The sequence below is a fragment of the Carassius auratus genome, chromosome 29 (assembly GCF_003368295.1).
Source record: "Carassius auratus strain Wakin chromosome 29, ASM336829v1, whole genome shotgun sequence".
NCBI classification, from domain to species: domain Eukaryota; kingdom Metazoa; phylum Chordata; class Actinopteri; order Cypriniformes; family Cyprinidae; genus Carassius; species Carassius auratus.
In genome coordinates, this window is record NC_039271.1 from 3314423 (window position 1) to 3386511 (window position 72089).

At 37.4% G+C, this 72089-nt stretch overlaps 2 pseudogenes; both read right to left on the minus strand.

Moving 5' to 3' along the window:
• Nucleotides 1–5579: 5579 nt before the first annotated feature.
• Nucleotides 5580–7742, minus strand: LOC113048655 (uncharacterized; annotated as a pseudogene).
• Nucleotides 7743–32828: 25086 nt separating this feature from the next.
• On the minus strand, nt 32829–40613 carry LOC113047873 (prosaposin receptor GPR37-like; annotated as a pseudogene).
• Nucleotides 40614–72089: the final 31476 nt, after the last annotated feature.

Sequence of the window (72089 nt, forward strand, 5' to 3'; positions counted from 1 at the left end):
TCACTGCAGGTGTATGGGTCAAGTCTGAGGTTACAGTCCCTTTATTGTGAACGCATGAGAGGGGATTTGGTTTCGGGATGTAAAATCACACTATTATTTGTCCTCACCTCTGAGCTGTGATGAGAGCGCGACGCTGGGGGCCGCAGGAGCCGTGCTGCGGGGGGCCAGTGCTGATTACAGAGACAAGGCAATGAAACTTAATCAGACCACTATTGCACTACACCCAGAAAGTACATTTAGACAATTAGTGGTGCTTGTTAAGATATGAAGTTTGAATACATCACACATTCTCCCCCAGATTCTCCTCCTTGAGAAAAGCTGGCACTATTTTGTTTGATGTTTTGAGCAGATTCTAGAACACAATTTTGAAGTAGCTGTTATTTTTACATTTTCAGGTTTTCTTATAATTGTTTGTTCAAATGTGAGTAATTTTTGCCATTTTGAATTAATATTATTTATTAGTGTAATATTTATATAAAGCTTTAATTTATTTTCTATTTCAGTTTTGGTGTTACTTATTTTAGTATTTTTACGTCAACTTATTTTATTTCAGCTACCGTAGTTGCAAAGACAGCATTTATAATGTTTGTTAAGCGTAAGTCAGTAAATCTAATAATATGCCTGGTGTTTTAACATTTATATTTGTCATGAACTGTAGCCATCCTTCCAGAACAGAACCGCACTAGCAACTACATAGCAATGTACTATCAACCTCTCAAAACACTATAGCAACTGTATAGCAATGCCCTGACATCCACTTGCTATTACATATGCATGCTTTTATGAAATCTGATTAACTTCTTCTTCCTATTTCTAAACCAGACTTCCTATGTGTGTTTTCTGTGCATCTCAACAGCACGATCAACTGCTGTCAACAACAGCAATATCAACATTGCACTGTATGTATTGCACTGTATTATGGGCAACCTGAAATTATTGGACTGTATTTTATCTAAAATAATTTGCTATTTTTAATTTTCTTAAATGCATTAATTAATTTTTAGTTTTTTAAAGTTTTTACATTCCTTGTATTATTTTTTTTTAATGATTATTTTACTTTCTTTTATGCAAAGCACTTTGAATTGCCATTGTGTATGAAATGTGCTATGTATATACATTTGCCTTGCCTTGCAAGGATGAAGTCAGCTAAAACTGGTAAAATTGGCTAAATAAGGTTGTAGCATCATAGCTCTTTACATTTTACAGCCAATAACGAAATCAGATCTTGCATTGCTGCTTTAACACTAGTTGACATGTAACAATAATTTTGATTGGTCTTAGTGTTTTAAGGGCGGAGTCTTACACAAAGCTGGTCAGAGATTTTTTTAAGGTAACTGACCTGACAACAACATACAAAATCCTAAGAGGCTTTTTAAAAATGTACATTGCAGACAGTACGGCAGTAAGACAAGCAAAGAAAGGAAACAGAGAAAGTGAAAGAAAGGAAGATGAGAGAATAATGGGTGCCATATATATGATATGTGATATATATATATATGAGACACGTTAGATTTCATGAATTGCTTTTGCAAAATGAATTTGATGTATTGCAAGTCATTTACCAAATTGTGGCCCATCAGTGTCACCACCACAAACCTGCAGCAATTTCCTGCTCTGTCTGAGAACTCTGACCACTGCCTCAGAAGAGAAACATGTGCAACATGACTATGGCCTAATATACAGTATATGAGTATAATTTCTGAAGAACTATTTCCATTTCAGGTGTTGATTGGCTGGTTACTGCATTGCTTAATCAGTAACATCAACACATCACACTTCTTATCAGCTTTGTGGAGTCACTGTCAGACCAAAAGGCTGCAGCTGTACTGCTCTGCATTTGACGCTTTCAATATCATTTGACTATTTAAATCTAAAGTGTAAATATTATGTTCGGGGGTTCGAGGCTGAGAACTGCTCATTTGCTGCTTTTTGCACCTCTGAGAAACACACTTACTGAAAGACTGCATTCTGTACACTGATTACAAACTAGAAATAGTTTCTAAACAGATTACTAATGATTCACAAGGGAGGAAACTGATCCATGTGCACTGCTCAGTGATGAATAGCATGTTAAAACCCTGTTAAACACTAAAGCAGATTAGAGTGGATGCTTTATCCTTTACTTACGGCAAGAAAAGGTCCTTAGACCAACAGCAGCCATGCAATCTCTGTTTTAGGAACAATGTCACGTGTTAAAATTATGTTTGCATAAAAATGTTACTTATACATTATTCATTGCATAAATGAACATTGTAGTTGGACTTTTGTCTAATGTTTTTTTTAACTACTGGTTTTAGAAAGTTCTGAAATAAGGTTTTCATAACTTTAAAAAATGTTTTAATGTTTAACGTCTATAAAAAAAAACTATATATTTTTTTATGTTTCAGATTGTTCAGAGAACATTCAAGGTTAATTTTCGTATAATATTAGCAAAATGCTAAATTGAATGTTCCATTGACATGCTTATAACCGAGAAAAAAAAAGCTGAACAGCTGTAAGGGTTGAATGTTCAGAAATTATGTTTTCATAACTGAAAAAAACCATCTAACTTCTATTAAAAAACTTTAATTAAAACAGCTCAAATAAAAAAAACAAATTATAATTATAGCCTACTTGTTTCAGAATATTCAGAGAACATTCCAAGTTAATGTTCTTATAATGTTTGCAAATTCATATACAATATGGTTTAGGAATTACATAAAAATGGTTAAACAATGTTTTTTTTTAAACATAAAAAACGACAGATATAACACTGATAATCACTTCTATAGTCAAGAATCATATGGGATGTGTACGTAAACCAGACGTCCTGCCCTGACCAGAGTATCGAGAGCACAGTCACCACGCCAGCACTGAAATACACCCCAAAAAACACCAGACATCACGTTTGATCGGTTTAATTTGATCAGTGTAATGAGTGCATAGTCTGAACTGAGACAAAGATGTGCCACAAGTTTAAAATGCTATAAATTTAAGAAGTGCATCAAATGATTTCTATCATTCAAGACTCAGGCTAACATCCATAAAATGATCTAGCTGTAGCATTAATGACATAGACAAACAGGAAAATGATCAAATTCATCACCAACTCATTTCTCCAACTATACAAAATGTTCTTCCTCAAAGTCAGAAGGAGGAACATTTGAGCAGCTGCCGAGAGTCTTTACATTAACAAGTGAGTACATGCATGAAGGAAAACTATTTCAGTGACTTTTATGAATTACAGAACGCTGTCTAGCCCTTTTTCCCTAAAAAGTTACTAAAATCTGAATTTTGAGGCTTGATGTTAAAGGAATAGTTTACCCAAAAATGGAAATTTGCTAAAAATGTGCCCTCAGGCTAATGAAGGTGTAGAGTTTGTTTCTTCATGGGAACAGACTTGGAGAAATGTAGCATTGCATCACTTGCTCAGCAATGGATCCTGTGCAGTGAATGGGTGCCGTCAGAATGAGAGTCCAAACAGCTGATAAAACATCAAAATAATCCACAAGTAATCCACACCACTCCAGTCCATCAGTTATCATCCAGAGAAGTGAAAAGCTGCATGTTTCTGGCTAAAATATGTGTCATCTATCCTTAATAATGCTTTCTCCAGTCAAAGTCATCTCATCTGAATCAGGAGAGAAACATGCAAAGATAAAAAATTTGACATTTTTTTCAGCTGTTTGTACTCTTATTCTGACGGCACCCATTCACTGCAGAGCAAGTGATGCAATGCTACATTTCTCCAAATCTGTTCGGATTAAGAAACAAACTCATCTACATCTTATATGTACTGAGTGTGAGTAAATGTTCAGCAAATTTGCATATTTAGATGAGCTATCACTTTAAAGATTTACTCTTCTAAGCTTTGGCAGTTTCTCTCAGACATATCTTTCGGGAAAAGGAATAATCTTTCACAAATAGCAAAAGGTATATGTATAAATTCAGTTATATAATCAACAATGAATCTTTTGAGGGATCACAGGGATACACAGTGCATGGTGCTCATAAGTTTGATAAAAAAGTATTTTGAGACAGCGTCTTTAATAAATGCTCAGCAGTAGCTGCCATAAATACTCTCGATCTCGATTACAAATCTGTTTTCTTTATTCCACAAACTCTGCATCTAAGGTGTAATAATAGGGATGTAATAATTAAAAAGTTTTGATTTCAGAAGTCCAGCTGCCTTGAAGTGTGAATGAAGGCACTCAGTTGCAGTCACAGTTAAAGCTAAAGGAACGGCTCCGTAAAGAGTCAGAGTTTATCTCACAATCAGTTATGCTACGAATTAGTGCAGAGTGGCTCTTATGCAAAGAGAAAAAATGTGACATTTTTTTCAGCTGTTTGTACTCTTATTCTGACGGCACCCATTCACTGCAGAGCAAGTGATGCAATGCTACATTTCTCCAAATCTGTTCTGATGAAGAAACAAACTCATCTACATCTTGTATGTACTGAGTGTGAGTAAATGTTCAGCAAATTTGCATATTTAGATGAGCTATCACTTTAAAGATTTACTCTTCTAAGCTTTGGCAGTTTCTCTCAGACATATCTTTCGGGAAAAGGAATATCTTTTATCACAATAGCATAAATTATATGTATAATATCAGTCATATAATCAACAATGAATCTTTTGAGGGATCACAGGGATACACAGTGCATGGTGCTCATAAGTTTGATAAAAAGTATTTTGAGACAGCGTGTTAAATAAATGCTCAGCAGTAGCTGCCATAAATACTCTCGATCTAGATTACAAATCTGTTTTTCTTATTCCACAAACTCTGCATCTAAGGTGTAATAATAGGGATGTAATAATTAAAAAGTTTTGATTTCAGAAGTCCAGCTGCCTTGAAGTGTGAATGAAGGCACTCAGTTGCAGTCACAGTTAAAGCTAAAGGAACGGCTCCGTAAAGAGTCAGAGTTATCTCACAATCAGTTATGCTACGAATTAGTGCAGAGTGGCTCATTATCAGGGCGAATCGCTTGCTTGAATACTGCTGTCTCGACATGTAAAGTCCTGATGCATGCAGTTACAAGGGAAGATCTCCCTCATGAATCCCAATCATGCAGAAGAACTATCAACCAGACCCCCATTCTTCAATAACCGTCAAAGCCCAGCAGTCTTATTTGTTAGTCATTTCTGAAATCCTGCTGTGTGTGCAATGGCTAATGCTAATGCAGCTACCGTTGTTTCTCTGAGGGTGTAAAGCTGGTACAAATATCTATTATTGATTATTATAAAATTACTATATATAACTTTATATAATACTATTTATTCTACTATTTTCCTACTATTGGCTAACAATGATATCTGTCTATATGTTAACTTGCACGTTTTTTATGGTTTCATGTTTTTCGTGCTTCACAGTCATTAGTATTTAAATTTAGCACAAAAGTTATTAAAGAGCTTTACTGAAGTCAAGTTCCCATTGTGACAACTTACCCCATATACTGTGACAACATGCCCCACTTAACATACAGGGGGATGGGGTGGGGGGTTTCTTATGTCAATACAGAAATTGACTTTCAAAAATAAACCTGGAGTGACAACTAGTCCTCACCTCACTAGTTCTTTCTTTTCTCAAACAATCAAAGATTCAAATGCCTTTCTGCTGGTCCCAGGAGGATATTTTAGGAAAAGCCCACATGCAACTGGTCATTCTCCACTTCCCTTTTGGCAGCAGGCGTCCATTGGCACCTGCGTTCGGCTTTTCCTTGTCATTCCTATCATTGCACACAACCCTCAGCAGAACATTCGACAAGACGTCTTGATACAGACTCAGACAGACCCATCCTGGAAGATACAGCAATGTCACCAGTCCCATGAAATTGAGAGGATAGTGGGAATAGTCCCAGGAGCAGGCGCCACACTGTCTCAGAGCGAAGCCCCAGCTGAACTCCCACGTGTAGATGAAGCAGATGTAGATGGGAAGCCGCTGCAAGGTTCCCCATCCTCTCCTGAAGTGCAGATGGAGGTAGAGCTTATCCACCACGAAGCTGCAGCTTCCATACATGAAGAAGGACCACAGGGACGTGTGGCCCATCAAGGTCTGATCTGATTTCTCAAACAAGTTGAACACAGAGGTGAAGAGCACCTCGTCCAGAAAGCCATGCATCCCGAAGAACACGAAGCGCAGGACGCCGGGTAACCCGTTTGGGGAGGATGACCTCAATAACACCCGCTTGTCCTGATACTGCAGACTCAGGAAGCCTTTATGAAAGACATTTGTGAAGTACAAAGCGAGGATGTAATGCACAACGAGCTGTGTGATGGAAACCACTCTGATGTTCTCCGTGCAGGTCACCACATTCCCTATTAGGATCTGCAGGCAGATGAACAAGGACGGGTAGAAGACGAGGTGGAAGACGACAGGTCGCTCTTGGAAGCATCTTTTTTGCAGGTAGAGCTTCTCCAAAACCAGATGCGTGATGGAGTGCACGACGCACAGGTACGGAGAGGAGAACCCCAGCAGTCTGAGGTCGTTGTGATCCAGGAACCTGCGCGCGGAGGACAGCAGGATGTCCAGCGTGACTCCGTGCATTTGGCAGCAGGCGTCCATTGGCAACCTGCGTTCGGCTTTTTCCTTGTCATTCCTATCATTGCACACAACCCTCAGCAGAACATTCGACAAGACGTCTTGATACAGACTCAGACAGACCCATCCTGGAAGATACAGCAATGTCACCAGTCCATGAAATTGAGAGGATAGTGGGAATAGTCCCAGGAGCAGGCGCCACACTGTCTCAGAGCGAAGCCCCAGCTGAACTCCCACGTGTAGATGAAGCAGATGTAGATGGGAAGCCGCTGCAAGGTTCCCCATCCTCTCCTGAAGTGCAGATGGAGGTAGAGCTTATCCACCACGAAGCTGCAGCTTCCATACATGAAGAAGGACCACAGGGACGTGTGGCCCATCAAGGTCTGATCTGATTTCTCAAACAAGTTGAACACAGAGGTGAAGAGCACCTCGTCCAGAAAGCCATGCATCCCGAAGAACACGAAGCGCAGGACGCCGGGTAACCCGTTTTGGGAGGATGACCTCAATAACACCCGCTTGTCCTGATACTGCAGACTCAGGAAGCCTTTATGAAAGACATTTGTGAAGTACAAAGCGAGGATGTAATGCACAACGAGCTGTGTGATGGAAACCACTCTGATGTTCTCCGTGCAGGTCACCACATTCCCTATTAGGATCTGCAGGCAGATGAACAAGGACGGGTAGAAGACGAGGTGGAAGACGACAGGTCGCTCTTGGAAGCATCTTTTTTGCAGGTAGAGCTTCTCCAAAACCAGATGCGTGATGGAGTGCACGACGCACAGGTACGGAGAGGAGAACCCCAGCAGTCTGAGGTCGTTGTGATCCAGGAACCTGCGCGCGGAGGACAGCAGGATGTCCAGCGTGACTCCGTGCATCCCGTAGAAATACATGCGCATCCACTGCGGTAAAGCATGCTGAGCTCGTCTCGGCGTCATCCTCATATCTGTCCTCAGACGCTGTCAGGTGTCGATGCGTCTTTGTGTGACGGTCATTGTCATGTTACGCTGTGCCCACACGAAGGCCAAAACCTCACCAACCGCATTTGTACTTGCACGGTCATTCGCAGCAGCGAAAAGGAAAGAAAAGTACAGATAGACACGTAATAAAACCCACCACAAGATGGCGCTAATAAACCCCTGGATCATTTTACAGTGAATCGCTTGTTTTACTCTTCATTTGTAAGTTGCTTTGAATAAAAGTGTCTGCTAATTAAAATGCCATCGTTCTGCGTGCACTGTCGAAAAACTCATTATATAAAACTATAAAATGTTTATATAAATATATTGGAAGAAAATAAATTACGTACAAAAATGCAGAAGTTCTGAGTGATTTTCATTTGTGTTTCACTGTGCAACATAATGGCAAAAAAATGCTTTTTTTATCTTTTTTTTTTTTTTTTTTTTTTTTATTTCTACATTTTGACAACATCTGCAGCAACACTGCAATTCTTCAAAGCGGCCACTAGAGAGAAGCAAAGTGAGATTTTAACTCGAGCCTCTGCATTCCTTAGGGGAAAAAAACGTTAATGATGACAAAACTATCCCTTTAATGTCCATTTAAAATAATTATAAAGTTAATATATCTAAATAGCAAATTTTAGTTGCAACTACTAAAAATAAATAAATAAATAATGGCAGTTGTAGCCTACACATGTCAGTTGTAATAAATTCTGTACTGAATCTTTCTAAAGATGCTTTTTGTAGTGTCCATTCAATGCTTTTCTTATTTAACACAATACTTACTTTATTTGAAATTAATTAGATTCATAGTCACCACATTTTATTATTACTTAGATTAAAAAATATATCACTTGACAGCCCTAGTTTTTAGTTTTAGTAACTATAATAACCCTGCTTATAAGGTTGTAGTCTGTGCAGACAGCAATGAGCTACACCTATCGGTTTTGAAACACAACTAATACCCTCTCAGTTAACACTGGCCATTGATATTTATGTTATTGGACAAATTATTAGCAAGCTGGTACATGACAGGGTCTTTCAGAGCATTACAGCAATGCTGAAAGCAATACATCGCTTAAATTTATCCCAGCACAGGCACAGCATTGCAGAGTAGCAACGCCTGGCTTGAATATGTTAGGCTAACATTTATTTATTTATTTTTCTAGTGTAAGGAATGAAAACGACGCAGTGAAGATTAAATGTAAATGCGTTCAAACGATTGTAGTTTTTTTTTTTTTTTTTTTTGAGCTTTCATGTTTGCAAGGTTTAGACAGAGTAAAAAACTTCTTTTTTTCTTAAAGCTGCAGTAGGTAACTTTTGTAAAAATATATTTTTTACATATGTTAAACCTGTCATTATGTCCTGACAGTAGAATATGAGACAGATAATCTGTGAAAAAAATCAAGCTCCTCTGGCTCCCCCCAGTGTCCTATTGCCATTTGCAGGAATACATCGCTCCCGGTAAGAAACAACCAATCAGAGTATATAATAAGCGAGTACACCATGAATCCATTTTCCAAACCGTGTTTTTAGCTTGTCCTGAATCACTAGGGTCACCTATAATAAGTGTTTATATTCGGACTATTTTAGATTGCTTCGGGGGTACCGCGGCGGAGTAACCCAGTACCTTTGTGATTCTTCATAGACATAAACAGAGAGAAGTAGTTCCGGCCACGATGTTCTTCCGCAAGACGCAAGCAGTTCTGTTTATTAACCGCTAGAGTGTCAAAAGTTACTTACTGCAGCTTTAACATTTTGAAGCACACAAAATTTGAACCTGTTTTCTCCACAGGAGGGCGACACTCACATCTCTGACACTTTAGACTGTTTTAAGCTGCTCAAGAGTCTCATGTGATCTTGGTCTGTCAACTAGTTAGTCTCAGTAACTACCAAACATCCTCAAAGGTCTCAGAGTCTTGACTGATGCTGTCATCTATTTTTGCCGTCAGGCTATGAAAAAGATGATCTCAGTGCATGATTTTTAATGGATATCTAAAAATGTAATTTCAGATCCCATTTCCTCCAATTTGCGTCCCTCATTGGTTTGAGCAGCTCTGTGCGTCTGGTTTAGTGTCAGAGGGGCGCAGTCGGGTCACGAGGGGGAGGAATAACAAAGTCCCACGAGTCCCTCTGGTTCATGGTTTCTAGGCTTTATTAGGCATCCCCTTCACTTCCCGTTCTCCCGTACCGAGCCTTGCATCCATAATGAGGTTCTAAAGGAATCTCGGTTGAGAGTTCAACGGCGTCTGTTGGCTAGTCTAGACAGCTAGTTCAGAGCCAAGAGCGAGCGGATTGAAGCCTCCGACCAAAATCTTCACCGGCAAACTGCCAATATATCTCCATTACATGGCTTGACCTCCCGTCTGTAACTCATATCTCTGAGGTCACATTCTAAGGCTGTTGAAGGTCACCATTTCACATTTGGTCAGTTACATGTTTAACCCTTGTGCGGACCTCATTTGGGAGTCACACTCAGGGTCTTCAGGGGTCATAAGTGACCGGACACCTAAATGTAACTTTTTGCCCCCCAGTAAAATCAGTGGAATATATTTTATTCAATAATATTTTTCTTTTTTCTTTGTATTTTGAGAAAATTTAAGGTATTAATTCATATTTATGCAATAATTATGAACAATTTTTCTCATAGAAAATAGTACATAATTTTTTTTTTCTAATTTTTCTAAATTATTTCGAATTAATGTTGTATTTCAGATTAAACCAGAGACTAGGCCTTTCAAATACATTTTTTTTGAAGATTTTTTAGCGCCACCTGGTCAGAGCAAAGAAAGAAAAACATGTAAGTGCATGGTGCAACCACTTATTACCAGTATAGGAATCCATAGAGAGGCTTGTGAATTCCCTTATTGTTTTTAGACATAATTGCTTACTCATATTAAGTAGTGGACTTGAATATATATTAATACATTCTAAAGAGTACTTTTTGTATATTTTTTTATATTTCTTCTGTTATAAATAATGATTCATGCATATTTGCATTAAAGTTTTGCATTATGATTGCAATCAAACCTGAACATATTGTTCAGTGGCACAGAGCTCCTGCAAAAAATAAAAAATAAGAATCCTCAGAATGGTGCAAAGGACCAAGTCTGAGTTTCTAAGTGCACTGACAAACCCAAGAGGCAGCGCTTGCTTCTCATCGCTGTTTTACAGACAGCAGGTCATAGGTGTGTGCGTGTGTGCGCGCGCGCGTGTGTGTGTATGTGATTATTTAGAGTGTCATACCTTCACTGCTGTTAGATTTTCTCTGCATTATGACTGAATTATTGAATGGATTTCACATTCTCAAACTTTGCTCTGTGTTACAGACACAGTAGTTCATAGGTGTCTATGTGTAAGTATGTGTGTGTGTGTGTGTTTGTGTGTGTGTGTGTGTGTGCATCTGTGTGTGATTGGATGTGTCAATATCACACTCTTGATGTTTTATAGTGTTATCCCTTCACTGCTGTGCACTTTTTTTCAGTTTTGTGATCGATTTGTAGATTGTGTACACAAATATTCTCTGAATTGTTGTATTTTTGTCTATTTCCCATTCATTTCCTATGGACGGTCATTTTTGACCGAAGACCATGAGTGTTACTATTTTTTTTACGCCCACTTAGACTGTTCGAATCATGCCCTCAATTTTTTTGTATGTTCACACCCAAATGCCATGAAAGTCACCGCATTTCATATCATTCCGATGAAGCTGTGATTTTTAACATTTCAAAACGTAAAATATTCCGGTCAGAAATGACCGAAGGCCGCACAAGGGTTAAGCGTTCGAGCGAGGAGGTGAAAGGTAGGAGAGCAGCGTTTTTCTCAGCGTTCGACAGAAGGACAGCTGCATGTTTTGAGGTCTGCATGTCCTCAGCATGTCCTCAGCATGTCCTTGCATCTCGCCACGGATGCCGGCGTCCGGCTGTGTCATCACCTAGCTTCATCCAGCAAAACCCTTTTCCTTTTTAAATCAGCTTGTGCTGAGATAGCCCTGTGTGAGAAATAATTAAAGACATTTTTTAATGAGCTCTCATGGCAACCTGAGTATTAGCTGCAAACTAGTCTGAAGGTTCTTGTGTTTGAATCAGAGGAAACAATTAATTTCAGGCTAGAAAAGGCTACAAGGCATGTTTCGTGTGACTGCTGCTGAGCGAGAACAACATCCTGTCGAACCTGAAAAAAGGTGATGCTAATAGAGGAAGAATACAGAACGAACTGACCAAAGATGTAGAGTTGAACTAAAAAGGGTATCTTCTTGTTTTAGGGAAGTTCATGTTTGATTAAACATCTGCAAATAGCCTCGACATCGTAGTATATCATAAAATAATATTTTACTTGGCTAGTTTTAGCTGAAACAGTTTTCAACATCAGAGATGTTTCTTGAGTAGCAAATCAGCATGTGAAAATGATTTCTGAAGGATCATGTGACACTGAACACTGGAATAATGATGCTGAAAATACACATTTGCACTACAGGAATAAATGACATTTTTAAATCTATTAAAATAGAAAACAGATATTTGAAATTGTAATGATATTTCACAACATTACACTTTTTACTGTATTTTTGATCAAATAAATGCAGCCTTGGTGAGCAGAAGAGACCCATTTCAAAAGCTTTTTAACAGTGGTGTAAAACTGACATATTTTTATATAATATTAGCTTTAAAAAAACTCAAAAGACCCCTCAGGGCTATTGATATTCTGACATGTGGCTCAAATCTTAAAAATATTTTTGTGCTTTTTAATTGTCCATCTAGTTAAAATCATACGTCTGATTGCTTAGAAATGAATAGCATGATTTGAGCAATAGCAACAGTGATGCTTGCCTCAGCATGCACCTAATAAGCAGTCTGACACTTCTGGTGTTTCCCCTTGAGCGGTTACTCCAGGGAATATGTAATACAGTAAGGGCACAGAGACATTTAACTAGCTGAAGACAGGGATTACTATCAGTAGTTAGTATTGGTTTACACTGAGGTCACGGGAACAGGATATGATGTCGTCAGCAACTAGATTATCTGCAGGATATGGCCACTTAGTGATAACTGAGAGGGTATTAGTTGTGTTCCAAAACCTATGTCTTTATGAATATAAATAACTAGGTTGGTGCAAGGTCTGCAAATTTGGGAAATATTTTTTTAGGTATTACTGCCATAATTGGTGTAAAACGTAAAAGTCGTTTGAAATCCTGTTCATTAAAATGAAAAATATTGCTGAGGGAAGGAACAAAGAGCTGCGACATCAGAGATGGACATTTTATCAAACTGCTGAGATTTCAGTATCATGCAGTTGTTGAATAAAGAGAACAGAGGCATGCATATGCAAATCAGAAGGGAGTGGCCATGCTGAGTTCAAATATCCTGAGCAGAATACAGACAGAGGTTTGGCTAAATGAAGGTCATGCATCGTTGCTGGATCGAGTGTCCCTTAGCTCACCCTGGAGAACTCTATTATTATGCACAGTGTTACTCCTAATAAATGCAAAAATCTGAAGGGCTGGGTTTTCATATGCTCTTTTCAGAAACGTTTAGTTAAAATGCCAGAAGAATGTCAAACTAATGCCAGCAATTAGACCAGAGTCACGATTTGCATCAGCTGCCACATCCATCAAATGAGAGAAAACTTTGGGAGAAGCCATTAGCCTCGTTAGAAAATCAGGAAAGGCAGAGCATTTGTTTTCAGAGGCTTTTTGCACCACTTTATTAATTATTATTAATTGTTATAGTGAGATAATGTCATAACTTGCTCTCATCGTCTCTTCACATCTATTACAGATATCCAGCCTGATGTCACGGCAATTCAGAAATTTTTTACGAGGTGGCTAATTCGTACAAATTTGTAGGACCACACTCGTACAAACTCAAATGATTTTTGCCAAATCATACGTATTTTATGAGTTGCACAATTCGTATGAATTTGTACGAATTACCTACACCTAACCCAGCCCCTAAACCTAACCGACACAGGGGTTTAGACGAATCATATAAAATTGTGTGAGGTCGTACAAATTCGTCCGAATTAGCCACCTCGTAAAATCCTTTTTTAATCACTGTCCTTCCGGAATTGACTTAAAGCAGGAGATTCATATAATAATAACTACATTTTTATATTTTCTTAACAAAAAATGAATGTTGCTATTACAGAAGTCATTGCCATGATGCTAAGGTGTCAGAATGTTGCTCTGTGTTTGCTAGTGTATCCATAGATGTTTTAGAATGTTCGATGTTCAAAGGTTGTTGTGATGTTCAGAAATGTTTTTAGAACGTTGCTATGTGGTTACTAGGATATACATAGATATTTGTAAAATGTTGTTACAAAGTGTAGTCTGTTACTGATTCCAAATGACAAGATGAAAACTGTAGTCAGTAATGTCATCTAGATGACTTATTTTAGGGATTGTTTTCTGACCACTTCAGGGTTACTTTTAGATTACTTTTGACCTAACTTGTTTATTGATTTAAATGGGTTTAAATAAGGGATTATAATAAGGAAGGAGTCAAATATATGGCCATAAACCAACATCAGAGAGCATGTGTTGTTAATTTATTGAAATATTAATGTTAAAAGTTAATATTTTAGATCAAAGGGGTTTGTCTGACATCATTTACTGCCATTGTGTAAATAATTTGTAATCATGTAATCTATAAAAAGTAACTGTATTCCAATTATGAGCGTTCTAAAATGTAATAGACCCTAGTTGGTTTCTGATAACATAATCCAGATTAATGTAATCAGTTACTACCCAGCACTGTTCATACAGTAGATGTATACATGTTAAACGGTTACTAGGGTGTCCTATGTGGTTGCTATGTTATTGCAGTCAGTCTCTAGGATATTCTGATCTATATATATGGCTTGAGCCTATAGAGTTAAGATAAATAATTTAAAGCAATATAAGAAGAAAAATACAAGAAAGGATATAGCAAGATCTCGGTGAGATGTTTCTGAACGTTTTCTGTTTCTGATCTCCTGGGTCAGGGCTGGAGATTTATGTGTTGAATCGTTGAGGCCTGAGGCGTCTTCGTCCATTTCCAAATCCCAGACCTCCCGTCCCGATTGATTGACTGCGGAAGGACAAACATCTCTCACCACCCATCCAGAATGAGAATTGGCTTCATGGTAATCCATTAAAATGCCAGAATCATTCTGTCAGCCCTGCAGAAAACTAAATTATTAAAGCCCTGTGTTGTGATACAAACACAAAACATTCACGCAGTGAATCAAAAGCGTTCTTCTGATACTGTGACCATATCTGAAACTGTATTCAGCGATAGAGGGCTTAGCTGGATATCAGATGAGCGCCAATGAAAAGTTCTGCTCTAACAACTGCATTAGCATGCCGCTCACCGCACGGCGCTCAGGTTGTGTCTGTTTATGTATGTGGTAAGCAGGGAATGCTGGGTAATGTCACATTTGGGACTGCTCCCCTGCGTCGAGGTCACTGGGCCGAAGTGAATCTGAACAGTCCAATTAGGATTTGCATAATGAAAGATTAACAGCTTCGAACAAAGGCCTGTCTCTACAGGTGGTGGCCTTTTAACATGCCAGCAGCACAATAAACAACATGCATGCATGCAGTCCAAATCCTGCACAAGTGTTCATGTTTAGTCTTCACAATAGTTCTCCCATCCTGATGCATAAACTACTTCAGTTGGGTCTGAAAGTGAATAAATAGATGAATCTCACAAGAAGGTGTTCATGCCAGAGTAATTACTAGGAATTACTATATAAATGATTGTATTCTGATTGATCTATCACACCAATGATTGATCACATATTATGAATGAATGAATGAATGAATAGATTATTGTCCAAATGTTTTTTTTTGTTTGTTTTTTTTTTTTTTACATTTTTCCATAAATAACATATATAATTTATTTAAAAAGCTATTCATATATTATAACACAACATATTAATGATTAATAATAAATAATACAAATATATAACAAAATTATAATACAATATAATATAATATAATATGGATTATGGAAACCTGGAATATGGATATGCTTTTTTTTATCAAATAATGAATTAATTATTTGATACAAAAGCATATTTAGATTTAAAATGTATTCATTTATTTTTAAAAAACTTCTAAAATAGTTTTTTAAATAAAATAATTAAATAAAATAGGCACTTTTTGTATTAAATGATGTTACTTTGCGAATATTTTGGGGTGATATGTCATTTATTTATTTATTTTAAATAAATGAATAAAAATGGAAGGAATCATAGCACAGGTCCTCGCCACTGAGGCCCCAGAGGATGCTGGGTAGTCTCTGACCCACTGACACACATCCTACACCCTCCGAACACCCATCTGCTTTTGAGACTCCGCTGGAGAGACTAATGCCACAGTGCCAGCTCCTCTAAATCACAGGAGGGAGAAAGTGTGTGTGTGTGTGTGTGTGTGTGTGCATGCATGAGGACGCATCGCTCAACTACCTTCATATTAAATCTCTCTGTCCCAGCCAGTCTGTATTAATGATTCAGCCTCACACACATACTGACTATAGTTCACTACCAGCGTTCACTTCACATGCAATGAAAAACAGGATTTCTTGCTTTTTTTTGAGTCTGATGCACTATGGAGAGGTACTCATTATTTACATAAAAAAAAGTCTTAAAGGCACAGCTGAGCATATTTCTCTCCTGGTTCAGACGGGATTACTTTTTAACTGGGAAAAGCAATTGACCAATGTTCATTCACCAGATTACTCACTATTTTCACTAGTGTGACCACCTAATTTTCTCTTAACTTTCTTCCCTAAATTCCTGTAGTTATACGCCACAGCTTACTGAAATACTCAAGCTAATTAGGAATCAAATCTGCTCTCATGAACCGAATCTGCTCTCATTATCTGCATAAATTATGAAAATGTGTGGCTGAAGAGAGAATTGATTGGAACTAATTGACTGAGTGGCGCTAATGTGAGATAATGTGCTATCAGTCAATGTGAGTTTAACGTCACAGTTACGACCGGACATGAATCCAGCTGCCAAAACACGATCAGTCACTGACCCGCTTCTCCAGACCGTCTCCATCACTGACATAGATTCACATTATCACCAAATTTAGGGAGACCGGGGATGGTAGTAACACTTTTACTTGTTTGAGCATCAGTAACTCAGTGGTTGTTTGTGTTAGATCTCTCAAACTTTGATAAACGGTAGCCAAATTTGCCCACTATAAATAAATCTCACTTGGACTTGTACTGTATATTCACAGACAAAAAAGTGATGGAAGTGTATGGTGTTGATGACATCTCCACAGCTCTTTTCTGAGTTGTCAAACTTACCGTGCTACAACACTCTCCTACATCTTCAAGAGTTGAATAACCCAGCGCTTTCACGGTAATGTGGCTGTACGCCGCTTTCTGAGTAGCAGGTGTCCGAGATGAGCATGAGATGATCATATCGGATCAGACTAATAAACGTAACAGGCTTTATCCCCAGATGATGTATGATGATTTATACGCATACAGACTCTCACTCGATTCATGTTCTCCCACTCTCTATGACTTTCCAATTCAGATAGCCTCTCTCTCTAAATAATCTCAGCGATGGAAAAGGAAAATAGATTTTAAAGCTGAACTGAAGTAACATGAATGATATTTCCCACAGAAAAAAAAAGGTTTTCAAAGCCGTATTTGCTTGAGAGATCATCCCTCTAAACCTTCCTGGGTTTTTTCATCTATTTGGTTGAAGCTCATGAAAATATGTACAGTTATATTTCAACTCAAAATCAAAAGGAAAAATATAGAAATATAGAAATTATGATATTATGACATTAATATAAATTAAGATAAAATTGTTAAAACTAAATTCTGAATATAATTTCATACTACTACTACTTATTCATGATACTAATAATATGACATTTTCAGGACAATTAAATTATTGGTCAGTTAAATAAAACTGATTGACTTAATTAAATTTCTTTGTAATTCAATGGTGATTTTCATTATTTTTATTAAAAAAGACTGTAATAAATAAAATAAAAGCAGTAAAATTAATACTTCAGTTATATGTAATTACTTAGTTTAAATGATTTAATAATTTTTCCATGCATTACAGTTTTTTTTGCGTTAAAATATAATAATAATTTTGCAATTTACTTGCAATGTGCTTTTCTAATCCCAAAACACTACAGTGAAATACAAACATAATAATAATAATAATAATAATAATAATAATAATATGCATTCCAATACATAAATATTTAACAGTTAATATATATATAATATATATATATATATATATATTTTTTTTACAATTTTAACATAATATTAATAATGTGACATTTTCAAGACAATTAAAGTATTATTAAAATTAAATCACCATAATGCATCTGATTGACGTTATTTGCAAATTTATTTGTAATTCAGTAGTTGATCTCTTTATTTAATTCTGATTAAAAATATTGTAATATAAAGGCAGTACAACGAATACTGATATGTAAATAATACTGATATGTAAATACTTTACAGTTTAAATTATCTCTTTATAGAAATTAGTTTTTTTGGCATTATACAGTAAAAAGATTATGCAGGAAAAAAAATTTAATTGTCACAAATATGTCGCAGTGCAGAAACAATTATTTATAGGCTTCATTTACCCCAATCAAAACATCATTTCAATCTTTCCTTTGATTTTAGTGTGAAATATGACTCAGATATTTTACAGTCGATATAACTGGGAACTGATGGCCTTGCAAAAAAAAAAAAAGAAACCGTGACCCTCTCTCTCTCTCTCTCTCTCTCTCACACACACACACACACACACACACACACACACACACACACACACACACAGTGTTTCCAGTAGCAACTCTCTGTAAGCCCTGATGAATCATCGCAGTAGGCGACTAGGATCCTCCCTCAGCAGCAGCCCTGTGTTTTCTGTGTTTATGATCTTCATTCTATCTGTACTTCTCATTGTTTTGTTTTGTTTTCTCTTATTTTCTCTATTCTTGTCTGAACTGGTCATATTGCCGTGCCATATTCTCTCTGGTTCACCTGGCAGCAAGCATCTGTGCTTCTCGACTCAGCTTATTAACCACTAAAATGACTTCAGCATCACAGCCCCCCGGCTTTACCTAAGTAGCCTTTTATTGAGATGTGATGAGCGCACATAGGGCTTTCATTTCAACCTCAAAGGAACTCTGGGATGGCAAAGTCAAGGGGAGATATTTCGGTTACTATGGCAATGGCAGGAAATGAATGGATCGTGTCCTTTTGGAGAACAGAGAGGCGAGCAGGAAATTTCCATTCGCAAGCAATTACGGCGATGGCTGAAACACGCCCAAGAGAGAGAGGCCTGTAACCTCACTCCAGGAGAAAGCACTTTGACATGTTAACGTAAATGCAGAAACCTCATGTCCTCATTTCAAATTGAGCAGAAAATCACCTCTGATGGGAAGTTTGGGGGGTCGTGAGATCACGCTTCACTACCATCCCAATGTCAGTCTTCTTCAGAAGTACAGACCTACATGTGTTTACGATATTCTGATTCACAACATAAGGAGCTTGTTATTATATATCTATATATATATATACACATACATATTTTTTAGATCTCTAATTTACAGCTTTCCTTAAGTTTAATAAACAATCAAATAAACAAACATGCAAACAAACAGTAGATTACTTGCAAATTGTAGTCAGTTATGGAGTACAAATGACATGAGATTATTTATAGTAGGTAATATATTACTTTTTGATGGACTACTTTTTCATTACTCTTGACCTACCATGTTTATTTCCTTAATTTGACTGGGATTATTGTTGAGAATATTGATATATTAAAAAAGATAAAATATATATTTTTTTCATTCTTTATCAACAGCAACATGAAGTGTATTAAATATCATATTACCGCTGGGCTCCCCATGTAGAGAAATAAGAAGAATTAGGGAAGATCCATAAATTATAAATAGATTACTGTCATGTCATCATGTAATCCACAAACAGTAACTCTAATCTGACTAAGAGCAGTTTGAAATGTAAAATAAATTTAATTACAAGTACTTACTTTTTTAAATCGGATTACAAATACTTATCAGTTACTATCCAGCATATATAAACACACACACGTTTGTTTTTGTGTAAAGTGTGTTCATCCCATGGGCGTAATGGTTTTTATACTGTACAAACTGTATATTCTATGGCCCTACACCAATCCTACCCCTAACCCTAACAGGAAACTTTGTGCATTTTTACTTTCTCAAAAAAGCTCATTCTGTATGATTTATAAGCGTTTTGAAAAATGCACATTCCTCATTCTTTTGTTGTTTTGTATTTGCTCATACATCAGTCAAACCCATCCGTCATTTCCTCCTTATCTGACCTCTGCGCATTCAGCTGGCCGTCGGGCAGTGGCACGTGTTTTGAGAAGGAGGTGATGTGGTCTTACACATCCCACTCGTGCAAGAGCCACAGAGCAGGCATTGTTTCACGCCTGGCATGTGATTTCAACAATGACGCACATGTGCCACCTCTGTTTGTCCACCCATTGAGCAGACTGCCTCTGGAAATGCCACTAAAAGTATAATAAAGGTTTCAGAAGGGGGGTTTTGAAGTTATACCATTGAATAACCATTTTGGTTCTTCAAAGAACCTTTGAGTGAACAGTTCTAAAAAGAACCACTTTTTCTTAGTGTGAAGAACATTTAAAAATCTAATGAATCTATAGAACCTTGAAAGATTCCATGTATGTTAAAGGTTCTTCATGGAACCACCGATGCCAAGAAAGAATCTTATTATATAAGAGCGTATGACGCTGAATTTTGCAGAGTATATGAGTATATGATATACTGTATGTGCACAGAACACCAGCTGACACCCCTGTAGCCCAGATACGCTGTCAAAGCCGGTGGAAGCTGAGATGGAGAAATCACAAAGCAACAGAGACAGACAGAAACGAACACGCCGCCCCCACAAACCAGTGGCATGGCATAGCCAGCGCTTCAGAAGGGTCTCTGCGACACAAATGCTTATACAGTGGGGACAATGAGCGCTCTGTCGACGGCTCTCGGATGGTGCATTGTGTTTCCTCATCTGAGCATGCTTCACTCTTCTGGGAGGAGGAGGAGGTCCGGCTCTCAGATGATCTCCAGGGACTTGATAAGCATGCGACTTCTCAATTATGTCTGAAATAACTTTTTGGATATTGCCCAAGTGATAAAATTAAACAATGCAGTGAAACTGCTTCACTTAATCAGATTTTAGTTCTGGACTAACAAAATAAAACTAACAAAATCCCACAAGAGGCTGTGTGTTTACATGTAATTGTCAGCAACACATATCACACATTTACTTGTGATAGGATCAGTAAGTCAATGGCAATGTTTTTCCAATACTAACTGTATATATTTGTATATTTATTTATATCCTTTATGATCTTTCTAGTCAATCTGTTATTTTGGCACTAAATTGAACTGCAACCATTGCAATTAGTTTTCTGTGATTTATGTTTGTTGCTATATACTGCCTCGATTTCCCTCAGGAGATTAATGAAGTACCATCCCATTCTATCCTACAGTAAATTGCTGACTTTTAAAAAGCACATCATGAAAGCCTGACAATGCATAAACCATGTTTAATTATGATTTTAAACTTAGTTTACTTTTCTTTATGTGCGAGTCACCCACTGAATCAAATGACTGAATAAGTCATTGATTGAATTAATTACAACCGATTCATTTAGAATGATTGATTCAGTAATCAACTTAACAAGTGCCCATATTTATGATAAGTCATTGAATCATTCATTTCAAAAACACAGATTCATTCATCATTAAAACAAATAACTGTCTTTATGAGCAAATCACTGAATCAATGATTCAACTGATCTGTTTAGTACTCAAAAAAAGAATGGGAGAACAATATACTCATAACTCAGCCTTTCATTGAATGAGTTAGTTTTTAAATCTTTCACAGCTGATTTATTCAGAAATACAGGTTCACAAAGGAACAAATGAAATGCCTTTGTTTAAGAGTGAGTCATTGAATCTAATTTCAGATCTCACTGATTCATTAAAGAATGATAAAAAATGCCTGTTTATGATTGAGTCGTATCATTCATTTAACTATTTTTTTCTAAAACACTGATTCATTCATCAACAAAACTATAAACTGTCTTTATAAGTGAGACATTTCTCATTCACAACTAATCTGTTCAAAACACTGATTCATTAAGGCACTAAACAAATGCTTGTCTGTATGAACAAGCCATTGCATCATTGATTCAGCTAATTTATTAAAAATCACTGCTAAATTAAGAAACACAGTTATGAGTTATTAGCAATAGAAAACTAGCATAATTCTACTTATACCTTTTGTGTACAATATGGCAGAAAAAGTTAAAATAGTATGAAACTCATAAATCAGCCTGTCTTTATGATTTATGATTATGATTTATGCAAAAGCACAGTTTCATTCAACAACAAAACAATTAAAGGTACAGTTCCCCCAAAAATGAAAACTTATCCCATAAATTACTCACCCTCAAGCCATACACCTATGTCCTACGTCATCCGCTGGAACTAAACAACTGCTTGTCTTTATGAGTGAGCTATTGAATCATTGATTCATCTGATTCATTCAAAAACACTGACTGATTAAGAAACAAAACAAGTGACTGGCTGGATTCTGAAAGATATGGTACATAAATATATGGCAGAAATAGTAAACATTGCATAATAGTATTCAGCCAGTGAGTCATTGAATCATTCTCTTTAATGTTTCTCTGAAAACACTCATTTGTTTTAAGGTCCGAACATTCCATTATATAATAATCATCTTAAAGAAAACGCAACATAATGTTGCATGCTTTTAAATGGATTAAACGCAGCCAAACTCTAACCTGTATGCTAATACACACACACACACACACACACACTCACAGATGTGTTTACAGCATTAAACTAATGTCGTCCCTGGAGCAGTTTTCTTGGAATGGCTTAAGGCTAGAGTGGGCAGTACTGTATGTGTGTGTGTCTGAGTGTGTTTGTGCAAACACGTGTGTGTTGCAAGTTAGTGGCAGCAGGCTAATTCATCACAGGGGGCTTTAAATGGAGTCCCATTACCACCTGCGTTCCTCCAGATTGACACTCTCCTGCTCTCCACAAAAGATCCTGGGTCAGAGCGTCTATGAGGAGAAACCTCATTAAAAATGGATAAGCAGGATTTTTCTCTAGCCCGGCACTAGAAATCCAAATTTATTTTCTCAAGCTCAGGTACTGTATGCTGAATTCTCAACAATTAGAAGTATTCCATGAGAAGGGAGAAAACACAATGTGGGTCAAAACATTTGGCATTCTGTAGATAAGAGACCCAGGAGATTGCAAACGGAGAGGTGCTGAGCTGAAACTTATTCAAGAGCTTCTCGTCAAAAGACAATGAGCACACACTGAAACAGGTTCATTATATCACCAGACATCACAAAGAGCATGAAAGACTGTGAAACTAGGAGTCTTGATTTTAAAAGAGATGTGAAACACAATGGGAACTATATTTGGAGCCACTTTCAAAGGTTGTCTTGGAAACTGCCGTATGAATAAGACAGATAACTTCACCGTCAAGGAAAAAGTTGGGTGTAATTTTAGCGCTTTTAGCTGCGCAGCAGTTTCTGCAGCAGTGCTTTGGTGCAAGAAATGTCAGGCGTACTGTACTCCGAGACAGTGCGGTTCATTGCGCTGACATTTGCCAGAATCTGAGACATTCTGTGACATTTCATTTCAGAGACATACTGTCAGTCACTGTTGAAAATATCCTGCTCTGGAAACATTCAAACATGAGGACCGACTTTCACAGGCTTTAAGTAACAAACAAAGGACTGATGGATTAGAGACCACTTATCTTAACGAAGTAGCATGCAATGTCACGTCGGGTACAGTTCACAGGTTAGTCATTTTTTGCGAGTGGTGTTTGCATGTGCAGAACTCACTGTTATGATGCTAGGGAGTTGTGGGTGGTTGCCATGATGATGCACAGCCGTATCTAAGGTGCTCTGAGTCATTGTAACAGACTGCTATGTGGTGCTGTGGGTGGATGCTTTGGCCCAAGCCAAAAAAAAGCCCACCTCGAGAATGTGTGGTGTTCTTGTCTCTATATGGCTTTATCAATCCTTTAATGAAGTCTTGTTCTTAAAGGAATAATTTTACCCAGAATTAAACATTTGCTAAAAAAAAAACTCACCCTTAGGCCACCAATGATGTTGATGAGTTTGTTTCTTCATAAGATTTGGAGAAAGTTAGCATTCCATCACTTGCTCAGCAATGGATCCTCTGCAGTGAATGGGTGCCGTCAGAAAGTAATCCACACCACTCCAATCCATCAGTTAACTTCTCATGAAGTGAGAACTTACTCTAAAGAGAATAAAAATCAGTGCACCTGAGGAAAAATAACATATTTTAACATTTGCATGATCATCCTTCATACATCTGTAAAATACAAATAATGGTGAACGTCATTATTATCAATGAGACAGAGACATATAAAAATATATAGTTCTATACTAATTAAATATTACAGTTGTCTTATAATTACAGAATATGAAGCAATACAGTAACTAAAAAGAATAAAATTTAAAATACAAGTAAAGGTGAACATGTCAAACTGAATGATAAATTATTGGCAATATTGATTATTGGCTTAGGTTGTGATAAGCCAGTTAGCTATCCATTGACTATTTGTTGGAGAAATTAGTTTGCTACTGGAAAAGCGGCAGTATTTTTTAATCAGCTGTGTTACTTGTCACTTGTCTGAAAAATGTATTTAGTAGTCTTGATAATTTTAGTGACTTACTCCCCAAACATCAGTGTGTGTATGTGGACTGTGGGTACAAGCTGCGTCTGTCGTGACACAGGCTGGTGGGATGCACTTTAAATAGACTGTCATTAAAAACACAGTGATGCAAAGCAACAAGCTGTCAAGGTGGCCCACTGTCATTTACTCTGCTGGATGTGATGCATTTTCACATTGCATTCCTCTTTCTCAGGCTCAGGGCAATCATTGATAGCGACACCCATATCCATTGCTGCCCCGAAAGCTTGGGGACTGAAGCAACAATGCCATTCGTTATCCATCAGCTCCCATATCTGGAGGTATTTTCTGCCGCAGTGGGCTGAGAAATTGCCAAACATCCATGTCATTTAAAGAGGAGGATTATGATACCGGTGTTACTCACAAAACCACATCGATGAGCCTTAGTCAATAGACGAGAGCCATAAACTCCTCACGTCTAACGCTCGCTATCAAACACAATCAATATCTCGTGGCACAGCCGTGAGTGTTAAGCAAGCCTTCCAGCTGTATTACAGATTACCGAATTAAGGCCGAGTATCAGGTCTGGATTTGAACCAGTCTGCTATGAGCTTGAATTAATGTTCTTCAGATGCAGATGAATAAAACTTTGGCTGCTACAGCTCTGGAAGGCGGGTTTGAGAAAGGTCTTGTGCCGTTACAATCACAGCGTGCATGGCGAACGTGAGTGGCTGCTTGTCGCAGTCAGTGGTGGGTAATTGCGGTGAATGATTACTGTTGATGGCCTGATGCAATTAGCAGTACGGTGTGAAAAAACGCACTGAATATGTCTGATTCAAAGGCATCAAATCAAATTATTTTTAATGGAAATTTTTTTTTATGCAATCGGGGTGCATTAGTGTTGTTTGCCAAGGCGAGCATCATGTTGAACATTTCTGTATTACATTAGAGTATTGTGCTCACAACACTGATGTCATGGGTTTGATTCTCAGGAAATGCATGAACAAATTTAAATCGCTCTGGATAAAATAAATACATAAGTGCATAAATACAACGTAAAATGCAAGAAACTGTGAAAATAGAAATTAAAACACTGCAAAAAGTAACTGTATGAATTAGTAATTTTATCTTGTTTTACACTAAAAAATAATTTTAATAATAAAGTAATTTTCACTCAAAAAATTGCTAGTATGTTTAGATAAAATTTTATTTTCTTGATTTCTGATATTTTGGTATATGTTTTTCATCCATAAATGCAATGCAAATTTCATGAAACTATCACACTCAAAACTATAATAGTTGCATTTATTCATGAAAAATATCCTAATAACAAGATTATTTTTCTGACCCTATTGGCAGACATGCTCCTAGTTTTAAGCAAAAACGAACTTAAATGTCATAGATTTTTCAGAAAACAAGACTTAATATCTTATGTAATTAATGTATCTTGACTCAAGAATGTTTTGATATGTTACTGAAAAACAAGACAAAAATACTGAGGAAGAAAATATATTTTTCTTTGATGCATAATTTATCCTATAGGATTTTTTGCTGCAGATATGAACGATGCCTTAAATCGTACAGTTTGTAATGGAGAGATGTGCTAATTAATAATAAATTAATAATGGATACAAAAATCCTTTAAAATATCAGCAAAGCACCATAAAAGACATAAACATCATACAGTCATTTTTGCATGGGCAGACGCACCTCACACTTTCCATAGAAAATCAAGTTAATGTGATCAGCATTTTAAATATAAAGTGAAAAAACAATGTCATGAATGGTAATTTAAACAGACAGCACAAAACGTTCCCCAAACACGACCTCCAGGCAGGGAGTCTGTCAATCATGTTAAGCCCCACCCACGTCTTCTCGAGTCACCATTGCGATTCCCACGGCTCATTAAGACTGCTCAATTAAAGAGAGAGCAGCAGGTGTTTCCTCAGGAGCCATCCAGACTCTGATCATCCCAACCTTTCATGAGAAGAGAGGGCCTGCAGAGATGGAGCCGTATCCGACAGAGAGGAACGACACAACACACTCCCTAATCCTCACACACTCCACGGGAACAGAAGCCTGGAAGATCTCAGGATAAACTGGCACCTGCTTCACAAACAACAGACGCACACCTACGAGCCAAAGACAAGAATAGCCATCGGGGTATTCTGGACGTCACATAGTCAAGCCACAGATGTCTGACTGGATGCAAAAAAATAAAAGCTTTCATATTACTTTAATCACTGAAAAATGAAGATTTGCTTAAAATGTACTCCTCCTCATGCCCATCCAAGATGTAGATGAGTTTGTTTCTTCATCAGATGGTGAGAAATGTAGCACTGCATCACTTGCTCATCACTGGATCCTCTGTAGTGAATGGGTGCCGTCAGATTGAGAGTCCAAACAGCTGATAAAAACATCCACATCACTCCAGTCCATCAGCTAACGTCTTGTGAAACGAAAAGCTATGTGTTTATAAGAAACAAATCCATTATAAGTTGTTTTGAACATATAAAATGGACTTGGCAAAAGAACAAGCGTCGTCTCTTTCTCTACTGTCTCTTTCATCCGTATCTCTCGCCATGAGAGCAAGGTGTTGGCTGAATTGTGTCAAAAATCATGACTAGAGTTCAATGGGAATGAGCCACTCTTACAATAAGAGGGAAACGGTAATCAGAAAGAACTGATAAATGGAATATGTGAAGAGAGGAGGAGTAACATGAAGTAGACCAACCGTCAACCAACATCCTCATTAACCTAGATGAGCCATGGAGGAGAAAAATGACTCTTGAAGGACGACTACAGCATTTTTTTTTATTCCACCCATTCCAGAAGAAACCGTGATGCACTGAAACTGCACTCAAGCATTCAGTTCCAGCACTGACCCAGAAATGAAGAAGAGCCACTCGTTCCCTCAGGAGGACTTTCATAGGGTCACTACGACAAAAACTGAACAAGACACATTTCAGTACGGCGGTGGATAAACTGGTCATTAAGTTTTTTTATCGCAAAGCAATTAAAGAGAGAAAATTTTGAAAAATATGTTGCGGGTGAAATATAATACACATGTATAAAATATTTAACAATTCCTAATTTAATAAAACATGCATATGACATGAGAACAGAAAAACTATTTAAATAAGACTACAGAAAAAACAATAGATAAAGAAATAATAATAATAATGTGGCATACATCTGTAGCAGAAGTTCCAGATTTTGTGGAGGTTTCGATTCACTCCTGTTTGAGCTCTTATAAATAAACTTGGGAAAACTGGCTCCCTCCTCCACACGGATCCACATGCCGAGGAATCAGTCAAATATTCATCCCCGCTATTTCTTTCACTTCAACAATTATTCATTTGTGCTGCTGAATTATGCATTTTCTCACTGTGAAGCTGGACACTGGTGAAAACTGGCTTTGAATATGTCGATAAAAATGTATGAATGAATCTTGGAACTTTATGTCCAATGAAAGAAGACCTATAACACAATCTGATTTCCTTGATTAAAGCAATATTCTAAAAATGACATTCTATGGTTTGAAAATAAAATAATGTTTATGGTAAAGATCTTACAATGTTACAGCGCTACAGTTGAAGAACTAAAGTTACTAAAAATAAAAAAGTAATTTAAGCTACATACAATATTCAAAATTCTTAAAACCTAGTAAAATAACACAAGCACATAACAAAATGACTTTGGAAATATTAAATAAAAGCTAATTCAAAATATTAATAAATTCTATAATAGCAGATAAATAATACTATTTGGTAGACTATATAAATAATACAATAAGACATTTGGGATGTGTTGAAAGCAGAAATGTGCAGTTAAAGTGTTTATATTAATTATTGCATATAAAATTTATTTTAGATATAAAATGTTCTTTTAGTGGTCAGACAACTGTTATAAACATTGAATTGTTATTATATAAGACTACAAAAAAAAATATAATAATAATAATAATAAAATAAATAAAGCTGAAATAAACTAACTTTATGAGAAAAAAAAAATCCTTAATGGAAATGAGGAATGGTGCCTTGGCAGCTAACTGAAGGTTACAAAATTAAGAAATAAAATACTAAAATTGTAAAAAAAAAATAAAAAAAAAATAAAAAGATAAAAAAAATAACACAACTGAAAATATTAAATAAAGCTCATTCAAAATAATTTCATATTACACAGAGTGTTTAAATATTGTGTCTATATTCTAACTTTTTCCCTCTGCTTTAAACACTTTTTGTATTAAATGCAAAAGGGAGGTATTTTGAACACGCATACTAAATACATCTGCCAAATGTAAGTGAAAACATGCATTTATATTCATTTAAATATTTCACTTACAAACATCTACAGTTGTGCATTCATAATAAGGGAAGTGGTTCTCTACATCATATCCTGACAGTGATGGGAAGAGAACAGCTGTGTTTCTGCCTGAGTAAGTCTCCTGTGCTCTCAGACCCATCAAACCTCCACACTACAGAACGAAAGCATTACCGTGAACGCACTTCTGCAGACTGCAGACATGCACTGCAACCTAACAAGGTCTGGGGGCGAGTTATTCCTGGCAGTTTCTCAAAAACTAGCCTCATTAAAAGAGACAAAACACACCTGTTCCTCTCAGACAGGGCTGAAATAAAGCCATAAGGAGCCCTGGAAGAAAACGACATCACCTCCACGGCTCCAGAGCTTCAGAACTCGCTTTAGCTCTGCTGTTATTACTGGAGCATCTGAAAGGAGAGCAGGGATTCAGGATAACAGGGTTTTCCAATAGCCATCGGCCGCAGGAGGGTTTGATTGAGACACTGTAATGACCGACGTCATGCTGCTCCTCCACAATTACCAGCCAAGTATGGCAGATCAGTCTCTCTGCCCTGGACAAGACGTGACAAAACAGCCCCGATTCATCTGACGAGAAGACACGAGCACAGAAATCTGCAAAGAACAAAGAGCATCTATGAAAAGAGTCTGCATTTTATCATTATTTGTTTTTGTTTTTTTTTCCGCAAAATTGGTAAAAAAGATTCCTAACTTTTAATTTTAAATCGTTTTTTTTTTGTTTATTTAAATAAATGTTTATTTAATTTTTTAGTTATTTTGTTTAATAAACCAATTTTTAAATAATTTATATTAAGCTATTTTAAACATTTATTTTCACTTTAAAACAACTTGGATTTACAATAATATAACTCATTAAAATAAATTGAGCAATTTAATAATTTTGTTTTGTATTAATAAGTTTGAGTTTGTTTTAGTAAAAAAAAAAATTATTTAAATGTATTTATTTAAAGTTATTTTTCCATAAGTAACTGACAAGATATTTAAGTGCATAATATCTGATACAATCTAATCATTTTTATAAAAAAGCAATGAGAGTTCAAAAGCCATTAAAATATATGTTATTAGTTCATCAAAAGGTGTGGGAAACTGTTTGTGTTTTTCAACATTTCTTAAAAGAAAAAAGATGTTCATATATTTTTACTAGGAATTTAATTAATTCATTGCATATTTAAAATAATGTTTGGCAGTCACTTGAAATAAAAATATCTACAGTAAGTCCAAGTTTTACCAATTATTTTCTTTGAAAATATTGTCTTATGTCACAGGGAAATGTCATATTAGTCATATTTTAAAAAGAAATATGTGATGTTTTGTATCATTAAAATGAAGCTTAAAGTATTTTAAAGTTGATGAAAAGCTAAATAAATAAACTTTATCTGAGCATCTTGATCAGACGGACACAGAAACACTGTGAGATTATTTGTTTGTTCAACCAATGACAAGTGTAGGAAATTGTAATTGTAAAAATTCCATTAATATATATATAAATATATATATATATATATATATATATATATATATATATATATATATATATATATATATATATATATATATATATATATAAAAATGATTAATTGCTAAATTTACTTAAAAATTCTGAAAATGTGTTTCTATGTCACTTTTGTTTGGTTCAATGGCAAATTAGTTTTTATGCTGATTTATGCAAATTTAGGATGAATTAAATTAAAGGATCATTGTTTTGCATTATTTTGTACAGTAATGCAGTAATGAAAATCACTAATAAGAACTGGAATAAAACAAACCAAAACCAAAGTATGGCCACATTAAAATAATAAGAAATTGGAAAATGCGTAATGGCCATAAATAATATCACAGTGCAATGCAAAATATATATATATATTTTTTGTGTGAGATTTGCCCATTTTAGCAAAGATTCAAAGCTTTCCAGAATGATTTTTTCCCACATGCATGGATTGAGATAAAACACGAATAGGTGACAAATTTTGGGAGTCTGATTATGCGGCGACAAATCAAAGCATGGTGTTTCTGCTGAAACATTTTCATATGTAAATTGCCCAAAAACAAATGTTCCTGTCTGTCACTATAAGTGTCCCAAAAATAACAGATTGCTCCGTTTCTGACACCTCAAGAATGCCAGAAGCGTTTGAAACACAAAAAAGCACCTCATGCAGCTTGTGGCAGGGGAGTCCGCCATGTTTGGAGTAAGATCTCATCTGGGTCTGTTCTGTGTGAATCCTGACAGCTCATGCTTTTATGTGGATAAACAATTCCTTAGACACATCCCGGGACGGATGTGAGCTGCTGGCCTTGAATAATGCAGGGTGACAGCTTAGAACAACATAGGAAATCTTTGTTGGAGACTTTAGTCGAGCAAAACACACTATTTGAATTCAGAATTATCTTTCTGAACACACAAAAGACAGTTTATGATTAGCACATGCACGCTACACAAGAAATGCACACAACCACACAGGCACTTTTATTTATCAGTTTGCCGTTCTTCTAGCAAACGTGTTGTTTATTAAAGAGACATTTCGTTTCGGTTATATAAAAACGTTTAGAAACCGTTAACTGATGAGCATCGTGTGAGTGTTGAAAGGTATAAGACACACACAGATGCTCTACAGACTTCAAGAACGATTCACAAGAATCACCTTCATCAAGAGAAAGGTCACGGCACGCAACACACAGCCATTTAGAAACATTAGAGAAATGTTACTTTTCAAGAAATGCAGAAACACACTGTGACAGTAACACCGTGTCTACACCGGACGCGATCGAGTCGACACACTCTAAAAACTAGACACATCTCTTTAGATCACGTGATCTGTGTGCGTTGGAGCGATGTGGTGTGACTTTAGTTCAGTTAGTCTTTATTTTCAGTATTAACACGATCATGGAAACCTGTAACAGTGATTTTCAAGCCTGAAAAAGTCAGGGAAATGAAAAAAAACAACAACATAGAAGTAGTAATTGGAAATCATGGAACTTTTAAAATCAAATATAATTATTTAATTTTAAAAAATGTCAATATATATAAATAAATCTAAATTATTTTATTGTAACTTTTTTTAATAATTTGTATTTTATCTTATTACTTTTTATTTTCAACAAAAATCCATTGGTAAACATTTCAAGTAATTTTCTAAGCTATTTTAGATGTGTAGCTTGTAATAGTAATTTATGATCATTTTAATAAAAAATATTTTAGAGTTAAAAAAATGATTTTTATCAAAAACTTGTTAAAATGATTTTTAATTCCATTGAAAAATATTTGCAATTTATTGGTCAAACTGTGTGGAAAGCCTGTATTTTGCCCTATTCCATTATTTTCCAAAATGTTTTATTAACAATATCAAATATGTTTATATTTTTGCTACACATTTCATTCATTCGTTGTTGATATAAATAATCTTTTGGCAGTATACTTTTTTCATTAAATTAAATTAGAAATAGTGTAATATTAAATGAAAAATACATTAAATTAAAACTAACAAAGAACATAATAAATAAGAAAAAATAAAATAAAATTTGTAAAAAAAATAATAATAAATGGATTTTTAAATATTTCAAATTGATTATAAATTCTTTGAAACATCACTGAAAAATAACAGAAAAAGGTGGGAAGCCTGTATTTTCCATTTCTGTATTCAATACAATTATTTTATTAACAATATCAAATATGATTTTTTTTTTTGCGATAAACTTAATTTATTAATTCATTCAAATATTTAAATAAAGTTTGGCAGTTACTTGAATAAAATAAATAAAACCTATGTAAAGTCAATTAAAAAAAAATTTTTTTGCTTAAAGTAAATGTTAGAAAAAGAACGTTTAAGAAATTATTACAGTAAAGTTAAATAAAGTAAAACATTTAAAATCAAATTTAAATTTAATAAAAACTATGGATAAAGAACTATGGAAAAATATATATTTTTAAATTCATTTTCCTATTGGATTCTTGTTGAAAATAATAGTATTTTACTTTTAGCATATTCCCTCAAACCCACACTTGACTGGTATGTGGTTAGTGAGCACCAGACCAACGCTTTCTCACGACCAATTCGTACGTATTTTATGAGGTGGATTAATCGTACGAATTTGTACGACCTCACTCGTACGATTTTATACGATTTGTCTAACAGTTAGGTTTAGGGGAGGGGTTAAGGTGTAGGTCATTCGTACAAATTCATGCGAATTGTGCAACTCGTAAAATACGTACGATTTGGCAAAAATCGTATGAAATTGTACGAGTGTGGTCGCACGAATTCGTACGAATAAGCCACCTTGTAAAATATGTACGAATTGCCGTGAGATCGGGTTGGACAGACTCAGTTTAAAGCGGAGTGACTCAATGTCGTTTGCCTCCAGTGTAGACGCGATGCAAGTGCGAAAAAACAGATTGTGTTTGGCAGTGCAAAAAAAACTGCAAAATTAAAGCAGTCACTAGTTCAGTGTATATATACAGTACAGTATATATTTATATATATTAAGGACAATTATACGAAAAAAAGTACTTAGACCATTTTCAGTCTACATTATCTTCTTTAAAAGAGCAACATACCGGTCGAGGTCAAAGTATTTACACAGTAAGTACAGTACAGTACAGTTGGCACTCGAATCCACACACGTTCACTCAGCAGTGGGATCCAGTAGCTGTGTAGCTGGACATCTCTCGGCGTATAGTGCTGAACGGCGACAGCTCCAGTTCTGTCGTGCACTCGTGCTCGTTGTCGTCGCTGGCTGTGGCCGAAGAGTGGGCTGCGATCCCACACGCCTCTGCACAGCAGCAGCACTCCAGAAAGGCTCGACCGAAGGGTCTGCAGAGGCACAGAAGCAGCACCGGCGTGACTGTCGCGCGCAGGAACAACAGCAGCTGACTGAGCAGATGCAACAGTGCCATGGTGCTCTGCGGGACCCCGGCCGCCATGTACGCTGAAACCATATTGCACACGTTGTCGGGAACCACGCATGCGCCGTATACGATCGCCAGCGCGACCACGGTGCAGTTCATTTGGCTTTCCAAGCGGATTTGCTTCTTGTTGCCTCTAGCACAGCCGCGTTCTGCACGACGGATACGTCGAGCGGTCGCCACCGAGCAGCCGATGGTGAAGAGCGTCGGCAGGCAGAAGTAGCAGCCGAAGCACCACCAGAGACGCGCACCTTCATAGGTCAGGCCCAGGACGTACAGCGTGTCGGGGAGGGAAGTGGAGATGCGAATCAGGCAGCGTTCAGACGCCGGGTCGTCTAGCGTGCCGTCGCCGTTTTCAGACACCAGCTGGCGGATCAGGAGCTCGGGGAGGGCGAGGAGTAAGGCACCGATCCAGATGACGGCCAGCTTGGCGGCGGTGGAGGTGCAGTTCTCGATCATCTCGTAGTACATCTGGACGTTGGATGCGGCACGGAAGCGGTCGATGCAGAGTGCACAGAGGGTGAAGGTGGTCACGCCGAGAGACGCCACCTGGACAAATATAAACACAAAACACGATTTCATAAAAAAGATAGGAAAAGTACTGATACTTTACTACCAAGATGATGCTGGACAAAATTATAAAAATAAAATTAAAACATGAAAAAACAAAAACTGTAAAGATCTGTGAACCTGGAAAAACTAGCATGGAAAATTGCGGGGGAAAAAATCATGAATATAATTTTTTATAATATAATTTTCTATAATTTTATCAAATTTAATATTGCAATTTATGCACAACTTTAAAATATTTTTTTAAAACCAAAAATACTGTAAATATGTATATAAATGCAATTCATTTATTAAAAGGTGTGGGAATCCTGCATTTTCCACTTCTGTCTGATATAAAATTATTATAGAATATCAAACTTGTTCATTAAATTCATTATGCATTTAAATTAAAATTAAATTAAATTTAAAGTTAAATAAATGAAAATTAAAATTAAATTTTTTTATTTAAATTATGCATTTAAATAACTTTGGCAGTTACTTAAAATAAACTGAAAAACTAAAAAATTAGCCTGAACAAAATATGAACATAAAAAGAAAAATGTAAAAACCACATATACATATATATATATATATATATACATATACATATACATATACATATATATATATATATATATATATATATATATATATATATATATATATATATATATATTATTTTTTTTTTTGATAATTGATAATTATTTATTTATGGATTTTGTCATTTACATCCAGTGAATGTAATATCCAGTTTTGACAAAAATGTAATCCCAAAAGGTAAAATATGAAATAAAATGGCATTTGTTACAATGAATTATATATATAATTCATCTTATATATAATATCTTTTTTTTCATATTCATATTCAAATAAAAAAAGTAAAGCATTCCTTTCAAACTTTGACTGGTATTGGTATCATCTGACAAAATGTTGTTATAATGACAACCCTGTCTGTGATATCTTTGAGAACGGTGTTATCTGTCAGTAGGAGTCTAGTGTAAATGGTGTAAGGCCAGTGGCGTAAACAAACCACTTGACAAGAAAGTCTGAATTACATCTGGCATCTGGCTGAACCCAATCCTATAGCTGAAAACACTAATTGTTCAGCACATCGCAGCAGGTCTGCCAGACTAGAAACAAACAGCTCTGGCTTTTACAGACTTTATCTGCTGCATTATCGTGACAGACAGTCAACTTCCTGCAGTCCCGAACAGAGCGGGGCCCGAAAACACTCCCAACGCACCCTTCCTTCTGCGCAACGGGACATTTTGCCTGACTTTTGCCACAATAAATTGGGAGATATGAAAGAGTATTTACCAAGGCGACACAAAAGAAACAAATGCAATGAATGGTAGACAACTGGAGAGCTTCTTGGCCACGTTTGAGCAGCTGCGTCCCAGAGGATGATACAAACCCAATTGAAAGAGCCAACTAAGTGTTTGTCTTCATTATCATAATTACAGAGCAATCAGACACATCAGCATCAAGGAGGAGACGTCTTTCGTGCTGTTGTGCATCGCTGGCTCAATGAAAACTAGCCTACATCCTTCATCTCCAAAACCAGATCTGTGAGACCCTTCATCATTTCGACAAAAAGCAGACTGTTCAGAATCCATTATAGATGCATTGTGTCCAATAAGATGCTGTAATGGTGCTATATTACTTCCATCAGTTCATCATCAACTGCATACATGTATATAAGAATTATCACAAATGTTGAGAGGTAGAAAACTTCTAAATGTTTAGAAAGACAAAGGAAACAAATGTACAGCGTCCAGACCACAGGCTGCATGACTGATGTGGTTTGAGGCAGATTTTCACAGTAATCAAATCTAAGGTCTCTGTGGTCTCCACACACCTCACGCTCTGGCAAACAGTCCAGACCATGACCCTCATCTCTCTCAGTCTGATCTGACGTTCACATGCGTTTGGAGGCATGTTCTAGCTTACAGGTTTCCTAGCAGCAGGTGAGGATAGCATTGGCTGCGATGGTCTTTCTTAACGCCTCATTAGTTCTCTGATTAAGAAGCTCTTCAGAACGATGGAGGAGCTGGTTATTAATCTGGTTTAACGGCTGCTTTTAGACAGGGTGACTGCAGGCCATTGTAGGGCTACCGGTCAGCAGGGACAGCAATAATTCGTACTTATTGACAAACGAGATGCACTGAGGCATGAGCGAGCTAGAAGCAAAAGCTATTACAGGAATGTTGTTATATGTGAAGAGCACAGAATGAAACAAATACATATTCAGATCATTAAAGGGGAGTTAACAGCCTGGATCAAAAACATAAACACAAAATGGATTAATTATAGAAGAGAAAGCCAACAAAAATCAAACAAAAACCAAGCCAAACAATTAAATGAAATAAAAATACCAGCAACCCTACATAGGACAAGTGGTTTTTTCAAAAAATTAATTAAAAATAATAATAATAAAATTATATATAACTCTATATATATGATCCAATGATCCTAGGATAAGTGGTTTGTTCAATAAAATAAAAATAAAATAAAAACAATATAAATAAATACCCACAACCCTAAAAAAGGACAAGTTTTAAAGAATAAAATAAAATAAAAAACACCTATGACCTTACAAAACGACAAGCAGTTTAGAGAATGGATGGGGAATAAAATAAAATAAAAATTCTGTAAATAATTTAAGTGGTGTTTAATTGATCAAGATTCACCATCATGATGCTAAGGTTGTTATTCAGTTCCTAAACATTTTTAATATGTTGCTATGATGATGCTAGGAGGCCAAAAGCCATCAGATACACCTCTGCAGAATGTTTGCTCAAATGAAACAAGGTCTTCATGCAAATGTCTGTGTTTTGACAGATGCAGTCTCCAGAAAGCTAAAGACCAGTCAAAACACAAGTCAAGTTAAAACACTGCACCCACACGCTGCCCCCAGATTTGCTTGACTTACCACAGTGAGGAATGTCAGACCTCTGATAAAACAAACCCAATGATCAGACAAGTTCAACTGGCGTTCACTGAACTCCATAATATATTTCTCCACCCTTGAACGGAAGCCCTCTGCAGCAGACAACAAGTCACGGGACGTTAAATGTGAAAAGTGACAGGTTTGAACATAAGCAGCAAAAACAAGACCCTCTCCCAGAAAGCAGACTTCTAGCTCACATGAACTATCACGCACAATGTTTTGCATGCATGTGTGAGTAATGAAGGCGTTTTCTCCCTGTGGAGCACTTTGCCATTAAGACTGAGTTCACTCACCACTAACTTGCATGCAGCCGCTGCAGATCAGCATTCATAGGCGAGCTGCAGCTGGAGGGACGGGCACATGCACAGTGACTAGTTTCATTCAGCTTCACCATTGTCCTGGCTCTCTCTGCCTGTCCCATACAATCACAGCAGGCACGCTGTGTGCAGAAAAGGCCTTCCATCCAAAACCCATTCTTCACACCCCTCACACCTTTCACCTTCTACTTCTCTAAGGCAAACAAATGGGTGAAACTCACCAAAGCCTCTTCAAGGAAAGGCAGTCTAGGCCATCTTAGTAACGCCCCTGGGATACTATTTTATGTGTATACAAGCACAGCTCCTATCTGCTTGAATAGAAGAAGGATGAAGTCTACACGCTCAGAAAACAGGTACAAAAGCTGCCACTGGACCAGTATCCCTTTAAAAGGTACTAATATGCATTTTAAGGTACTAACATGCACCTTTTAAAAGGTACCACTCCAGCAACAGCTTTTGTAACTTTTATGTATATGAAACGGTTTGTTGTAAGGGGAGCAATAAATGCAATGCATTTGGTATTGTTGTGCTTCTATAACTTAGATTGATGCCTCCATTGATGCCATATTGTGCATTACAATTTCATTTGTTGAGTGAGCTTTTCATTAAATCAATGCATTAATAAATGAAAAAAAAATCTATTTCAGTATTACTTTAACAAAACATCTAATGAGAAAAAAACAAGAATAAAAATTACCTATTCTTAAAAAAATAGATACAATCAAAATAAAATTAAAGCATGTCATTTTACTTAATGCAATGTAAAATTTTCTACCCTATTTGATTTTAGGGTGCAATATGATCTGTATATATGTTTTTTGTGAGGTTCACCAGGACAGGTTTCCAGCCATACAACGAGTCCACAATTATTTGACACTAAAGAAGCGTGGGGTTTGGATGGTGTAAAGTGAGCTCTACTGAAACTGGGTGTGGTGAGGAGATCAGGATGCAGCGGGGTGCTGCAGATTTCATGTGTAATAAACGGTTATGGTTGCACCATACAGTATGTGACGGTAGTGGGACAGAGGTCAGAGCACACTGTCAGTACAGGTGTCCTGAGGGCAGGGTGGATGAGCACTGACGTCTCCCGAAACGAGACAGAATTACCCACGATGACATGTATCACTAACTTACCCTCAAGAAAAGCAAACCTTATCACTACTAAACTTATGCATGGAAAGCTAAATCATTACATTGTAAAAGAATGCAAAAGAATATATTTTGAAGAACATGTTGGTCAACATTGGAGCCTATTAACTTTCATTGTGCACTGCAAAAATATTTAGGCCTAGAGTTAAGATTTTTCACTAAAAAGAAAAAAAAAAGAAAAAATGTTTTATTTTTGCAATAGAAAGGTTCATGCTTAATATGCTTAATTTGAAAGAAAGCATTTAGAATTTTTTTTTTTTTACTGCCATTTTTTGTATTTTATATGAAATTTGAATTACATTATTTTATTTTATAAGGTTTGAATTTTATTTAAAATTTCAAATCTTAAATTTGGGCCTAGAATTATTATTATATTTTTTTGTGGACAACAAATACTGAGCCATCTTTATGAAGGTGATGAACTGACAAAATTAGCATTTTTGGGTGAGAAATCCTTTTAAGCGCCAAAATGTTAAGTTAGTGTTTGAGGTTCACTCTAATCAAGCTAAAACGCCATTATTAAAAGCAATGATTTGCATCTATCCCACATAAGCATATGTAAACAAACATTTTAAAACCTGTTGTGATTGCACATGGAATCCATTACCTCAATATAGGGTATGACTTTACAGGTGAACTGGCCCAGCAGCCAGGTCTTTGTGAGTTCGTGAAACACCACGAGTGGCAGGCAAAACAAGAGCAGTGCAAAGTCCCAGATGGCCAGGTTGGCCAGAAGAGCATTTGAGATGCTCCTCATGTAGTAGTTATGGCACACCACACACATTATTGCTATGTTCCCAGTTATTCCAACAGTGAAAATGAGGACGGAAATGATGGTGATTGCATACGCCCCGTACGTCTCGCTAGTGACGGGGTAGAAAGGATTGGGGAAGATTTCGCTCTCCTCATCCTCGGCGTATGGAGGTGTCATTGGCGTGGCGTCCCACGGGTCGTCTATCGGTTTGGTGTGGAACTCAGCATATCTGGTGAGATCAAATGGGAAATCTGTGGAGGTGAGAGCGAGAGGCTTAGGCATCGGTTCCCACATGGATAAAGAGGATGTCAGGGCGTTATAATAAGTTTCAACTGGTGTCAGTGGGACAGCGCTTTTATTCCGGCCCCTTTTCAAGCTCTTAAACACTTTCTTGTGGTGTTCCTTTGTGCCTCGTTTGCGTCTGTGGTTTCTTCCTCGCTTGCTTGTTGAATACGGCTTAGAGTTATTGTGTCCACTTACTGTTCCCATGGTAGCAGGCATCCCAGCATTCAACTTTTCCTTTTATGTCGCCGCAAGGGCTTATGCAGCTTTGTGCCTCTGTCCGTGACTGTGTGTGTTCTGTTCGATAAGAGATGTCTGTATCCATACCGCTTACCTCCGCTCTCCAAAAGCAGCATTACATGTTCAGACAAGTTAGTGTTGTCTTCTGAAGTCTGTCTGATGTTGAAGGCAGGTGTACCTGCGGCTTGATGTCTCGCAGGGTGTGTGGCACTGGGTTTGGCATCACGAAGGCTCCTAAGAGTGACTGGTTCTTTGGTGTGTGCATTACGGTTTTCTCCGTGCAACAAAACGTGTGGACAACCTGCAATGAAAAAGATCGTCCTTAAAAGCAGCAGCATCTGCATCTTCACAGCTTCAGTGTGCTGAAGACGTTAGAGAAACACTCGAATGTGGTGCATCGCAAAGAACACACACGGTTTTCCCAGATTCACATTAAGGTAAAAGTTAACACGCGAATGATCAGTAAAGGCTAATTAGATCCATGCAAATGACTTTTCCTGTTCCATCAACTCCGGTGTTGTGCGGCAAATAAAAACCTCCTCCTCTAGATTCTTCGCGTTTCTCGTCTCAGCAAAGTGCAAGAAAGACGATGTTTCCTCCAAACGACATCATTTGCGTTCCTGCTTCTGCATCCCAGCCCAGCTGCAGGAGTCTGTCGCATCCCGTGTTATGTTGGGCGCGGCAACCTGGACTCGTCCTGCGCCTCTGCCTCGAGACGCGCTCCGTGGCGCGAGCGAGCGGCGAACGGGCGGGGTGCTACTGCTACTGTGAGTGAGAAGCGGGTGAAGAAAATGGACGGACACTCTCCTGGCGGATAACCTTGTTCTGTCAAGCTGGATCCATCAGCATCAACCCCTTGGACCACCGCAGCTGGAGGCGACCCCGCCCCGCCCGTGCGTAGTAGCTACATGTATTACCATGCGTAATTACGCAAGTCAACAAAATCATAATCCGATCAGTTTTAAGAGTAACATGGGTTTATACGAGTTAAATTACAGCCGTGTGTCACAGTAACATGCAGGAAAATTCAAACTGCAAAATAATTCACAATGCACTGATTTAACGAGACATGCTACGATAATAAATCAGGGTGAAATATTACATTTATTATGTTATGATATATTCGCAGATTCTGCACACGCATCGTGCATGCAAACAATACAAATCCTTGTAAATAATTGTATAAAATAAATAAATATATTAATTACGAGTCACTCCATTTTCTATATCTGCAGAATCTAAACATGCAAACAATATTAAACAATATAAAACGTGAATCATGCTTTGTACAGATTGCACAATATCTATAATAAAAATAAAAGCAAATAGAAAAAGTGAATTCATAAATAAAATATATCAATATAAATGCAATTAGCACTGTTGGAATACAACTGTAAAAATACAGAGGCCTCCGATGTATTTAGACACTTCACCTACGTTCATGCAGCATTTGAGCACTGGTGACACTTGCTGCAATGTAGTGCATTGACAATCAGACATCTATGTGTGCAACTAAAATGTCCGATTACTTTTTGGAGCACTGCATCTGTTACTTTCATTTCTGAAAGCTCTTGAATGCATTGGTATGTCAAACAGGTTTCTCTGCTTGTGGCAATGTCACAACAGAGCAAAGTACTCTGAGCGGAAGGGCAAGAGCTGACTTGTTAAGATTTGTTTCCTGCTGGACAGAAACTTGGGCTTAGAGGCGTACATTCGCAAACAGCCAACAGCTTTTCATTGCCTTGCAAAACATCAGTGATTATGTGGAAACGCTCCTTATTTAGCTCAGACATGCTTTAGTTTCTTTGTTCTGCGAGGTCCAAAGTTTCACCTCTAAGTCCTGCTGTTCAGTGAAAGCCTGGTTGAATGTTGACGTGTAAAACAGTGAGACCAGGTGCAGAACCCCAGCTATTGAAGCTGGCACAGCCTTGTCTAGATACTTGTCTAGATGCCAGATCTAAGCATGGGGTTTAAATAACAGTGTGAGCCACAAGGTCAGGTATCTGAAAGCTGACTGAAATGTTATGTGAATGGAATCAATGCAACATGATAAGCAAGACGTTCAAGATTATTTCATTTGTCAATTGTAATCCTTATATATCTTAAAATATAGACTAAACATTTTCTCCATTTATTTGTGTCCTTTTCTTTTAATACCTTGATGAAATAGCTGCAGTGAATTGAAAGGCCTATACTTGTCTTGCTTTCTAGAAAGAAGACTTTCATGCAAAGCAAAACTGCATTATTAAAAAAAAAAACTTATTCATAAAAACATCTTAAATTGAAAAATTATTATGCCACGTCCAAATGCTAATTTAATGTTGATTCAAGCATACATACATTTTCACCAGATTTAGATAAAAACTAAAGAACAAAATACACTTTCATTCAAGATTTGTTTTCTGAAATAAGTTATATGTTAGGCAATTTGGTGTTTGGACTGCATGTATGGATTATTATGAAAAAAACAAGACAAAGAGAAAAATTTGTTTTTTTATGAGGGTGATTTAACTGTCCAAATCTAATGACATGACAGACTCAAAAAGCATCATTTCACTAAGCAACTGGGTGGGTGAAAATGAGAGGGGGTCAGATTTTGTGGCAATCTAAAGCGCCACCTTCCGGTGGAAAGCGGTACAGCGTAAACACGAAAAACACAGCGTGATTGCGCCCCCTTGGCGCAGGCCCTGGAACAGAGAGATACATATTCACCCTAAAAACATTCTTACATCGTGCAAGGTGTACTGCATGTCTAGTACAGTTGTGAACCTAATTAATACAGTATATAGGGTACAGAAGTGTGACTCTCTTAGGGAATGAAGCTCAAATAACCCAGCGACTGTGAATTACTGTGATCAATCACCTGCTGTCCACGAGCGAAAGATGATGAATGACACATATCTCCGAACAAGCACCAGCAATATCTCACCGCTACTGTAGATGCACAGTATCACAGATAAGGGTTGGCATCAATCAATCAATCAATCAATCAATCAATCATGCAGGCACAGTTTGTCTGAAAATGAAGCGGTGCCATCATTTACACTCTGTCATGTAGCTCTAAACCTTTATCATGGTTTCTTCTGTTCTGTTGAACACAGAAGTCTAGAGAAATGTCCGGGATTCTGTTTTCCATGTTTTAAAAAACTGATGGTGAATTATTATTTTTTTTTATTAAATAAGTTCCTCACCAAGGCCTAAAACTCATAACAGCATCACAATACCAGCAGCCTAAACCTGAGGCCACATGAACACTCATATTGGGTCAGTAGAAGTCTGAGTAAAAGCCATTCAATTCTGCGCACAATAGGACAGAAACATCGTATCACTTAGAAAAGTGGCATGATGACAGCAGTTAGTGACGAGTGCAGTGGAGAGCGAATGGAAGAGGACTGTCAGTAATGGCCTCTCAGATTCCTCTGGATGACTCAGACACACTCAGATCCCGACTGAACCATGCAATAAATGTGTCTCTGCAAGCAAAACAATATCACAAAACAGCAATGAGTCTTTAAGAACCAAAAAAAATCACAATAAAAATAAAATAAAAAGTACTAGGGTATTGTGGGTGTTTTAAAGCTTTGCTTAACTTTCCATGAAGAACCTTTAACATCCATAGAACCTTTCCTTTAATCAAAAGTTTCTTTATAGTGGAAAAAAGTGGTTCTTTTTTGACATTGTTGCAAAACCCCCCTTTTGAAACCTCAGTTTACAATAGTGCAAGGAACTACTGTATATACTCTATTACTTTAGGCAAGTAATCATAACCACTATCTAACAAACCAGTGACATTCAGAAGAGCTTTAAAATGCATCTTTAAGTAGTCGACTGCATAATAGACCTCTTAGACAACTGAAAAATACATGTAAGGTTTGTGCCACAGTGCAGCAGTAGCAAAAACTCAGTAAACATGTGCTGGTGAAAAGGTACATCCTGATCTATCTGTCAGAGAAAAGCCATCATTGCAAACCCTTTCGTTTTCTGACATGCTCACAATTTAACCCAGCTGTCTGTTCTCCACTGCTTCCTCAAGGGTAACTCCTTTCGTATCTGACACACTCACACATAATGACAACTGACAAAAGGAAAGAGAAACACACTTTCATTTATTCACATACTGTACAACCTCGTTCCAAAAGCCATTTGGAGTGCAGCCGAGAACCTAGTACCAGATGACAGGGAAAAAAAAGTGCTATTGCTCTTCATTCAACCAGCTAATTGCTAAAACAACAACAACAAAATCTCAAGCTCATGCTAAACATCCCACAACCTAAAGATCAGGCCTCAAAGCTGTTCAAGCTATCGTATGGCTTCAGATTAACTATTTTTATAGTGCCTTTGTTTGTTGTTTATTAAGTTTGACAGCCACGTCACCATTAACTTCCTTGGAAAAGAGCAGGACATTCTGCATCTCTCTCTCTTTCTCTTTTTTTAAAAAGGAAGTCATGCAGATCTGTAACGACGAGGTAAAGGATGACTGAATTTTCACAAATATTGAGCCTGGTACTATATAAATGTGTAGCTACCAATAAGCTTTTACATGAAGATGACTGCTGATTCTGAAAGGGATCATTATCAATCCTTATGACGATCATTGCAGTCGTTCTAAACTTGCATGACACAACAGGATGAGACAAGCTGAAAAGATTAGAGACAAATGGATGGATGGAGAAAGATATATATCTCTCCACACATCCTTCCATCAACTGCAGCCAGAACTTACATTCAGCAATCCATGTGCAACCTCCAAGTGCAACTCTTTTACAGCTCTGAGGTTATGCCACATGACTCACGTAAAACCAGGCTTGCTTATGGTCTTCAAATAGAGGTGCTTCAGTGCCCTGTAAAAGAACATCATTTACAGTAAAACATACTTGCAGACATGCCAGAACCACCATGGAAGACATAACTTATTGTTTATCGAAAGTGGCTTTTGCTGCAACTCCAGAAAGAAAACATAATATATATATATATATACACACACACACTTTACAAACAATAATAAAAAAAATATTACAATATTTATTTATTTATTTTTTAAGTACTATACTTTTCCTTTATGAAAGATAAGCTACTGTACCATTTTTACAGCATGTATTTTATTTATTACTTGACTACATGATGATGCTCACTGATCAATTCTCAAGTTTTGCATACTGTAGGAAGAGATTTGACACTCTCTTACAAGACTGCAATTTTGTCTCCTAATCTTATCTTCTTGGCTGACTGTAGGACCCTTATTAAAGGAGAAAAAACAGCATTACACTTACCTGGTATCTATTACAGGGTTTAAATGGCGGGCTGAAGCCGAGCCAGGGAGCGAGAGTGTGTTGGCAGCTGTACAGGAAGCCTGCTATCATCAGGTTTGCAGGCTCGACTCAGACAGCGCTGAAGGATGATACACACACCGATACCGGGATGAGTCGAGAGGACGACTGGAGCCACTTTAGTCTCCCTTACAGACTACAAAACATATCAGCGTTATCAGCTGCCGTAGATCATTTCATCCTTCTGTCGGATTAGAACTCATGGTCTTGACACTAAACCCAATTGATCAGTTTTAAATTTTCAGACTGAAATAAAGTGGATCCCCCAGTCCTCCTGGATGAAGGTATAAGCTGTCCTGGGTGCTTTGGTGGTTGCTTATGGTCAATTGAAACTCTGTAGTGTCTATGATATTCAGGACTCTAGTTATGCACCATCATTGTGAGCATTTTCTCCAGTTTTGCTATCCAAAGACTAAACTCCCATGTCGAGCAATGCATTTGAAGTATCTTTCATGTCAGTAGCACAAACATTGTGGGACAAGTTACGCTTAGAAATGGAATAATGATGGGATTAGTCAAATCCCTTACCATAAGAACAAGAAATACAGTGATGCTTGTCTTAGCAACGTCAAACTATGAAGACAAAGTAGATCGGAAGAAAGACCGAGCAGGATCAAAACAAGATATTTACTGAGGATTACTGGACGGTCTTATAGTAATGAGAGTGCAAACAAATCCACACCAAACTACCAAAATACTCTCTCTCCAAGGAATAATTCATACCCATACGCTCTTCAGAAGCAGCAAACAGCAAACAATTCATCATCTCCGAGGGGAAAATTCATCATGTTTGATAGAAAAATAATAAAAAGAAAACAAAAACCATTTTAAATGGAAACGGTGGCATATAACAATAGCCTATATTGAATCCAGACACCAGGCGAATGGTTATATAAATCATAACTCTTTCTGCAGTAAGCCTCCCTGTCATATTTCATAAGTGGTGCTAGCAACAAAAACACATCTTTGCCACCGTAGTACGGTTTCTTTCCGATTCAGTGTGGGGTGAAACTGCTGATTGGAGAGAGAAAGAAAGTCGCAGAGAATAAAGGAGATTTGCAGTGACAACTTTATTATCTTCAGAGAGGGGTGTGATGTCAGTAAAGTTTGGCTTCAACTTTCTCAGCAACTAATTTTAACGGCCAATTAAACAAATTAAGTTTTCCAGTGCCATGGCAAGTATGAACCTTGAGATAGAGACCATCAAACCCGATGCGATGGCAGCTTTTGCACCCGATGCTCCAAACAAAATGTGAGATCAAAAACTCCCTCATTAGAAAGTCTCCGGTCGCCACACCTGTAAGACAACGGATTAGGATCCTGATCCAGTGCAAGACGAAAGCATGACACCCCTAAAGGGCTCATCTGAAGCAAAGTTCAAAATGTTTCTGGTCGAAGGTCTGTGTGCTCATGCTTCATATACTGTATACATAATTTTTATGATAAGACTGTGTAAATGCTTTATAAGAAAATGCATTGTACTTACCCATGCACAGTCAGCTCCACACTGCTGGGATGGTTGCCAGATTGTTTCTGGTCCAGGTCAAATAATAAAAAATACAAAATAAATCAGCTTCCAGCCTCGGTTATGTTCTGAATATATGGTTCAGGGGCCAGAGTCACGAGAATCTTAAGAAAAAAGTTAAATCATTTCTTCAAAATAAATTCTCAATAGTTTGTAAGGACATGCAATTCTATTAAAGTTCTAATGATCCATAAAAAAAAAAAAGAGACTTGCACATCAATTCAGTGAGAAACCTTTGAAGTCCATCTTTTTGTGCTGCTTTAAGATTACCTAAATAATCATAAAGAAAAATCTGCAGAAAATTATTAATATAAAAAAGTACCTTTAAGTCATAAATGTAGAGATGGTGTCACTTTAAATTACTTGTGCACACCCATGGAAATAGTAATGTTGTATTTATTTTTTAGCTAGGGTTACATTGTAATGCTTAATCTTCAATACAACCCAATAAATAAATAAATAAAGACGTACCTTTGGGTATTTAAGACACGTTGGAGGTTACCTTAATTTTAAGAAGTCTTTTACGGTCATTCTTTTCAGGGATTCAAAATCAAGTTTTGTCTGTAGAATAGTCTTAAGAATAATAAAAACATAAATCAACTTAACATTGTTTTAGCAAAGGTTTTTGAGACGTTCTTGTAACAGTTTTGGGAATCCAGCTCCTGGTTCCTCTTCCAGTTTAAATCAGTGGGATTTTTTCCTGTTTTATTGTCTGGACATATTTTTTTTGGTAGCACAAATATCTGTACATAGAAGAACTAAATATAAGCAATATCATGCCACTAAATACAGGATTTGATCAACCTGGGAAAACTTGTAATCTTAGACCGATGTGCCAATCAACTGAAGCTCTTCCAAAAGGGTTTCTCAGTAAGGATTATGGGATACAGATTGGACGTCATAATTCTGAGAAATGGTGAAACATTTGATCAGCACATTTCCGAGTGTAAGTAAATAGTTATGGTGTTGTTATGTTTGGCCGAAAAAAGGGACCATTTGTCACTCCGATCACTGTGGTGATGTGTTGGCATTTATTACAAGTTGTTGTTGTTTTTGTGTGTGTGGAAAGGCTCATGACTCAAGCTGTCAGCAGATGGCACTGTGGCTCAGTGACAGATGCCCAGTCATTACAAGTGCAAGAGAGAATGCAATTATAACCACTGGAGGAAACAATTAAGAGGTAGAGGTAGAGCAATCTGGGAGAGAGCCCACTTCTGTGCTTCTCAGCTTTAGTGCCCGCAGGCCATGGTGAGGAAGAGGCTGAGACAGAGAAAGAGAGAGACCCTCTGGCAGCGCTGATGTGCTAGCCACTAATAGGCTGCAGCATGCTTCAGTGGGATATTGTTTGATAGCAGCACTGTGAGGGAATGTGAATGTGTGTATAAAACTCTAGGAGATCAACCACAATATAAACAAGATTTTCCTTAAGAGAATCTGAGTGGTGTTAGCGCCATGCAATCGTCACTGTTACACTGTTACAATGCTAGAGGACATTGCTACTGTATCCATTGGTGTTCTGGAATGTTCCTAAACAGTTGCTAGGATTCTGTCTTTGTTTCTGTTCTCGATAGTTGTTAGGTCGTAAAATTTCTTAAGGTCAGACATAGACAGTCACCAGATTATGGTATGGTACATTATGTCACTTCTCGGTCATTCCAAGACCCGACAAACATCAATTCAAGATGCTCAATAAGTGAATATTTGCAAACTAATGACAACTGATGCCGAGGGGGTAACACATCAATCTGACAAAACCTGACGAACGTGTCTGTTGGCATTTGTCCACGACGGTCGGTGCAGTGTGAATGGCCTTTAGGTGTTCTACTTTAAAGGGATACTCCATCGTATTTTCATATTATGTTTTTCCATTACCTAAGACGTGTTGATACATACCTCTCTTGTCTCAGTGCGTGGCGCAGTTATATCTTCACTAGAGGGAGCGGGGGCCGGTGAGAGGATTTTTCACGAGTGAAGATATTACTGCGCCAAGCCGAAGTGCTTACAAGCACTTGCCATGGCATTCCGCCACACAATATAGTTATCCATTTTATACGCTTAGAAAAGCGCAACGTTTTGTATTGTGTTACCGTCCTAGGTCGAGTTACACTACGCGAGTAACTGTTTTTAAATAGGGAAAACGTGGAGGTGTTTGGAAGCTTCTCTGCTTGGCCCGTATTGAATGAATGGGCTAAGCTAAGTGCTTTCAAAGTGTCACCGCGAGCCAAAGCGATTGAGTGCACGCACTGAGACGAGAGAGGTATGTATCAACTCGTCTTAGTTAAGGGAAAACATAGTTTAGGAGTATCCCTTTAAGTGTTTTAATTTTTTGCCACATGGTTGCCAAGGTGTTCTGAGTTAATTTGTTACCTTGCTGATGCTATGGTGTCAGGGGTGGTTGTAAACCCTGTTGAAAAAAACTGCATATGCTCGTTAGATCTGTTTTGAAACTGGGACACTGGTTTGAGCTGGTTTAAGCTGGTTCTTTTCTGGTTTTTGCTGGTCATTAGCTGACCATGTGCTGGTTTTAAGATGGTCGGACCAATTTAGGACCAGCACATGACCGGCTAAGTACAAGCATAATCAAGCAAGCTCAAACCAGCATCCCAGCTTCAAAACATTCCTAACCAGTATGCGGGGGTTTTTTTTCCAATGGGGAAGATATTGGTAGTTTTTTTTTTTTTTTAGATGGGTTTATATGCCTTTTCCAGTGTGTTCTGGGTGGTAACCAAGGCTAACGTAAGAGGTAAGTGTTTTTTAGCTTGCTGCAATGCAGTTTCTGTGGCATTTTTATAACATGACTCACTAGGGTTTTGCTAAGCAGTTTGTAAGATGATTTTAATCCACAAGCTTGTAATGTTCTTGATAGTTGTTTGGGAATTGCTATGTGGTTTTTAAGATCTTGTTAGTGTTTTTAGCTTGTTGCTACACAGGTGCAATGGTGTTCAGAGTAGTTGCCTGGATATTATGAGGTTGCTAAAGTGTTTTCGGCTTGTGAGAGTGTTGAGATACAGTTGTGAAGATGTTCAGGGTGATTCAATTATTACCATGCAGTTGTTAGGATGTCCTGAGTGGTTTCAGGGCATTGCTATGTATCGCTAGGTTGTTCTTAGTAGTTTTAATTGATTTCCATGATGGCTCTTAGGTTGTTTGGGATGTTTAAATGTAATACTTAAGTTTTGTTGATTTGAACAAGTCCTGAACCCAAAGTATGAGCAAAAGTAACAGTGATGTGAACTTACTAACAAACACTAACAAATGTCCAGATGTGTATTTGTGATGATGTGCAAGCATCTGAGGGTGTGTGACAGTTAGAGAATGATAAAGACTCGTGTCGTGGGTGTGTGTGGGCTGAAGTTGCCACACTGAGCGAGTCTGTCTGGTTGTTAGTGTGTACGTGTGTATGGCTAACAGTGCAGAAAGACAGAGACATCATTTTACTGCATCATTAATCTCGCCATTGTGTAACCCCCTGCACTTTGCTGCGCACACACAGTGCTACTAACAAATTCATCAGTTTCAATTCTGTCAATCAGCAGTAAACAGGGTTTGTTTCTTGAGTTGTGCAACTGCTTTCCAGCCTGGAGATATTCCAGCAGGGGAAAAAGAAGGCACAAGAAGATACTGTACCATCTCAAATCAATCCAGTTAGCATCAGTGGTTTTCAGTTACCTGCGGTTAAGAGGTCACATGTGCGGCTAACTTAAGACAGCCAGGTCAATTTGTCCTGACCTCCTCGAGGCACCTTCCAAATCATCACACTTTATGCAAAGCCTAATGTTTCCATCATGTACAGAAAAGTACTTTAGCATCTGTTTCAGCTGTGAAAACGGCAGACCTATGCATTAGATCAACGCAGTGTGTTAGCACAGGATGAGAAAAATGAGAAGAAATGGTGGCCAATAAGTGCAGCACACAGCATGATTAAACACTGCAGTTATTTCTGCAATTTCGGGTTACAGTTGCTTGTAAAAAGTTGCGCTGAAAAGGTAACATTTAAGCTCGCAGGCACTGAGCGCTGGTGTAACGAATCTATTTGTGTTTCGTGCATTGAGTTCAATTCATTGTGCATCTATGACACTGTTAATATAGAGATTAGGGTTGGAATAATGTGGCAAATATGCAGCAATTACATCTACTGCAATTGTGTGGTGTGTGAAATGTGACCTGGACGTGGCCCAGTGCATTAACAGAAAGTGACTCAGTCTCAACTCTTTCCCATCATCTCCTTGTAAGAGAGACTGACACCAAACAATTGTGCTGGCCTGCAATCATCTTACCCAGCGCACGCACAAAAACACTCCCAGCACAGAGAGTCCTTCACACACAGGCGCTGAAGCACCGGAACTGATGTGACCCTCTGTGCATTATGGGATATCGAAGGGGGAGGGAAACGATCAGGCCAAAGTGTGACACAAGTCCATACTTATCTCTGAAGTGCTCTTCACTCCAACATACAAAAACAACAGAAATTAAACGAAAAGCAGACTGGTGCTTTTGACTGAAGAAATGGGTTCGGCGGGGGTGAAGAGTAAAGGATGAAAAAGCAGAGGAAAAGCAGCAGCAAGAAAAAAATGCAAGTAATTTCAAAAGTTTCATTCATTTAAAAGTGAAAATACGTTTATTTTTTCTCAGGCTATTGGCACTTTTGCTAGCATGAACATGAATACATACGTTTTATATTTCTCTAAAAACAAAGCCTAATAAATTATTCCACTGCAAAGGGTTTTGCTGAAGGACACAATACGGTGATACTGGATTTTTTGGGGATTTGAACCAACAACCCTTTGGTTTCCAGTGAAAATCTTAAGAGGTTAACATTAAATACATAATTGCTGTTTATTTACTCCTCCTCAGGCCATCAAAGATGTAGATGATCTTTGTCTTCAGTAGAAGAGTAAAACAATTTTTAAGCTGAAATCCTGGTCCTTGGTGATTCATAAAGTGCAAGTCAACAGCGACCATCACTTAAAAAAAGGCTCATGTAGGAAATACAAAATGAAAGCCTGACTTGGCTCCTGACAATATATGGTCTTATGAAGTGAAATGATCAGTCTGTGCAAGAGGACCAATTCACCAGTTTGTTTAACATGATCACACATTGAGTATACAGAATGCTATTATCAAAGTACCCAATAATGATGTAAAATGTGATGTTTTACATGTTTTAAAGCATATAAAGTGAATAAACTCTTCAAATCAACCTGTGATTTCACTCCATTAAGTGCTGTGTTCATGCATGCTCATCAGTTCTCCGGTCTGAATATGAACTGTTTTCTCAGTTCAGTGACTGCTGGAGTAACTGGAGCACTGTAAAAAAACATGCCAGATGCTGGCAAAAAACAGCATCATAGACTCATAGACGTTGTTTATTGATATTTATAATATATTGGCTAAACTTATTTATTGTTCTACTAAAGAAGAATGCCTGAGGGTGGGTAAATTAACAACAAATTAAAAAATTTGGGGGGTGAATGGTCCCTCAAAGCCAATCCACCTGTATAGGTTCAGTCTTAATGACTGCACACCACTTATGTATTGATTCGATCCACCTACAGGTTGTGCTTTAGACCACAGATTAAGATTCAATGCATCTCCGCATTACGCTAAACTATTAACACGTGAAAAAAGGTTAATGATCACAGGTGGCTTCCTCTCTGTGGGGAGAGTTTCCTGCGCTTTGTTTTTGTGCAGATATCGATGGAGGCGTCTGAGAAAGGGATTGTTTGGTGGAGGTGGCTGCTGTCTCAGCAGAGCTTCAGGTGGATAGTGTTCCAGTCTGCTTCGATATCTGATGCTCCGCCGGGAGGGGAGACTGAAAATGAGAGGACAGATGGTGAAGACTTGGGTACATGGAGCTGATTCAGGAGTTTTATTAGGCACTTTGAGACAATATTGATGCAGTACACTGCAGTAGAGTTTGCATTCATTAATATTCACACATGCATTTATGTTTGTATCGCTGGTCGTAATTCAATATCTCCTTGATTGAATTATGCCGTCTGATTACTAATGCTCTCCAAAACAACATATTCATGATCGTGACAAATGGCTTTTTTCATCAGCACATTTTCGAGCGTTTGTTAATAACAGAGTTATGGCTTTATTTTATTTATTTAATTTGAAGAAAAAAGGGCAATTTTTTTATGAGTCTCATTTTGGTGGTGTCATTTCTTATAAGTTGAAAGCTTGTTTGTTTTATGTATAGCATAAAATGTGTTTTATATATTTTTTCATCAACTACATTTTGTTTGCAATTTATCCATTGCAAGATTGACTGTAATTAGAATGGCAATAAAATATTGACCACATTTAAGGACTAATATCACAAATAATAATAACAAATAATAAACAAAATAAATTAATAAAAGATAAAAAAAAACATCAAAATATCTGTATACACATCTGTAGCCTGCATTTTTTTAAACGCTTTTAGCATGTTGACGTGAAAAATCCACAATTAACATTTTAACTCAAAACATGACCTAGAAAACATTTTTAGGCATTTCTGATGCAAATCATGTTCCAATAATTGCACTGCCTTCTATGATATTTTCAGTGGGAGGATTCTAAGCTTACATATTTTACATTTCAGAATGCATTGAAAAAAATAAAGTAAAACATCACTACAACATTTAAAAAAAAAATCTGATTATACATGAATAGTATCAGCAAGAAATACCCTTGGAAAAAGTAGACCTTGTAGAGGTTAGACTTTTCAATCTGAAGTGCATATTGCAAGGTAGATCTGAATAGTATCTAATATGAATCCTATTTGCTTTGTGTGTTTATGACATCATGAAATATGCATGTGCCATCATAAAACAACATACCTGCACTGCCACAGTATTCCATCTCATGTGGGTGCTAGCAAGGTTGTAAGACAATGATGAATGACCTGCCACTCAGACTGACACCCAACTCTGGAAAAAGGCAGAGAGGACACAGATTCACAGGGACCTTTGCTTTCATAAACCTGGTCATCATCCCTTCTTATCCAGCGTAAACTGTATCACAGTTTAGAAACCAAACCTGCCAGCCATTGTGAGACTGTGCGGCTCTTCCTCTGAGAACATCAAATCATTTCATGCATGAGGGCACACGGGGATTCTCCAAATTGCTCTGGAAGTACAAACTTTCTCTTCAAATATTTACAGAGCTGAGAGAAACGGGGGGAGATATCATGGAAGGATTTGCTGGCTAGACAACTGGAGGAAAGCGCTGAAGTGTAAGACAATTTCTAAACAAGTCGTCTCAGACTCTCTTTGGGGATGCTCTCAACTCCCCGTGTCAGCTAGAAATATTAGGAACATTGCAAGCCTCCTGGCCTCAATAACATGAGAAAGTGGAGTAAAAAAAGAAAAAAACTGCTAGATACATCTGCTGCTAGAGTTGCTTTCACAGGCTACATCGTACAAAACACTAGAGAAAAAGATCAACAATGACAACACATGGAGAACAAAACTCTACCTCTGTTCTTAAAGCTAACTTCCTTCCAGTGAAAAGAGGTAACTAAAAGTGGTAAAACTACCAACTTAACTACATTTTACAGTAGCATACATTAACATACAACGTTTCTGTCCAACTGTATCAGTTTGTTGCACTTGTAAAGATTCCAAAGGATGGTTTAAAGAATAATTCGAATAATAAACATTCTAAAAATCGAAAGAATCTCCTTCCACTTCAAAAGCTACTTTTGTGGAATGGAAAGGTTTCATGGAAGCTAAAGGTTCTTCATGGAACCATTAGTGCCAATAAATAACCTTTTATTTTTAGGAGTGTGGGATGGTTTGTTACAACAAAAGGAAGATTGCGTTATCTTCAAATAGCTGTGCAATTGAGAATAGAAAATGTCTATCAGCTCTTTGCTAAAGAAAAAGAGCTGGGAAGACAACACAACAGACTAAAGATGGCTTTAACCGGAGGAGGACAGCTTTTGTTTGCTGTGTGGCCTGTCTGTTGTTCTTGCGGGGTGTTGTGCAGACAGTGGAAGGGCTGCGCGGAGGCGTTTGAGCGTATTAGAGACTGAATTGATGAAGCGTCTTAAGCATTGCATTATAACACATCAAACCCTGACCACACAGATGAATTAGCACTTCCACTAGGCAAGCAAACAATAATTCAATCACCATCGGTCGCGCTGAGGGATGCTTTGAGGAATGCTGAAGTAGAAACTGAAGAAACGAGGAAGGGAATAAATAAAGGGAAAGTAGAGCAAGAGAAAATAGCAAGCTATCTTTTAATAGGATGAACAGGGACATTGTAAAAAGAAATCAACAAAAATGGCATGGTTTTGGTACAAATCACAAAGATCATAAAGCATGTCTTTCCATTAGATCAAGCAAGACCTTCAATATAATTTTTATTGAAAAACGCCTAGACTGGAAGAGAAAAAAAAAAAAAAAAAAAAAAAACTTACAAAGATATAAAGAAATGGAAAGTAACACGCACACATACACACACACAAATTGTTTTACACCCATTTACAACTCCAAAAATATTTGTACTGTGTTATAACCCTTTGATTTGTGGTAAGTTTTTATAGTATCAATTATTTTAAAACATTATATATCTTCAAGATGTCTAATTCAGTTCTTTAATGCAGAATCGCTGGAGTGAGGGAAAGCAATCAACTGGCAGATCCTGTTAATATTTCCTCGTCTGAAATGCCACATCACAACAAATACGAGACACCAAAGTTCAAGCGTGGCTGTTTTCTGTCTTATGCAAGGTGTTATTAACCCAATCATGCATTTGTGGTTAATCATATACCAAAAGCACACAATTATAATAAGAAAAAGAGGATACATGGAGCTCAATGATGTCATCAAAACTGGTCTGTCAAGAGGGAGATTAGAACAATTAGATGCCCTTTTTTGTTGTTGGGTTAAAGCATTGTGAATGTATTATAAGTGCCTGTAAAATGCCACATGCATGCCGTGAAGAATCTTTGTGCTTCTAACAACATACCAGTGCTTAATATAAATCATGTATCCATCTATACTCTCCTTTCAGATTCAAGGGATTTCTATTAATCCCATTCTGTCCATGTAATATGATGCATTTCTGAGTGAAAGTAACTTCCATCAAGTAAAGTGTGCATTTTGATTCATGTTTTAAAGATTTTTCTTAAGTTCTCCATGGTCGAATTCAATTTGAAAGATGGAGATTATTGTTTTGAATTCTCATCAGTGAGAAAAAAAAAAAGACCTGTTAAGATAACATGCATCATTTTAGCAGCTGGCTGGTGGATCGATAAGCTAATTGAGTCGCTAGTGCTCCATCGCTCTTCCTCTGTACATCTACTCACGCGTGATCTCATTTCGCCTGGCTTCAGCGGCAACAAATTTAACTTCAGTGGAACAGACAATAAAAGGGTTTTCTCCCATCCCACACAAAGTCATTCCAGCACTCCATCTTAATGTCGAACCGTTCCTTAATAAGGTAGAGGATTGCCCTGCTCAATATTTTCCAGATAACAAAACCCCCTTTTTTTCACGGCCTCTTGTCAATTATAAGACCTATTCCCAGCAGCAGCTTTCCGTTTCCTTTCAGTCAAGACCTTCATGTTGAAAGGATAGTTTACCTCAGCAGAACGACTCTGCATCTGTCTGTTTCGTGCCCTCAGACGAAAGGAGAAACAGGGATATTGAGTGAATGGGATTAGTTTGTTTGTGTGTTTACAGCCTTCAGAAAATGAGCTTGTACATGGAGAAAATCAATACAAAAAATGTATTACTTGTTTTTAAAAATTAAACTAAACTAACTGAAGACAGCGGACAAGAAAAAAAGCTCAGCCTTGAGTTAAAATATGTTTAGGCAGTGGCCTTCAACACTCAAAAACAGCATTTTTACAGCACTCCGCTTTACAAAATAAATAATCTATATGAATATGCACTTGTGCAAACGGTTAATTTGAATCCAGCTTTGATTTAGTGCCATTTCGCAGCATATTAGTGAAGAACATCTCAATTTTCCTTGGATCAGTATTTTTTCCTGTTCACTAACATACTGCTTACTGTAGGGAGTCTAAAGTTATATATAACTTTGTGAAAACTTACATTTATGTCCAGCGTTGAGCAGAATTTGAGTGGTTGCACAACACGTTTGATCTTTTAAGTATTATTTAAGTAGTCTGTGGGTTAATGCAATCTCCCCCCAGAAAGAAATGTTGATGGAGACTGAGAAAAACCGTGAAATGACACAACTGGGCTGGTTTTGTTTCACAATCCTTGCAAATCCTGCCTGTACAAAACCTTAGAGAAATTCCACTCCCAATTTCTTTCTGCAGACAATTAAGTTTTAAAATACCAGGGAGAAAGTGCTAACAAAGTGCTCTGACATTTTTGCATGCTTGATCTCATGCATCATGAAAAACTATGTGGCCGTAGTTGAATATAACTCTGCACTTTGTGTAATTCCAGCGTGACATTGAGTGATAATCTCTAGAGGCACCCCGGACCAATGTTTAAAACTTTTATCGACCCTTTAGAACAGGCCTTCCCTTTCTTGCACTGATGGAAAGACATGCTAAGAATAGAGCTCTTTTTATTGTAAGACTGACATCAAGGCATTAAGCCTTGCAGCAGTGTGTTGGCCATCCAGGGATTCAACTTGCCACTCAATGTGTGCACCACTACAGGCACTTAGCAGGACACCCAACAGGTGGTCTCACTGATGGACACTTTTCCCAATATCTCAGACAGCCTGTCTAATGCATGCACCATTTCAACCATGTCCAAACTGCAAACTGATGCACATTAAAACAGAGGTTTGCAACACAAAAATAGGTTGCAGATTCTGCATCAAATCAACTGGACAGACTAAACAGAGGAAATGCAAATGATCAAATACAACTAACCGTAAAATCACATAATTAGAGAAAACACTTACCATATCCTGTGTTGTCAACATCAAAGACTGGGTGTCCAATCAAATTCAGAAATCATCTGCCACTTGGTAGACACTAATTAAATTAGGCAAATGCTAAAGTTGGCAGGTTTTGTGACAAAAAAGAAGAAAACTACAAAATTTAATTTGCAAGATGAAAAAAAAAAAGGTTTGTGCCAACAAAGCGTTTCATGCTGCAAATTAGTAATTCAAGAGACATTTGGAAACTTTACATTTTTTGTACTTTTTTTACTTATGTGGGATGGCACTATGAGGCCCTGAAGCAAAACTATTGGACTAAGTAAACAGACATTTCTTATTAAAAATGCATGAAAAATGCATTGATTGTTTAACGGGATTCCTATATTTCTCCATGACGTTTGTAACCGAGGTGAGGTAAGGATGATGATGTCTGGGGTGTATACTGTAGAGCTGGTTAATATTTAAGAGGTCTGTGCTTTCTGTGAGACATAAGTAATGTTCATTATATTGCTCTCATTTCTCTTCATCTTTTTTCAAGACAGGCAATATTTACAGCACCTCGAGGGTCCAATGACTGCGTGGCTGAGCCCTTCAAGGCAAAGAAATGATATGGCTTCTTCTCTGTGTATCTTAGAGGCTCAGAGCCGATTATCATCTGTCAGAAAATGCACTGCTGCATGAAGAGATTTTTCAGGAAGAGGAACCCTGACTCAAAGAAAGTCTCGCAAATCAAAAACAGGCTTCGGAAAAGTACTGACAACAAAAAAATCAGCCTCCATTTTTACTGTGGCGGTGCATACACCAGTTCCTGGGTGGCTTTCTATTGATCCCATGAATCACTACACAAAAGCTCCTGATTAAAACTGGATGAGAGGAGCTAAAGCGTCTTGCATCAAAACCCAGTCAAACATCCAGTGGGTGGAATAAAAATTGATCTGTCCATCACTGTTGCACTGACACTGTGACCATGGCCAAGTACAGATCAATGATTAGATGTGCTAAGGTGCAGATAATGGCAGGACCAAGATTGGGTTGAACGGTTCTGTTTCACTAACCCCCAATTTACTACAGGGATTGATCAAACTGGATTTAAGAGATGCAGGTGATGAATTTTATGGCCAGTGCAAACACACCACAAATCATGAGCACAGTAGGAAGGTTACTGTAGACATGTCTTACTAGCCATGAAACCTAATAGCTACCAAAAAACCTTCATGCTGCAACTTCATGTGAAGAATGTGTGTCACTACTGAATCCTGAAAAAAACAAGAAAAAAAAAACCTCATTGTTCTTGAATGAAAATAGTTTGATCTAAAATCAATATTTCACGAATGTGATTATAAATAAACCACTTTAAGGTGATCCAAATCCACAGGGGTTGATTTTGCAATAATCATTAGTTGACTGCATAATATCACTTATTTAAAAGTTATATTGTTTTAAGTGAAGGGAGCCCTAAAATGCTAAAATTGTTTTATTTCAGTAGTTAAATTATTTACACCAGTGGTGATTACTAAGTAGAAAAAAACAATTTTCTCATCTGGATGGCAAGCAATGCAGTTGCATATATTTTTCAACAGATGGCGCTGTGGTATCTATATTCATGACACGTGGCTCATCTGTGGAGAACACATGAAGAAGAGGAGGGGGCTGATTTTATCACCGATTAAACCAGATTACAGAGAGTAAGATGAGAGAAAGAAGAATGACTCCCTTCGCAGATTTCCACTTCACTTTTATACAACCTACAAAATATCAACACATTCATATTTACACATCCATAAACATTTTAGTACCATCAGCAGATTGGTGACTCAGAACATGAGCAAGACCCTCGAGGGATTGTCCCATCTGCGTGTCGTGTCAGTATCTTCGTCACGGTTTTAAATCTGCTGTGAATATATGTTTTCCTTCCTCTTACACTTACCGTGTGGAGATCCGCCGTGGATTTGCCGTGGTGGTCGTGTCTTTGTTCTGTGGGCGGTGGAGGTTTGCAGCTAATTCACATCTAGTTTTCACATCAGCAGCATCTAGGAGAGACCGTCTGGAGAAAATGATTACCCTGAGATATTGCGTTGGATGTCGTGTCTGCTGAGGGGCGACTGGAAACTTCCCAACGCACTTGAACAAACAATCTCCGCTGAACACCACATTTCATTGCATTTCCAAGGGTTGCTATCATCGGAGGCCTACAAAGCAAGTTAGAAATGAAGTCAAATTTATCCCTACGTGAGGAGCCAGACTGCTTCGAAGCCTGGAACTGAACTTAACCCTTAAAGTGGTCATATTTTAAGCTTTTGTAGCATTTTCATATTTTTTTCCACGCTCTGGAGTCCACTTATAATGGTGAAGTTTCTTGCACCAAAAATGTTTAATCCATTTTTCATGACTATTTTCCTCTCTGCCCTATAACACTGGCTGTTGTAAAATCTACAAATCAGCACACCGTTTGATTGCGCTGTAAATCTTAGTGGTCATATACACTTAGGATTGTGCATATATACCAAGTGCTGAACAACTTGTCACACCTTACTTTCCGTCAATGGGTGTGAGTGTAGGATTGTGAGCATTCAATTGGATGCTATGCAATTGACAGCAATAGGATTTCTTTGTATCCGTTTAGTTTCTTTGGGAAAATGCCCGTCTAACGTGAAAGGCATTTTATAGTGCACTCCAAGAAAGACATGCAGACGTACACTGAATGACTAAACACTTATTTTCCTGTTGCACTACATCAGCACAACAACAACAACACTTAAGCACCTGCTTCCTCTTTTGTGAATGTGCCTGTCGATGCGACGGTAAAACGTGGCATTACATAATGCATGGAGCTGCACTAGAGCATGAAGGGTCCTACAGCAAGGTTTGCCTAAAAGGAAAGAGTGGAGGGGGGCTGTCAAGGATTTTGTGAACGGTGATGGTTGATTTTTAAAAGTGATGCAAGAAAAACAAATCAGTTCATCTCCTACTCAATTTAAGTCATTTTAATTTTGTTTTTGTGAGTGTTGGTTGATACATGTGCACATATTATGTGTTATACTCTCCTCGAATCATGCTGGAATTGTGATTTATGAAATGAGTGCACACAAACACCACCACAGCAGGAAATGTCTTTGCGTCCTTGACTTTCCCAAGTGGTGGTTTCAATTACAGAATCATGGCCAAGCAATATCATATTAATCATAATAAACGATAATTGTTCATGTTGGCATTACAGTTTAGTTTGTACACATTTCGATTACTTTTAATAAAGAAGAGCTACAAAGCTTGCCAGATGTTTCACTAAAATGCTAAATACTGACGTGACAGCTTTGAGCAACCAATATTTGACATTAATATCCCCAGCAACACAAAATTATCAAAGAAGCAACGAGAAAACATTTAACTGTGATCTTACCATGGGTAAGGGGTGTCTCATTTTTTTAGCTTAGCTATAAGCTGTTGATGGTTTGTGGGAGAGCGGGAACACAACTTCTGTTTGTTTGCTATGTACCAAAGATCAAGTCTGGTGAACTCTGACTTGTGAATTCATATAGCACCTATTGATCTAGACTTCAAAGTTCCAAGACTTTTTGCATAGTAAAGTAAATACATTTTAGGTACTAAATCTAACATGATTTGTAATATGTTATTTCTCATTTAATAAAAAGAGAAGACCTAGAGACAAAAATTATATCCTGCTGCGGGTCTAGAGTTATTTTGCATGCTCAAAGTCTTGTAACTTCACCTTTACAATGCATGCTATATATAAATATATTTTATTCATTCAGTCATAACATTGACTGGGGTGTGTTTACATTATAAAGGTGAAGTAACAAGACTTTGAGCATGCAAAATAACTCCTGCTAGACTAGACCTGCAGTAGGATGAAACCGAGTAAGTGACATTACTTTGGACCATTTGCCAGGCAGAACATCTAATTTACAGTCATTCAGAATCAGTTTTACATTTTTAATTTAAACTGGATATTCAATAATAAAAAAAAAAATAAATAAAATAAAAGTTGGGAATATTTCATACATTGGCAACTGACTGGATTGTAAAAATAAGTTGTTATAATGTACCACTATGGAGCAGGTGATGGATTCGTCAAAATCTCAGCTAAAAGTAAATAAGTCTTATGTTACAGTATCAGAATATTATTTAAATATTATAAAAACAAGCATTAAGTAAATAAATTGGGTCCATTTTGATTTCATTTTGACCTTTGCTACTCAACCTTATTGCTCTATAGACAAAATTACTTAAACCCTATTCGGTTTTCTTTTTTACTTTTTAAGGCCTTCAGAAAACACCCAACAGCTCAATTCAGCATGTTACTTACAGGCTTTCGGTGAACCTCTGTATTCGAAAAGCAAAAAACCCTCAAGTCAACACTATGACGAGGAAAGGGAAGGGACTGAAAGAATAAAGGACTGGGTGATGGCAGTATTAAAAGTCCCTTATTGTACATCCCTGTTGGTGATGGCAAAGTTCTCTTGCCAGCTTTCGCCATTAGTGCTGCTTTTTGGCTCATGAAGAGCTGCGGTGCCCCTACCCAGCATGCACCTGGTGCAGCGGATAGATATTGAAAGCACAGACAGCATGAGTGCTTTCTCCTGTAAACCTGAAGTGATGGCAAGCAGAAAAGTTCTCCATACGGTCTTGAAACTACCTGCTAAACCAGATAGAGTCCACATGAAACATCCTTTCAAAAGCAGCAAATAGATGGACAGATTCCTTGAGGAAAGAGACAAGCCTCATAAGAAACACTGTGACTCTGAAGAAAATGGTTCTATTTTAAGGTGATTTTGAGGCTCTGTGTGAATAGTCTTTGTCAATGGTTTAAAAGCTCTGTTTCTGTGACCTAACAGGAGAGTAGACTTAAGAAACATGTCTTGTCCTGTTCTAGAGGAAAACATGATTTCACTAATGCATTCAGTTTATGAAAGGCCAAGGGGAACCTATTGGTTGAGGCATATAATGCTCTCAAATCATTTAACATAGCACATTTTGTAAAAAATGCTGGCTGTGTTTTATTTAAACCAACCTATAATGGTAACTCCTGGTTGGGTCATATACAATACACAGTATATATAATATAAAATATTTAATTTTTGCAGAGAACATTAAGACTACTTTCAGGCTTTTTTTTCTTCATATTTTATCTATTTATTACAAAGGTTACATTATTTTTCATTACAATAAAATTTTTTTTTTTTTTTTAAGTTAATCACCAAATACTAATTACAGTAATGCATGCATGCATTTTTATTACGGACTTAAAATAAATAAATTCCATTATCCTTAATACCATTTTACTTTACTGTAAATGTTCTAAAATATGCTTTAATACAATACTTAAGTTAAATCAGAATAAATTACAGTAGTACAAGTATTACAATGATGCAGAAATTATTTTCAGTTTTTTTATGTCAGCTGCATTATGCATATTGCAAGTTAATAGGGCTGTCACACACAATACTCACTAGTTACCCTTAGTGAGCAACATAGTCACACATGCTCATCCTGTGCATGGTATCCATTGACAGATTAATTGACAAGGTGACACAATGCTGTGCAGAGTCATTTGTCACACTTCTCCACTTAGTGCTGAGCTTTTGATTTTTGCCATCTAATGCAGGCTGATGTCTAAAGAGTATGGGGTCATTATGCATTACATTTTCTTCGTCATATAGGTCCCAAACCAAAGTAAAATTATTAATACTTCACCCAGTGAGGTCAATATTGTATTTAACATATTGAGTGCACTGCACAAACATCTAACTGTCAGTTAAATTTTTATTTCCTTTTACTCAAATGCTTAATTTTTTTAAAATGTCTCAATGTTTGGTAACAATTCTCCAATTCTCACTATTAACCATCTTATTAGTATGCATTTTACTATCATAATGTATTTTTAATAATACTTATAAAGCGCAGATTAACACCTTATTCTGCCTGACAATATTTTAGATCCCTTAATCCACCACATACCTATACGTAAAAAAAAATGCTAATTAATAATAAAATAAAATTGTTTCTCAAACAATGTATTTTATATATTGCACTTACAGAGAAATAAATATCTATAGTTATTTATTCCCATTCTTAATTGTAGTGCTATTGTGTAAAATCAATTTATAATTAATAGATTAAATATTCTCTTGAAGAAAGAGTGCATCACAAAAATGTCATCACCTGTCAGAATAGAGGAATAACACAAATGCATTGGTGCTTTAATATGGCGTATATGAAATAATTAAATTTTCATTTCTATTTGACAAAAACTGCTCCAGGTGTGTGTTCATGGTGTGTGTGTGTGCGCACTTTGGATGGGTTAAATGCAGAGCATGGATTCTGAGTATGGGTCACCATACTTGGCTGTATGTCACTTCACTTTCACTTTAAAATAAAGATTTAAATTTCACCAAAAAAAACAACAAAAAAAAACAACAACAACAAGCATATTGATTATTTTGAATTTACAGCATTCAAAAAGTTACAGCAGAATAGGATGGACCCCTGGAGTGAAGAGGTAGTGCAGTTAACGCAGATTCAAATAGTCTCTCTGAATTGTTGTTTTATCAGATGGGACATTTCTGGACTTAGTTAATGGATTCCAGCCATATGCTGTTGTGATTCAATAACACTAAAGTTCCATATGCTCACCCACTTTAACAGCGTGGTCATAAAACAACTTTTTTTGTGCATGGCTATTTAGCACTATATTCACTTCCTGTTAAATTGCTTAAATGAGGTGGACAAGAATGGACAAATAGCTTCAGCATATCAAACCTTTGACATGCCATTAATCGATCTATGCACTATAACTTGTAAAACTGAACAAGAAAGGAATATTCTAGAAGCAACTCATGCAAACACCTTAATCATAATATTGTGTTATTTAGAATAAGGTAACAATTCGATTACTGATGTCCATTTAAACATACTCCGATCAGATCAGGTGAAAAGCACGTTCCTATAATGGCATAAAGACACATCTCTATTCCAGGTGTTCACTTTATGGCACATTCTCATTTAAAGTCGAAGCTGTTGGAAATGAGGAAGTGAGAGAAAGCAAATAGAAAGTACTGGGAAGGAAAAAAACTGGGATCAAAGAGAGCTTTTTTCCACCTCTGCTCAAGGGTGAGCTGTCTGCTATGTCATATCCTGTCATTACTTCCTGTCAGAGAGGATGAAGACGGCATTGCTGCAGATAAGTTGGGCAAATTACGCTGTCTTTATGCTTCCCACCAAAAAACCTTTTAAGCCCACATCAAAATAAACAGTTGCCTTTAGGTTTAAAAAGTTCAGAAACAGCCGGTCAAAATTGAGTCAAATAAGTCATTATCATTGTTTCTACCCACCAGTTTTCAGTTCCTTTCTTTTGACAGTATATGGCATAGCACCCAACTTCACATTCAGAGGCCGGGTTTTTTTCCCCTTAGGAAAGTCCTCTTTATAGCAGAGGTACCACTGTCAGAATAGGAAAAAGACTATTTATAGTTATGCACAAAAATTCATTGCAACATAGAAGTGTAAAAACAGTTTAAACAAGGCATGTGCTGTATGCTGTCTGACAAATAACGAAAAATAAAGGTAAAGTTAAGCTTTCTGCAAAATTATCAGCTAATAAATTACAATAGAACGTAAACAATTTTGTTTAATTTTGATAATGCATCTTATTTTGAGGAGACAGCCACTAAGCTAAAGATGTGTCTCTCACAAATGAACAGTATGGAGCCACTTCGGTAATTAAAAAAAAAAAAAAAAAAAAAAAAAAAAAAAAAAAAAAAAAAAGGTACAACATAACCATTAGAAATAAAAGTTGAAATCACAAACAAATCTTCAATTAAGCCAAAATCCTATATCCATTTGCCAGTAAGTATGCACAGTGTGAGGGAATAAACCATTATAATAATAATAACCAAGACAGCGGTGGCCATTATCTGCTGCTGATTTAGGCCTAACTGCACTGCACCAAAACGTTGTAGATAACCATGTAAGCAGAAAGCACTGCAGATTCCCCTACAAGAGGGTTTTCTAAAAGCCTGCAGATTACCATCTCAGGTAAAGTCTCTTTATATGCTCCGGCTCTTAGTTTCATTACAAAACTGGGCAATTCATCAGCTAGACAACACGTGGAACATTATGGTTAAAGAAACAGAAGTCCAGCTGAGATGATATATTTTATTTACATGGTTTTCACAGAGCCGCCCTATGTCTTACCTTCAAGATGACACGTATAATAGCAGTTGCTGGGGTGGAAAAGGCGGTAGCATGTTGTAAAAGGAGAACGGCTTGCAGCACATCGCCCGGTTTATCTGACAGGGCTGACATGTTTGCTTGTGTCACCAAAGACAAGCACATCCATTGCACCAGCCTGAGATACTCTCACGACACTGAGCCACTGGCTTTCATTAGCGGCCGCCACAGCAGAGCTCAACATTACTCTCCCTCAAGGCAAAGGACGGCTCTGTCTCTCAAGGTTTAGGTAATGGGAGTCTCTGTCATGAGTTTCCTGGTTTATCTGGGGTATAGATAAGCACCTGTGAGTGTTTTGAAAAGTAACGAACTCAAGATAACTGCCAGGGCACTAAGAATAGAAACGTTAGATTGCACTCTCTGTTGCCCGATGGTGTAAATGTCTAGCGCAAAAAGCAATTACCTGTTCTTTGTCAAATAGACTAGGGTTTTGTTCTGACATGCTGACAAACCAGTAATTTAACTTCTTTAAAAAATTTAGAACAAAAGAAATACATGTAGTCTTAATCATTTGTGGCAAGCGGTGCCCTGGATAGCAGAGGAAAAAGACATTTATATTCAGCGGTGCTGTCAAACTTCATGTATAAGCTGGCCTTTGGCAATGCAGTTGCAGTCTGAAAGTGAAATTTGGCTGGTCAGTAACTCTGCCAATGTGATAGTATTGATAACAACAAAAGTCAAGTATGCCACTGTCATTCACACTTAAAGCCAGAGTTGGACCGGTTATTGGCATCATATGGACTTTTCCAACTTTGCCATCCAACTTAAAAACCCAAAAGGTAAAGTGTGCCATTATTTCAATGTTGAAATGAAATTTGGGTATGCAAATGTAAGTTACACCTGCAAAGCTTGATTCGATTTGGAGCAGGAGTTACAACTGTGTTTGATTATGCTAGAAATTTAACACTACTTTTAAAGAGCAACAAGTCCCACCTTTGTCAGGACGACCCATTGTTGCATTGTTGGCACAGTCAAATGCGCCTCTGGTACCTATATTTAAATGTAATATTGGACTATTGTTCGTTCAAATTGTGCTGCCATTGCAATGTAAAAAACCTCATACAGAAATACAGCGGATGACTGTTTGCTTTAGGTCGGCGTAGGTCCCAGACAGATTTTAATCCTAGTCCATCCAAGCTTAAACCAATGTTTTTGAAAGACAACTTCACTGGTGTAGACTTAAGTTGTTCATTAAATAAAAAATAAAAAAAAGTAGTGTGCATTATGGAACTGCTAAAAAAACTTGCAAAAAGTTGGATAATGAAGTGCCAGTGGTCAAAGTTGATGACTTCCACCCAAGCTCAAGGGTGAGGGTGACTCCTGACAGATGGATTGCAAGATGCAAGTCTCATAAAGCCATCATCACTTCGCATTGAAAGCCCACTGAGAAGCAGTCGTCCAGCACTAAAGTGTCTAGAAGTCACAGCAGACGTTTGTCATTACCCTCTGCTTAGCCTCCGGCTGAATATCCTATTAAAGACGACGCTGTGCATGAGTTTAGAAAGGCCTTTCTTTTACTACCAGAATGATAGCAGTCTGGGGTAATTACTAAACTCCAATGTTACAGCAATTTACTTCTCAAAGGACTTCTGAAAGATATTGCAATCAGCACACCTTCAAAACTCTCAAGGCCTTCCCAGCGAAGTCTAATCAGAGCGCTAACACCCTGATGTCAGCCTTTATCACTCCATCTAGATCAAGACTTTTTCTGGCCATATACCGGTTCAATAAAAGTTTTATAAACCGCATTGGTGGCATGCTGTCTTCAACCAGAGAAAATAAAATTTTGACTTGTCTCTTAGTCAGAAAAAAAAACAAGCCAAAATGAGTCATGCAGCGTTTTGAGTAATACACTTTCAATATGAATGGTGCATGACATTCAAGACAGTTTAAAACAGAAATCTGAAGCTCATATTTTATGTTAAAGTGAAGTGATTGCAGTTATTATTCCAGTAATTGTGCCCTGGCATCAAATATGCAGTCCGTGAAACTTGACTTTTTATTCAACATGCATTCCTTTATGGTAAATGCAATTAATCAAGAATAAAGTTGCATGTTCAAAACATTCAGATTGGAAGTCTTTGGCTTACATGGACTAGTAGGATGGCGGTCATGTTTGTGGTTGAGTAAACTGTTAGTGCATGTGAATGAGCTCTATGCTCCATGGGCTTCATTGCAGAGGATGCTTTGATGAGAGATTTGTTTAACATGGTGTGTGACAAACATGGGAAAATAGCCCTTTAAAATCCTATTTAGCTCCCCACTCACAAACAGCTGTAGAGACAAATAAAAGACAAGCCTGTGGGCAGTGAAACAATGGTCCACACTGTATAGCCTACATTCTGCAGCACCAAATGTAAAATAATGACCATAAAAAAAAAGGAAGCTTTAAAATTTACACGTGTTGTGTCTGACTGTATAATACCATTTTAGAGTGTTGAAAATCTAATTGTTGCAAGTTTATTCAATTAAATTTCAAATATACTGAAATTAAAAAATCCTAAATATTCCAATGTCATCTCAGACTTATGAACCCACATGACAATGTGCATGAAAAATTTAATTGTGCAATGCAGTCGAGACATCTTATCAACATTAAACCTTGATAGCCTTCGTTAAATATGCAGCACTAGTGCACTTTCAGCTCAGCACATGTAGGGATCAAGTGTGACGGAGAATTGCAGCTTTACCGTGCTTCCAACGGTTTCTCATTACTGAGACTCTGAGTCATGCTGGGCACAGCTAGAGTCTTTTGGGTGACCATTGAGTCAGCAAACTAGAACCCCGAACTCTCCCTTCACACAATTTCTTCATTCTCATTATCTCTTGATGTGTATGCCAAAGTGTCCGGCAGATGAAGATTAATGATGCACTGGTATGATTAAACCAGAAAAGTAAACTCAAACTTTTGCAGGCGGCCATGCTCTCCGAGTAACTGTCACGGTGCCTTAAAAGCCATTATTTCGTAATAGACATTTGCAAGATGAATGGTCAACACAAAAATGTCAAGCTCCGTGTTGTAGATAATTTGCATTCTCTGGTTCCTACACACCATTAGCAGGTGACTCATATTCTTCCGGACCGTAAGTTCAGAGATGCAGAGTTAACAAATGCATTAACAATAGCAGTGTTTCAGTCATGAGTGATTGTTTTCCTTTTTTACGAATCCTTTAAGTGAACAATTCATTCTTGTACAGCTCTATGCACTGACTCATATTTTTTGTTCCTTTTGAAGCATATGAATGCTTTCCTGCCTTCAAAAACTCATTATAGCACTGACAAATAGCATTAATGTGCTGGTTGCAAAGGCGCAGTATTAATGGTGGGACCTCATGGTCATGATTTGAGACTAATTGAAGCGGTACTGAACAAACTGGGAACAAAATGTGATTTGTAAGAGAATGAAACATGCAGTTCATGAACAAAACTAAAGCATGCCAGTCATGAATGAGTACATACTCACGGACAGTGAAAGAATAAAAGGGGGTCAGGTCATTTGTTTCGTTTGGTATGCTAGTCAGTCAATCTCGTTCAACTGCATCTAACAAAGGAGTGAAAAGAGGCTAAATAATACTAGAATGTAGTCTACCATTATCATATGGGGAAATTACACTTTGCATAGGGACCAAAGATGGCTCCCTGGTGGGTGTTCAGTTGAGGAATGAATCCTACCCCTCCCTCTTTCAGCAATCACCCCCATTAACTGAGAACCTTCGCTTTATGGAGTCGATAACATTGTCTTCCCGGACCCATATATCACAACACAGCCTCCGAGCATCAATGACAGTGGCGCTTTCATCAGGTTTCCATATCAATTACTTCCAGCCTCCAACAAGTAGCCACTTCCAGAGCTGATATGAGGCTTATAATGAATCCCAAAACATATACAATCAGGACAGCCATGTCATGTAAACGGCCTTGGAGCGGTTCTCCCAGAGATGACGCAAACTAGGCGCACTAATACTGTAAAGGTTGAGCTCAGATTTGTTCTTTCGGATTAAGACTCATTAAATCTTCATGTCATGCTGCAGAATGATACGCACCGGCGAATAAATGTAGCGTATGCCACTTCTCGACGAGATCATTGAGGTGCATCGCTGGCTACCTTTCAGGAGCCAGGCAAGCTGTCAGACTGGAAGTTTTTCACTTCTCCAACTCCCAAACATTCTGCTGTCGTCAAAGTATTTACCGTACGCTAATTAAAGAATTCAGGGGGGTAAATGCATGCAGAGTACCGCATCTGAAAAACCATTGCCAAAGCGTAGCACACAAACACACACATATCCAAGCCTAGCTAACATGCACACACACACAAAAGGTATCTAGTTGCTCTTTTTTGCTATTTGTTTGCCAGTTACCCTGGGGAATGATGCTGGCATGGCTGACACGGTGTGAATCAAACTAATTAATCCTGGGGAGAAATGTTGGTGCTCAACACACACACACACACACACACACACACACACACACACACACACACACACACACTTGCACTGGCTACGGAAGCTTTACTCTGCAAAGACAATGAGAGGGAGGGTCATCATCCATGTTTTACTTCAACAAAATTAAAGGTTTAAATACAACAGGCGGTCTGCATCAAAGCAGATGGCTCTCGGACTTGTTCTATCTTTCTGCAAATACAAACCTGGATTTTTCCCCCAAAATTACTTAGTCCTCAGGCAAGGTGTGTGCAGCGTGTCACGTTTTCTCCACCGACCACATTATGAGAGAAGTGTAATATTAATCTGCCGCTAATTTATTTAGTCTTGTCTGAGAGAGCAAGGGACAGGCAAATGAAGTCAATTGTTGGATGCCGTTTCTAAAACTTGGAATCAGACTAAATGAAACCCATTATTTAGATGACAAGGGAGAGAGTCTGTGTTCTCCAGTTTTTTTTTCTGTATGTGAGAGGGAGCACACACTAGCTCAAAGACATCCCAGGGTGCCGCACAGTCCTTTCTGAATGGATATAACAAACGCAATGTGGGAATGAATTAAACTCGGCAGACGAGCTGTATTTTATGGATAGCAGGTTTCAAAGCAGGGGCAACTCATATGGTTGACCACAGCGAAGGGGAAAATAAGGATTCTTAACAACTGAGCATATACTTTTGTGCATTTCCTTACAGGGAAAGAAAAAACGGATATAAATGTAAAAGAGAGCTTAGTTTCAAATGACCAATATCAATATAAAGTTAGTGTCAGAGATTAAATGTACAAGCAAGTAAAAATACTCAAGGGCTGGAATTTACAACAATACTCTAGCAAACTGAAATTCCTGCTCTATCTTGAAGAATAAACCTTTTTGGCTTTCTTTAAAGATAATATGGGGTGCCCTGATTGAAATTAAGACTTTAAAGAGGGTTAAAGGATCCTTTTTGTCCTTTTGTGAAATGTCTTCTTATTTGTGAAAATCATGTTTCTTTATCTACTGTGTGCAGAGGCTTAATTTGACTTTGATAAAGAGTGATATTACTTTTATGTGTCTGAATACATCAGATTGGCTTCATTTAATCTAGCTGCTGCAGTGAATAAAAAACACAAAATATAAAAAAAGCCCAAAATCACTTGATCACTTGTGATTTATAGTTACTAATGTATACTGGCTGTCAAACCCAGGGCTGGTCCATTGAGTTGTTATTAGCATTTGAAGGTGGTTCATTACCTTGATGTAAAATGATGGTTGTCGTTTCCATTTGTAAAGCACAAGTGTTGACAGCAGAGGATTCTCTTTGTGGAGACATCTCTCACTGTAGCAAAGTGTCATGATGATAGCTCTGGAGAAAATACATGCCACACTGTGCCTCATGGGAAAATAAGACATCACCTGTGATGGTTATTGCAGAGAGAAATTCAGTTGACATGAATGTGATAGAAACGTGACTCAGCTCCATTTGTTAAAAGTTCACTCAAAATGAAACGTGTCATAATTGACTCACACAGCAGTGAAATACAAAAGGCATTGATGAATGTCCAAGCTGCTCATTTCCATCAAATGGCTTATATTTCCTTTAATGCCTTTTCAGTGTTACCTGATGTTGTGTCCATGCAAGAGAGGACAACACTTGAGAAATTATGGTAGATTACTTTGCCTTCTCAATTTTAACACATTGTATTGAGAGACACGGAGAAGTAGAGACAAAAAGACAAGATAGCAGATTAAAGGAAACTCCAATTTAATGTATTTTCCATTAGCTATTAAATGTCTTTTAAAAAAAGTCACCAAGAAATTCAAGATTAAAGAGTCCCACCTTTATCAGCTCCAGTGTAACTACTGAATAAAATACACAAGACTTTTCTATGGGAAATACACCAGAATGTAACGGACAAGTTTATTCCTGGGTGTGATGGATTCAGTTTTGCTTACTGTGATCAGATGGAGTCCTGGGAGACTCCCGG